Source organism: Rhea pennata, unplaced genomic scaffold (assembly GCF_028389875.1).
Source record: "Rhea pennata isolate bPtePen1 unplaced genomic scaffold, bPtePen1.pri scaffold_26, whole genome shotgun sequence".
NCBI classification, from domain to species: domain Eukaryota; kingdom Metazoa; phylum Chordata; class Aves; order Rheiformes; family Rheidae; genus Rhea; species Rhea pennata.
Window position 1 is genome coordinate 1 of NW_026907677.1, and position 69,432 is coordinate 69,432.

A 69,432-nucleotide genomic window follows, 5' to 3' on the forward strand; every position below is an offset into this window, starting at 1 on the left:
CAAGGTGGGACCCAGGCGTCCGGGCCCCCCCTCCTTGGTGCACGGGGACCCAGGCGTCCGGGCAGGATGGGACCCAGGCGTCCGGGCCCCCCATCCTTGGTGCACGGGGACCCAGGTGTCCAGGCAGGATGGGACCCGGGTGTCTAGCTAAGATGGGACCCAGGTGTCAGGGCAGGATGGGACCCAGGGTCCGGGCCCCCTCCCTGCCTCCCTCCCTCCCCCCCCCCAATCCCGGCACACGGGGACCCAGGGGTCCGGCCCCCTCCCTGCCTCCCTCCCTCCCACCCCCCCAACCCCGGCACACGGGGACCCAGGGGTCCGGGCCCCCTCCCTGCCTCCCTCCCTCCCCCCCCCCCCAACCCCAGCACGCGGGGACCCAGGGGTCCGGGCCCCCCTCCCTGCCTCCCTCCCTCCCCCCCCCCAACCCCGGCACGCGGGGACCCAGGGGTCCGGGCCCCCTCCCTCCCTCCCTCCCTCCCTCCCCCCCCCCCCAACCCCGGCACACGGGGGACCCAGGCGTCCGGGCCCCCTCCCTGCCTCCTCCCTCCCTCCCCCCAACCCCGGCACGCGGGGACCCAGGGGTCCGGGCCCCCTCCCTGCCTCCCTCCCTCCCTCCCCCCCCAACCCCGGCACACGGGGACCCAGGCGTCCGGGCCCCCCTCCCTGCCTCCCTCCCTCCCTCCCCCCCCCAACCCCGGCACACGGGGGACCCAGGCGTCCGGGCCCCCTCCCTCCCTCCCTCCCCTCCCCCCCCCCCCCCCCCAACCCCGGCACACGGGGACCCAGGGGTCCGGGCCCCCTCCTGCCTCCCTCCCTCCCTCCCCCCCAACCCCGGCACGCGGGGACCCAGGGGTCCGGGCCCCCTCCCTGCCTCCCTCCCTCCCTCCCCCCCCAACCCCGGCACACGGGGACCCAGGCGTCCGGGCCCCCTCCCTGCCTCCCTCCCTCCCTCCCCCCCCAACCCCGGCACACGGGGACCCAGGCGTCCGGGCCCCCTCCCTCCCTCCCTCCCCCCCCCCCCAACCCCGGCACACGGGACCCAGGGGTCCGGCCCCCTCCCTGCCTCCCTCCCTCCCTCCCCCCCAACCCCGGCACACGGGGACCCAGGGGTCCGGGCCCCCTCCCTGCCTCCCTCCCTCCCCCCCCCCAACCCCAGCACGCGGGGACCCAGGGGTCCGGGCCCCCTCCCTCCCTCCCTCCCCCCCCCCAACCCCGGCACACAGAGACCCAGGGTCCGGGCCCCCTCCCTCCCTCCCTCCCCCCCCCCCCAACCCCAACCCCGGCACACGGGGACCCAGGGGTCCGGACCCCCTCCCTGCCTCCCTCCCTCCCCCCCCCCAACCCCGGCACACGGGGACCCAGGGGTCCGGACCCCCTCCCTGCCTCCCTCCCTCCCCCCCCCCAACCCCGGCACGCGGGGACCCAGGGGTCCGGGCCCCCCGTTCTTGGTGCACAGGGACCCAGGTGTCCGGGCAGGATGGGACCCAGGTGTCTAGCTAAGATGGGACCCAGGTATCTGGGCGGGGTGGGACCCAGGGGTCCGGGCCCCCTCCCTGCCTCCCTCCCTCCCTCCCCCCCAACCCCGGCACGCGGGGACCCAGGGGTCCGGACCCCCTCCTGCCTCCCTCCCTCCCTCCCCCCCCCCCCCCCAACCCCGGCACGCGGGGACCCAGGGGTCCGGGCCCCCTCCCTGCCTCCCTCCCTCCCTCCCGCCACCCCCCCCCCAACCCCGGCACGCGGGGACCAGGGGTCCGGGCCCCGGCAGGCGGTGGAAGCGGCGCAGCTGGCCGAGGACCTGCGGGCGCAGGGGAGCACGTGCAGGCCCGGCTGCGCGAGCTGCAGGCCTGCGCCGCCGAGAACCGCGCCGCCAAGGACAAGGAGTCGCTCAGCCTCAAGCGGGCCAGGTGGGGCAGGGGCCCTGCGGGGTGCTCTGTGGGGTGTTATAGGGTGGCTGGGGGCCCTGGGTGGTGACTAAGGGGCTCTGTGGGGTAGCTCGTGGGCTATATGGGTGCTATAAGGTGGCCGGGGTCTCGGTGGGGTGTCCAAGAGGCTCTGTGGGGTAGCTAGTGGGCCGTATGGGGTGCTGTGAGGTGGCCAGGGGACTCTGTGGGTGATCGAGAGGCTTTGTGGGGTGCTGTGGGGTGCTATGGGTAGCCAGTGGGCCGTATGGGGTGCTATGAGGTAGCCAGGGTGCTTGTGGGGTGACCAAGGGGCTCTATGGGGTGCTATGGGGTAGCTAGTGGGCTCTATGGGGTGCAATGAAGTGGCCAGGGGACTCTATGGGGTGATCGAGAGGCTTTGTGGGGTGCTATGGGGTAGCCAGTGGGACATACAAGGTGCAATGAGGCAGCCAGGAGCTCTGTGGGGTGCTATAGGGAAGCCAGTGAGCCATATGGGGTGCTACAAGGTGGTCCTATGGGGTGACCAAGAGGCTTTGTGGAGTGCTGTGGGGTAGCCAGTGGGCTGTATGGGTGCACTCAGGTGGCCAGGGGGCTCTATGGGGTGATCAGGAGGCTTTGTGAGGTGCTGTGGGGTGGCTGGAGGCCCTGTGTGGTGGCTAAAGAGCTCTGTGGGGTGCTGTGGGGTAGCCAGCAGGCCATATGGGGGCTACGAGGTGGCCAGGGAGCTCTATGAGTGACCAAGGGGCTCTATGGGGGGATCAGGGGGTGCTGTGGGTTGACCAAGGAGCCTTAAGGGGTAAGAAAGGGCTCTGTGGGATGCTATGGGGTGACCAAGGGGCTCTCTGGGGTGGCTAGGGGATTCCATGAGGTGGATGTGGGGCTCTGTGGGGTGACCAAGAACTTTATGGGGTGCCTAAGGAGCTCTGTGGGGCAGCTGAAAAGCTCTAGCGGACTCTGTAGGGAGGCTGGGAGCCTGATGGGGTGGCCTGGAGGCCCCATGAGGTGGCTGTGGGAGTCTCGGAGGCCCTGTGGGGCTCTGGGAGGTTCTGTAGGGTGTTAGGAGGCACTGTGGGGCTCAGGGATGTCCTATGGGGACATGGCCGGGGGGCTTTGGGAGGTCCCATGGGTCTCTGGGATGTCCTATAGGGTGGCCCTGGGGCTCTAGGAGGTCCTGTGGGGCTTTGGGAGATCCCATGGGTCTCTGGGATGTCCTATAGGGTGGCCCTGGGTTGGCCCTGGGGCTCTAGGAGGTCCTGTGGGGCTCTGGGAGGTCCTATGGGTCTCTGGGATGTCCTATAGGGTGGCCTTGGGTTAGCCCTGGGGCTCTCGGAGGTCCTGTGGGGCTCTGGGAGGTCCCATGGGTCTCTAGGATGTCCTATAGGGTGGCCCTGGGTTGGCCATGGGGCTCTGGGAGGTCCCATCGGGTGCCTGTTGCACGCTATGGGGCAGGTGTGGGGCTCTAGGGGATGTCCGTGGTGCTCTGGGATCTCCTGAGATGCTCAGGAAGCTCCTGAAAGGTGGCCACAGGGTAGCCGTGGGGCTCAAGGAGGTGCTGTGGGGTGGCCATGGGGGCTGGGACGGGGGGGTTGGTTGGGGGGCAAGGGGGCCCGGCCGTGGGGCAGCTCGCCGAGCCCCCCCGCCCCGGCAGGAGGAGCTGTCGCGGCTGCGGCGCAAGCTGGAGAAGCAACGCAAGGTGGAGGTGTACGCCGACGCCGACCAGATCCTCCAGGAGGAGATCAAGGAGTACCGGGTGCGTGGGGCGGCCCCCCGGGGGTCGGGGGGGGTGGGTGGGGAACACCCCGCGCCACGCTATGGGGCTGACCCCCATCATCTCCCCCCCCCCCCCCCGACAACAGGCCCGCCTCACCTGCCCCTGCTGCAACGCCCGCAAGAAGGACGCCGTCCTCACCAAGTGCTTCCACGTCTTCTGCTTCGAGTGCGTCAAGAGCCGCTACGACACCCGCCAGCGCAAGTGCCCCAAGTGCAACGCCGCCTTCGGCGCCCACGACTTCCACCGCGTCTACATCAGCTGAGCCCCCACCCACCCCACCCCGCCGCCGCCCCACGGCGGGGACCCCCGCCCTCCCACCCCGCCCCACGGCGGGTGTCTCCGCCCCCGGCCCCCTTTCCTCGCTTCCCGCCTTCCAGTAAAGCGCTTGGAGCCGCAGCTGCGTGTGGCCTTGTCTCGAGGGCGTCTGGCGGTGGGGTGGGGGTTGTCCATGGTGGGGGGGGGGGGGGTCTGGAGTCCAGGAGGGGCCCAGGTGTCCGGGCGGAGAGGGCATCGTTCTGCCCGCCGCCTTCCCCAGCGACAGCCGCTGGGCAAAGCCATAGAGAGCAGGCTAAGAGGTACCAGAGGGGCCACCTGCTGGCGACCATAGAGAGGGAGCTGCGTTGGGCGGGGGGAGGAGGGGGAAGGACACCATAGAGATGGGTGAGGAGGATGCAGGCGGGTCCCTCCCCCACCCCCCAACACACACACACCATAGAGAGCTGGAGGGCCCATCCCAGAGCGTCCCTCCACAGGGAGACCGTAGAGAGATGCAGAGACCATAGAGAAGCGAGCTGGAGGCTGGGCCCAGCTTGACCATGGAGATGAGGGACGTGGTCCCTGATGGTGAGGAGGAGGAGGAGGAGGAGGAAGGGGAGGAGGGAACCCACCCCTGGGAGTTTTCCCGGGGGGGAAATAAGGGGGATAACGGGCCGAGACGGCCCCGTGAGGACGCCCGGAGGCTCCCAGCTCCTTTTTATACTCTATATCGATCCTTCTTCTTATCAAAACCATCCGGTGCCACCTCTGGCCCTGAGACCCGGAGCCACCTCGCTGCCAGCCCCTGCCTGACCTGAGGAGGACCTCAGGTGGAGCTTCCCGTGGGTCAGGTCGGTGCCCGTCGCCTCTTGGCACCGATGAAAAGCGTCCGGCCCAATCCCCTTGGCGCCCTCCCATCAGGTATTTCTGGACGTTGGTAAGATCCGCTCTGGGTCTTCTCCAGGCTGAAGAGGCCCAGCTCGCGCAGCCGTTCCTCATGGGGCAGGTGGCTCCAGCCCTCTGATCATCCTCGTAGCCCTACGCTGGACTCTCTCCAGTAGCTCCATGTCTTTCTTGTACTGGGGAGCCCAGAACCGGACACAGTACTCGAGATGAGGCCTCCCCAGGGTTGAGGAGAGGGGATGGAGATGACATCCAGAAGGAGCTGTTCCATCACCTTTCCAGGGATGGAGATGAGGCTGACCGGCCTATAGTTGCCTGAAGTTCTCCAAGGCCTTGCAGCGGGCGCTGCCTCCCAACATCCACCGCCCGGGGCTTGGCCACTTCCCACCTCCAGGAAGCAGAGGAGTCCTCTCATGGGGGCTGATCATGCCACCTCTTGCCATTCGCTTGTGTCCCAATTTCCCGGAAAATGGGATCTCTTTGAGAACGTGGCTCATAGCTGTTTGAGGGGGGGACACTCCTCCGATCTCCTCCAACAGCCTTTGCAACTGTTCTCCAATGGCTGCATACTTGGCAGAAAATAACCAACCTCTAAGGTGTTACAGTTCCAAAGGTGTCGTAAAAGCAGGTGGACACCTGAAAGACAGGCACAGCATTCAGACCGTGCAGGAACATCCACAAGCTCCCTCCTGTTTGGACAGAGAGAAGTGCTAAAGCACACACAACCCCTGGGAAGAAGAGATTACTAACACCACTGCCTACACCAGCACTAGATTAATTTAGCAGCCTCAGTGGATCTGGACTCCCTAGCTGACTGCGAGCCGGCTGCAAGCTTCCACTTAGCAGCAAGTAGAAGGACAAATTCCATGTGCATGTTCACGAGAGAACATCATCCACAATTTAAACGTGGCAGGACTAACTCAGGGCGATGGGGTGGACTAGAGCTGGTGTCAGATGATGGGGAACATCTGCTTCTGCTTGATTAATTAGTTGCCTTTCTGTGTTGCTGTCGAGCTCTTCAGGGGTCAATCCCTCCTCTGGGCACACGTAACAAACCCAGGAGTTCCCCTCACCTCCAGCATCCAAGCCATGTGTCCTCTCTGGACCTGTCAGCTGCTCAGGTAGTGGTGACCTCCCAAGGGCACATACCCCTACCACAAAACTGCTGCTGGCCTATTGGCTTCAGGGAAGCATGTTGCAATAAAAATAAATACAAAAAACATTTTAAGGATCCTCTCCTGGGGACCTGCTACTCTGGCCCCATGGGCAGCTGCTGCCTCCTCATGGGGCGGCTCTCCTCAGAGTGAGGACCCCAGGGGCTCTGGTCACGGCAGGGACACAGTCCCCATGCAGAATGTCCCATCACAATGGCCTTGTAGGCACCATGCCACCACCGTCACACAGCCCTGCTGCTCCCCACATCACGGGGAACAGCGTGTTGGCGTCATAGCAAAGAGAAGTTCCACAGGGAAATGTGCAGGCCACCATTGCGGTGGCTTTGTGCCTTTGCAGAAGAGGTGCTTCCCAAATGTGAGGCAAACCTCGGAGAAAGCATGACCATGCTGCTTTGTAAACTCAACGTGCTGGTGACAGAGACTGGAATCGGTACTAGGCCGAAGATTGCAGGCTGTAGGTAGCCAGGGGCGGCCACGAGTCGAGGTCAAAGCCAATCAAGAGCAGGAAGACTAGCTCCATTCCTCCTAATCACTGTCTTAAGGCAGAAGAAAAAAGGAGTCCTGGAACTTTGTAGGTACTCCTCAAGTCCTGCCTGGCTCTCCAGTAGTTCAAATGGGGGAGATCTGGTCAGAAGTTGCAAAGTTTTCCAGTGGAAATGGCCATTTTCTTTGCTCTTTAGCTTGGACGTATAGGCAATCAAAAGAGCATTAGATAGTAATGCTTGCAAGCAAAGAAATGTGTAGCAGGCATTTACTCATGCTAATCGGGGACGCCTCTGCCTGACGCGTGCATCGGGCGGACGTGCTTCCCCTGCAGCTGCCTGTGCGTGTGCGAGAGAACAAAGTCTCTCTCTGAGCTAGATTCCTACAAGTAGAGTTTTCGTAGGACAAGTGTGGTCTGTGTGGGAGCAGGCCACGAGCTGCCTTGGGCCAGGGACAACTGTTCCCAGCCAGCTTTGAAAGACACGTGAGCAACCCTTCCCAGACAAAGTCCTCAGCTAGTCCGAGGAGCCCAGGGTGCCCTAGCTGAGGCATCTTTAAGAGAGACGGGCAGGTATTAGGAGCCAGAGGTGTGAGGAGAAGCTGCTGAGGAGACATGGAGGGAGAAACTGCTGAGGAGATATGCAGGTGGAAGTATGCTCTCGGGAAGAGGTGCTCCATGCCCAAAGGGTGCACCCCTGAGGGCCTGCAACCATTGGTTGTAGGCGACCAGTGCCGATGCAGGGAAAGCCCAAGGGACTGTGACGTGCAGAGCCGCTGGCTGCCCCCACAGCCGATGTGGGAGGCAGAGTAGCCAAGGCCTGACCGGCACCGCACCTTGGATTGCCTTGGGCTTTTGTCATTGACAGTGGGGCTGCCTCTGCGCTTGAGGAGCCACCCAGGGGCCTGCTGCCCGCTGGAGCCTGGGGCTCTGCAGAGGCTTTTGCTTGAGAGCTGCCAGAGGGACCTGCTGGGAAGAGGCAATACTTGCAGCAACTCGGAGAGGGCTGGCTTGCGTCTGTCCTAGGACCCTGCTGCTGAGCCCAGGCTGGGGCCCGGGAGCAGGTTGCATAGCTGGGGCCAGAGTGTTGGTGGCCATGGAATACCTGGGCTCGGTCACATCCCCTCCATCCAGAGCACTCAAGAGGCTAACCCTGTGCCCTCCCTCGCACAGGCAGTGGCAGAATAAGGGATTTACCACCAAGGCAGAATCCCATCCTCCCACAAGACCAGCATCCCCCTGCCCCGCATCCCGGTCCCTCTGCCTCTTTTTGGAAGGGGCAAGACCTCGTGGTCACTGTCTCTTCTGGGGTGTGGAGACTGAGGCCAGATGGAGGAAGAGCCTCCTGCATCTTCTAATAGAATGGGGCACTCCGGAAGAGTAACTGAAGCCTCCCACTCCACCTCGGAGGACTACCCACCATGTTCTGCCCTCGGGTCCCTCAGTGGCAGGGCAGAGCTCTTGAGACAAAAGGTGGGAAACTGCAGGGCTGAATTTGAAGCCGATTATTATAGAAACGGTCCAGAGCTTCACACCATCCCCTGCCACCCCCATCCACATGATACCTGAGCCCTGTGGAGAGTTTGGGATGTTTAAGGAGAGCTTCCTCTGTGTTTGGTGGCCCAGCAGAGCACTGCCATGGGCTGCTGGGAAGAGTGGACATTGTAGCACTCGCATGACGAGAGCCCAGCTCTTGTAGGGGCTGAGTTTTCTCCCTTGCTTCTGTCTCCCCAAAGAAAAGACACACACGGTGAAGAAACAGGGCTGCTTCTTTGGTGACAACGCAACAGAGGGGTGAACTGATGGAGCAGCACTGGGCAGGGGATGGGCCTGAGCACGGTAGCTGCCCTGCAGGCAAGGGGAGGTGCCCGGGACGAGCCCGGCTGCCCGGCACACAAAGCTGTGGGTCCTCAGGGAGCAGAGCAGCCTGGGATGAAATCTGCTGCTCTAGCTCTGCTCAGAGCAACATCCCAGAAGCAGGTTCCACCTGCCCCAGCTGCTGCGCAGCCGGTAGCTCAGGCCTTGTAGGTGAAATCCTGATGGGGACCTTTCCAGTAGAGGCCTCAGCAGCAGGCTGGTCTGTGTCGCCAGGGCACTGACGGAGCGATGGCTGTCATTCTGCAAAGGCTGAAGGGCTGGCAAAGGAAAGAGCAGAGATCCAGCCCCTGTGTCTGCAGAAACCCCAGGCGTTCTCCCCAGGCAGCACCAGCCCACCAGCCTTCCCATGACCACAAGGCAGCTGGGGGACCAACGGGGCAGCTAAGAGTTGCTGGTCAGGCTGCCCCAAGTGCCTTGAATGATTCCTCGCCTCTTCTCCCCTCACCTCTGCCACCTCCCCCGCACATACCCTTCCCCTCCGCAGAGGGACATAGGGCCCTCTTTGCCTGGTGCTGCACAAGGGAGTGGAGCACACTTCTCGGGCACCTTCCCCCACCCCCAGCAGCCCACAGAACACCACGCTGCCCACACTCACCCTTGCAGATAGCCAGCAGCTTATCCTCGCTCTGGGGCCTCACATGCTGCGCGGCGAGCCCTAGGTACACAAAGCCCATCACTCCTCGTGCTCCCCAGCATGCTCCCAGCAGCACAGCTCCCCTCCACCCCGCCAGCCTGGCCACATGCCCTCCTCCCTTTGGGCAGGTCTGACCCTGTGCAGCACAGTGCAACCACCGAGGAGGGTGTGTGGCACCAGAGAGAGCTCCCATCAGCCTGTCCATGTGGGCAAGGATGGGAGAGGGAGACACGGAGCCCCTGGGTGCTCAGGCCAGCACCCAGCAGTCGGGGCTGCAGGCACCCAAGGGTTCAGAGGGCGGCCCCAAGGGTTGTGGCTCACCGATGAACCTCACGGCCACCTCTCGCAAGGATGCCTGAGGGTCCTGCAGGTATGGCAGGCTCTGGCTCACGTACTCCTCTGCTCTGCTCCTGTACCGTGCCAGCTGGAGAGAGCACAAGGGTACAGGGATGACACAGACCCTCCCCAGTAGGTTCGGCCCAGCCCTCCTCCCAGGGATACCCTCCCCATCCCTCCCGTGCCAGGACAGTCACAGCTCCCAGCCAGGAGCCCCGTGCTGATGAGGTGCGAAGGCAGCACAGGACCGGAGCGTGGTCGGGAGGCGCTGAGAGCCCCCTGTGCTGCTGCCAGCCCCAGCGTGAGCAGGTTGCCCATCAGCCTGCAAGAGTCAGTGAGGGCAGAGGGGCCTGGAGAAGAGCGCGTCAGGGCTGTGCGCTCAAGGAGCAGCTCCAGGCTGCAGCTCTGGGCTGCAGCAGTGGGCGAGGGGCAGAGCTGTGTGCCACGGTGCCCCATACCCTGTGCGTGAGGACAAGGCCTCAGCTGGCCCGGGCCCTTGGGGACTTTGGGGCTTTGCTTACCATGCACTCGCTGATCTTCCACGTCTGCCCTGTTTTTGTCAGATACCTGAGCCGCTCCCAGTGCAGGAGTTGGGCTGCTTCAAGGAGGGTCTCCTGAGAGGCCTGCCAAATAGCAGAGACGGGGAGATGCCACCACAGCCCAGCCCCTTTGGGGAAGGTGTAGCCAGGGAAAGGAACAACCCCCAGCTGAAGGCTGTGGTGGGTCTGAGGCAGAGAGGGCAGCTCTGCACTGTCCTCTGGGATGCAGGAGGCCAGCGACACACATTCAGAGGTGTGGAGGCCCACCCGTGGGGCGTCAGCATCCACCCCCTGAATCACTGCTGCTGTCAGAAGTCCCACCTGGGCCACTCGCCGTGCCTCATCACTCAAATGAAAGAAGAGAGGCAGCAGGCTCCTCTGCACATCCTTCTTCATCCTCCATTTGTCACTCCACACCAGAGTCTCCATGATGTCTTTGAAGAGGAGCATGGAGAGCTCTCGCACCCGGCTGGCCTCCTGGACAGAGAGAAGAGGGCAGAGGAGACCTCGGCAATGGTCGTGGCAGCCGGCCATGAGCAGGGGTGCCCCAGCAAGGCGCCTCCTCCTCTCTGTGCGGAGCTGTCCCCGAGCCCAGCAGAAGGGCAGAGCTGGGGCTCTGCTGAGCAGGCTGCTGCTGAGGAAGCTGGGGCAGAGGGCTGTCCTGCAGAGGCAGCACACGCTCTCCCAGGCCCTCGGTGCCTCTCCCTCCACATGGGACGTTCTTTCTCTCGCCCTGGGGTTGCTCAGGTCCTCCCAGCAGAACTGCATGGACAGGGGCAGCCTGTGCCTGGGCTCAGCTCTGCTCCTGGCTCTTGGTTTACCTCCGCCCTAAGCCGCAGCAAGAGCAGCAAGGGCTCATCACGGTACGGAGCGGCTGGGAGTGCAGCGGACAGTGGCCTGAGCACAGCACTTGCTGACAGTTCCCAGGACTCGTGGCGGGAGGTACACATTCCCCCACCAGTGGGCACAGCGGAGAGGGACACATCACACCTGCGGCCATGTACAAATGTGCGGCAGAGCCCTGGGCTCTCCTGCCGGCCTTACATCATCAAAGAGGGGCAGGAGCATCTCCATCAGCTGCAGGGTACTGGGGTGGGCTCTCTGCCTCTCCATGTAGCGGAAGATGTTCCTCAGCACCATCAGCACTTTCACCCTGCTGTCCCTGTCGGCATCCTGCAGGCACTTCATGAAGTCTGGCAGCAGCGAGTGCATTTTTCTTGCCTGCAAGAAGCACAGAATACCCTTTTTGTGGGGCAACGATGGCCTGCCCTGGCAAAAACTCTCTCTGACACAGCCGGGATGTGCCTGTACCAGGAGCCCTTTCAGGCAGGCACTGGTGCCTTTCTCCTGGTGCTGCACAGCCAATGGCCTGGCCTGAAACATGCCGGACTGAGGAAGAAGGCAGCTGGAGGAGCTGGGACCTGCTAGCACACCTCTCATTGCCCACAAAGTCCAAGACACTGCCTTACTCCTTGCCTTCTGCCCACCCCCACGCTGTCACACAAGTGTGTGTGTATGTCCCCTACTCACCATCGTGGGTCTCTCAGACGCTGTGATGAGGCCTCTGAGCACCAGCCAATGCATCACTGGGGAGCGATGTGGCAGATACCTCTGCAAGAGGTTGAGGACACGGTCCCCCTCCTTGGCGAAGTCAGTGCAGACCAGCAGCTGGAACACACGTCATGAGAGAGGGACAGAGCCTACAGCGCTCCCTTGCAGCACGAGGCCATGCTCGGTCCCACCGACAGCCAAGAGCAGGGTGCTCCATGGCCCTCCAAAGCCTGTCCTGCGGGTAGCTGTGACCACAGGCAGCCTGCGTGGCCCCTCAACCCAAGCCCTGGGCCCCAGGGTACACCATGCAGATCGCCCGCCTGCTCTTCCGCCCTCTGAACCCTCTGCAGCCTCTTGTGCTCCTGCCTTTGAGGAGCAATTGAACAGCGAGAGCTGGCACCAGGGAGGCACAAAACGCAGAGAGTTACAGGGGTTACCCCCCAGCAGCCACGGACCACAGCCAGGGGGGCTAACACCAGCGCAGGACAGGCACTGCGTATCGTCAGGTCTACCTCAGTGAAGAAGGCCATGGCCGGGATCTCCTGAAACTGGTCCTCCCTGTGGAGCAGCACTGCCAGCTGGTTGAAGATCCAGCACTGGTCAAGCGTTGGAATCTTCCTGATCTCTCTAGCAGGGGGAAGGAGGCTCTGTCAGTATGCAGCCGATCCCGCAGACCTCTTCTGCGATTGCACCGCTAAAGTCTAGCTGCTGCCCCACAGGCCAGGACGTGCAGGGCAAGGCCACAGTGGCATTCCACTGGCGCAGCCAGTGGCAGCTGCTCACCCAGTGGCCGTCTCTCCCCACCGCACACCACCTCTGCAGAGCCAGTGTGGCATCCTCAGGCTCCCTTTGGTGGCAGAGCACAAAGACACCCTTCCCACCACCAAGTCAGGGCCTGTCCACACATCCCATTTCCTGCCCATGCGGGAGGCTTGTCCCCATGGGCTCCTCCCGTGCACATGGCCCTGTGCATCTTGCCCCTTTCCTGGTTAACCCTCTCCAGTAGAGCTGCATACAGACAGAGCCATGGCACTCTGCGTGGCCTGAGCCCAGTCGCTAAGGGAGGAGACTCCAGGTCCCCGGGAGGTGACTGGTCCCACCAGGCACCCTCTCTCACCCTTGCTAACACCAGCTGCTGCCCCAGCAGGCGGTCCTGGCACGCCTGGGGACTCCCTGGCACCTCAGAGGAAGGGGACTGTGTTGTGTAGAGCTGGGCAAAGAGGACTCTCACCTGGCCAGTAAAATGACTCCCAAGTGGAGAGTGTCAGGGCTGAGAAGCATGTCCCAGCCTCCCTTCGTCCTGAGGACCAGGGCTTGGTGTTCGTAGCCAGCGCAGCAGAACAAAGCTGCCATGGTCTGCACTGCTGAGCTGTGTGCAGAGCAAAGGCTGGCTCATACCGGCAGCCTGGCCCTGGCTCCAGGTCCAAGGGAGGGACGAGGGGACGGGGATGGAGCACCTGACAGGGCTGGTGGGAGCGGATGGGTCCCATCGGTGGCATTCCCTCCGGAAGATCGCAATGTCCTGCGGCGTGAGCTCTGCTGTGAAGCCAATTTGGAAGAGCAGCGCCAGGCAGAGGTGGGAGAAAAATGTCTTCACCACCTGTGAGCAGCTGCACTGCTGGAGGAGCTCATAGAGTGCCCTGGTTGCCTACAGAAAACACGCAGAAATGGTTCTCACTGCAGAGACGTCCCTGTTGCGCTGCCAGAGCCTGTCCTGCTGGCAGTGGCCCCAGGGTGCTGTGTGCACGTACTACGAGGCGCTCATGGATCATGGGCAGATGGAGAGGGCACAGAGGGCTCTGCCGCTTGCCCCAGACAGGTGAGCAGAGCCCTGGGGGTGAGGGAGGTCTCATCCAGTAACTCACGGCCAGGGGAAGGATGCGGGTTCTGTCCCTGACGCTGGTGAGCGGTTTGCGCAGTGGCCGCTCCACCAGCATCTTGAGGAGCTCCCACAGCACCTTCTTCGACGTGCTGGGCTTGGAGACCATTGCCCTCCACGTGGCCACAGTGACGCTGCAAGCCTCGGCAGTTCTGTCATCAGGGCTGCCCCGGCCACAGCTCTGTGGCCTGGCCAAGCGGCTGAGGGTGCAGACAGAGGCCACAAACTTCAGCTGCTGAGCTTCTTCCTGACAGCGGGGAGGAGAGAGACAAAACAGAGAGCATGAGACGGCGGGAGGCTCGGCCAGTGGTAGCAGGGTGCAGCCCGAGTGGCAATGTCTGTAGTTACCCTTCCTCTGCCTGTGAGAAAGGCCTGGATGCACGCCAGGGCTTCCTGCTCCTCTCTCCGCACGTCGGAGCAGCTGGTGGCAGAAGCCCCTTGCCCTGAGAAAGAAAGAGCAGGAGAGCTGTGGGGGCTGGCAGGAGGCAGCAGAGGTGGGTGGCAGAGCTGTGCCCTCTGTGCAGCCACGCTGCCTGCTGCACGGACTCCAGCTCCCCTGCGCTTGTCGGGGCTGAGAGGTGCCCGACAGCTCGTGCGTGATTCTGGAGCACAGTGACCTGGGGAAACAGCCCAGGGGTGCCGGGATCAGGAACTCGCTGCGAGACGGGCAGGCAAGGTCCCTGCCCCGCAGCATCGCTGCCCCTCCCAGCCTGTGCCGCAGAGCGGGAGCCGGGTCCCCTCTGCTCCTCTCCTTCCTGGAAGGATGCTGTGCCAGGCCGGCCCCCGAGCACACAGCAGGCCCAGGCATGCCGGCACCGCGGTGCCCCCAGGGCTCTGGGGACACCCCCCCCCCAGCCTGCCATGGAGGGGAGAGCGTGCGGCAGAGTGGGGTGGTCTTGCAGCCCCCATCCCTGCCCAGCTGCATGGTGCCACTCACTCACCCATCTGCAGAGGCTGAGGCACGCACACGCCGGGGAGCTGTGTCTGGGAGCCGATCTCCTGGGGAGCTCCATCTTCCCTGTCCTTCTCCCAGGCCACCCTGGGGTTGCTGGGGGGTCTCTCAGCCATCCTGTGGGAAGGAGAGGAGGTGCTGAGCGTTGGGGAAGGGGGAGCCTGCGCTCAGGCCTGGCCGCATCTCTGTGTCGCCACAGTGGGCAGACAGTGGTCCTAAAGGAGGCTGTGCAGGCACACGGGGCAACAGTTTTTCAGCAAGCAGCAAATGCCCTGGAAAAGGCCTCTTGGGGGCCCTCCAGAAACACCGGCATCACCTGGCTGCAGTGGGCAAGGGACCAACATCAGAAATCAGGCACGTGGCTGTGCCTTTCCCAGACGAAGGGCTTCGCTGGGCAGATGCCAACACATTTTGCCAAGGCACCGCTTCCAGGAGTGCCTCTTACAAGCAAAGCCAGTGGGGGTGATGCCAGCAATCCCGGAGTGTCCTTGCCTTCCCCTGGCTGTGCTGGGCCATGGAGCCCAAGCCAGGCCCAACCATGGGGCCAGGCTGCTCCCAGGCAGCCCCTCCCAGAGCCAGAGCAGGTGATGCTGGTGTCTCCCCGGTGCTCCTGGTGGCGGGTCCCAGCCCTTCCTGGGACACCTTGACCCTGCAGAGCTAGTGGTGGCTGTGGACACCATTGTCCCAGCCCCGCATCACCACCTCCCCCCACCCGCTCGGCCACCCTGGACCCCAGGCAAATGGCACCCCTCTTGTCTTACACAGAGTGGGACCTGGGGAGGCCTCAGGAAAACGCCTCGGTCCCATGGGGCTGCCCGAGGGCTGCAGGGAAAGGCGTGGGCTGCGCTCAGGGTCCTCCTCCACGAGTCCTGCGCACTGCTGCCCTGTCCTGTCCTCCTGCACACTGCGGGACTGAGGCCATGCCAGCACCTGACTGTGACACGGGGAGATGTCACAGGAGCACAGTCACCAAGGGCTCTGCCATCCCTGGGCAGCCTCCGCCTGCCCCCTGCTCCCCACAGACCCTTCTCATGCACCAGTTCACTTGTCGGGGCTCAGGTCCCCTAAACCCCTCCGTCTGCCCCACGAGCATGCACTTGGGGCTCTGCTGCTCAACAGAGCCCTTGACTGCTTTCCTGGGTGCCCCCAGGCCCCACAGAGTGGACACTGTCAACCCAAAGTGAGCACCTGGGGACAAAGTGCTCTAGGCTCACCCTAAGAGAGCACAAAGCCAGTGTGACACCAGTTCACCAGTTGACTCGGTGCTACTTCTTTACTTGGGCAAGTTTTCTTTCAACTCCCACCACCGACGCTGTCTCTGCAAAAAGGAAGGTGCATGCTTTTCTTCCTGACTTAGATGGACCATTCCAAAATGCCCAACGGGGGTTGAGCCTGGGGTTAGTTATAACACGAAAGGTGAGCACTGCAGAGGCTCTTGCCTTTGCGTAGACCCCCATCATTCCGAAAGGCTATGTTGTCCAGGCGCTTCACCAGAAGATTTCTTTAAGGCACGTGAAAGCATGCGGTTGTGTTGTGGAGCTTTCAATTTATCCTAGGTTGGCTTTCAAACCTACTGCTTTTCGAGAATGAAGCATGGGGCTTTCACAGCCCAATGAAGGGCTGGCTCACTGCCCATGTCTGATCTACAGCAGGACAATGACTTTTGCCAAGATATTGTGACCTTGCTCCTCATCTCATCCACAGAGTGTTCTTCTGTGGAGCAGTCTCAAATGCCTTAAGGAAGAAGGCTGACTAGAGAGGTGCTTCTGTGTGCCACTTTCCCTCTAAATCCCATCTCACAGCAGCAGTAGCTAGCTGACAAGAATGGTGGGTTTTCACGTGAGACCATCAATTTTTTGGCAAAGCAACAGACCTCTACCAGCCCTTTGGCAACAGTGGGACAGCTTGCACAACTTACTCTTGCACTCCTCCTTGCTCCGGCCCAGAGAAACCCCAGCCAGCGCCAGCAGTCTGGCCATGGCAAAGGCAGGAGAGTTGCCCCTCCTGGGCTCTCTGGCCCACATTTGAGATCCACCCCGCCAGCTCCTCCAGTGAGGAAGTGGCATCTGTCCCGATGGCTTAGGATCCCTCCCACATTTCCTAACCAAAACTCTGCTGTTCCTTGCACAAAACTAACTGACAGGCATCTCCATGGTTATAAAAGCCAGAGAAATACCATGCTACTGCTGCCTTTACTAACTGGAACACTAATTATGGATATGCAACTGTAAATCCTAACTGTCCCTACCTGATCCCATGGCTGCTTCCCTGCCTGGCCAAAAGCTTGCTCTCAAGAACACAAGGGAGAAGCCCACCTGCAGAGCCTGCGGTTGCTACAGGGCCAACAGCAAAGGGAGAAAGGGGCAAAACAGGCACGAGATGGTTGGAGGAAAGGCTGCGGAGGCACCCAGCCACCTGCTGAGAATGGAGCACTTCTCTACCTAGCTTTCCAGTATTTACCACTCCTTGCAGATCTGCATATGGGCATCAGGTCGAACTAAAACAAGCCCTTGGGAAAAGTCTCTTCCAGCTGACTTGTGTGGCAGCAGGGGAAGCCCAGAGGCTGTAACGACACATGGCTCAGAGACCCAGGCCCCGTCCCTGCATGGCATCAGTCTCCACAGAACCGCAGAGGGGCCCTGGCCAAGGCAGCCCTTAGCACCATAGCTAAGGGGTGGAGATGGAGGAGAAAAGTCCTTCCTGGAGATGCTGGGGATTGAACCCAGGACCTCCTGCATGCGAAGCAGGCGCTCTTCCACTGAGCTACATCCCCTTACACATGGCATTTGTAGTTGGGGGGTGTGCTCTGGGGTGCCCCCTCCTCCCATGCCATGTCCCTGACAAGCACAGCCCCCTTGTGCCCTGCTGCCCTCAGACCCTCCCCAGAAAACTCCATTCAGACCCTCCTGCCTGGCCGTGGGGGAAGCTGGCCTTGCCTCTGCCCTGGGACTGCTCCTGCACAGGGCCACCCCATGGAGTACTGCCCCTTCAGCATCTCTGCAGCTAATTGGGTCAGGAGGAGAGTGTCGCTGCAGGCGCTGCTGCCAGGCTCTGGTCCTGCCAGGGGAGGCTCGATGGAGAGGGGCAAGCCCCTTCCCTGAGTCACCTCTGCCAGCGCAGGCAGCACTCCTGTGTGCGTCACCTGTGTCCACGAGGGCAGCAGCAGGAGGGAGGGGTGTGAGGGAAATGCCCTCCCCAGGGGGATGTGCCCACAGCTCCGATTGCCCCCAGGGTGTGGGGTGGAGGGAGCAGGGGAGCAGGCAGAGCTGGTGCTGGGCAGGGAGCTGCCCAGAGCCCCTCAGCCAGGCTCCAGGCCTCCCCCTGCACCACGCTGTCCACCAGCACCCAGCCATGGGTAGAGGGCAGCGTCCCCCTGCCTGGGGCTGGGTACGGGGTTGGGCTCAGGGACGTTCCCATTCTTGCAGCACTGAGACTGTGCTGACAGTGGAGCCCCCGGCACAGCCCCAGGTGGGGAGGTCTCTGTGGCGCAACACGCAGAGCGTTCGGATGTTAACTGAAAGGCTGTTGGTGGAACCCACCCAGGGACAGTGGAGCAGGGAATGGAGCCTGGGGTTGCTGATTTGATTCCAAATGGAATTACAGGATAATGGCCTTCCCCTTGTAATACCCCTTCACCGCCTGTCAGGAAAGCAAAACTGGACCCCCACGGGAACACTGGCATTCTGTTGGAATGATGCTGTGGAAACCCTCCAAGAGCCAACAAGACTCAAGGACAAGGGAGAGAGGATCTTGGGAAATGGTATTGCAAAGGACAACCAGCTCCAGGCAAATAACCATGAGGAAACCACAACACTGAAGAACGTGAGGAACAGAGAGCACAAGAAGAGCAGAATATCCCAGAGTAACCGAAAAGTTCATTAGGGCTTATTAACCTATTAAAAAGTGTGCTCCCCAAAATGAATAATGAGATGGTAATGACATGATAATGATGTTACCACCTTCTTCTCCACTTCCTATGGTAATTATAATGGATGTTCAAGCACAAGCACAGAGCAAGTACGTGATGTGATAAAACTGTAACCAGCAGAAAAATCTGTATAAAGTACTCCCTGAAAAGTGTTTATAGATAAAGAATGAGAAAGGGAGAAGGTGTGCTAGCTTTGTGGATCTACCACCTAGCACCCATCCCTGTGCAGAAATGAAATAAACAAGTATCTCGATCCTGTGTGTCTGTTGGTTAGTTCCACATCTGGTAAAAGAACCCAGTTTGGGGACCCAAACACTGATACAGCCCCAAACAAGCCACCATGCCTCTGGGTCCATGCTCCTTTTCCCACGGAACAGTCTGGCTCGCTTGCATCACCCATCTCCTCAAAATCTGCTGCATTTTCCCATGCAGTAGGTGTACTCTGACACTTTGTCTCTATGTATGATCTGGTCGACACAGTTTTCAGTTTACAGCCTGTTTGCATGTGTTCACATATGTCTGTTTGCATGGATACATTGGCTGGTTACATGGCAGCCTATTCCACCTGGCTCTGTATTCTCTTCCAAACTTCCTTTTCACCAGCACCCGGCAAGCCCAGAGGACAGCACCAGCTATCACTTAGGCTCCACATGGCCAGGTATGCTGGGAGGCTGCTGGAGACTCCCTGGGAGCTCCATTTACAACAGTCTTACAGATAGTCCAGCACATGCACCAGGTTTTTGGCTTGCACATTCAGAGGGATGCAGACATGTATTTTTGAGTTTCATTTCATTTGCCCTCTCCAGGTTCCTTTTCACTTCTGTGCCCTTCAAGCACCCGACTGCTGTGCTTTCCCAAGAAACTGGATACTAGTATTGCAAGGACACAAACCTGAATCTCTGAAGAGCTGCTTCTGTAGAACTGAAAACATTTATGGCTGCTGAGTCAAGACACTCACCTGGAGGCAGCCTTCCCCCACCTCCTGCACACACCGACTTAGTAGACAGATGTGTATCTTTGCCTAGGAGGATAAATCCAGTGATTTATTTATAGCCCGAGTCTGGTGCATGCCAGTTTTGGCAGGTAGAAGGCATACAAGGTACGTTCACTAAAAGCATACCTTCTTACAGGGTGCCATTGCAATATATCCTTGTTAGAGTGTTCATCATAGATAGTGATGTAGCATTTCAATGCCTTCTCTCAAAGGACAGCTCTTTCTTCATACGGGCCAAAGCTTGTCCAGTTGGCAGCCACATTCCATCTTGTGTCTCAGTAACTCTGAGAAGACAACTCCACCAATTTCCATCGGCAGGCTTCAGGAGGAGTACAGCCTTCACCTCCTCGACTTCTGAGAGCTGCCATTAAAGGAAGGAGGTTAAATCTGGAAACAGTTTACTCTCCAGCTGATGGGGTTTCCTGGAAGATGGAAATCCAGAACTCAGCTAGATGTGTTTATCCCCAAATGCCATGACTTAGAGAATGTTGGAAAATTTATCCTGAAGTAACTACTGAAATTCCAGCTTGTCAACCATTTCAGGCATCAAGGCAGGTCCCTCTTCTGACAGAAGGCTCCCGTAGTCGAGGGCTAAGCCCCCAGGTCAGGGGTCAGTGCTGGCCCTGGGAACAGCCCTCCATTTCCTCAGGATGAGAGATGTCATCTCACTCGCTGATGGAATAGTCCAGTAGCCAGGCTGTTAGCTTTCCACGTCCCCTTTCCCAAGAAGATGAGACAAAAATGGATTTAGGATAGAATTGTTACTATAGGCCTCATCAAAGAGTTTGACCAAGCCCTTCAGTTCAAGTAAGGGCACCTCAAACATGGAGGTCTTGGAGCCCCAGCATGAAGGCATTCTTGCCGTTCCTCCAGACTTCATCACGAAACGTTGACTAATGCTGACCCACTACCAAAAGGGGAAAGGGAAAAATAGGAGGGCAAAAATCTAAGGGCAACAGACTTGGGGCCAAAACATCCAGGAGGGCCAAAAAACCCAGAGGGGAAACCTAAATAATGACAGAAGAATGGGAAAAAACATGCAGAGCTGGAAAAGAAATGGGACAAAAGGGGAAAATGGTAAAACAGGAAAAATGAGAAAACCAGAGAATCAAAAGAAACAGGCAAACATAGGACAAATGGGAGCAATGGGGACAAACAGTAAGAAAGGGAAGAAACAAAGAGACCGAGAAAAACAGGGAAATGAAGAGAAAATGGCGGGAGGATGGTGTAAATCAGGAAAACATCAAGGGAAAAAGAAAATTTAAAAAGACACCCCCCCAAAACCCTAAAAATGAAAAAAATAACCCCAGCACTCTTCCAAAAAGCTCCGAAAAAAAACCCTGAGAAGAACACTGAGAAAAAAAAAAAAGAGAGAGAGAAAAGAACAGAACAGAAGACTCGAAGAACAGAGAACAAAGGTAGAAAATGAGCAGGGAGAAACACTGGAGAGGGGAAGAGAAGAAGAGTAAAGCAGAAAATAGAAATAAATAAAAGAGGGGAAATCCATAGAAAAGAGGAATTCCCCCCCTCCCCAAAAAAGGGGGGAAAATGGGACAAATGGGGTTAAAGCAAGGAAATAAGGGGGGGGACATAGAGAAAACATCAATAAAATATCAAATAAAGAAGAAAAATGTAAGAAAAGCAAAAAAAAAAAAAAAAAACCCACAAGATGTGAGAGAAAAGAAAATACACATGTACCATGAGATTAAAAAAAAAGGGGGGCAGGGAATGAGCAAGGGAAAAAAGCAGTGTGGGGGAGGGCAGGAAGCACCGCGAGGGAGGGTGGGAAAAAAAGGAAAAAGGACATTTGGGAAAAATGGAGAAAAAGCAAGACATTGACAGATATTACTCAAGTATATGAATCTCTCTTTGCTTTTTTATCTTAGAGTTCACACAATAACACAATGGCAGAGCTTCAAAGGGACCTCTGAGATCAGCTAGTCCAACCCCGGCTCAAGCAGGGGCACTTAGCACATGTTGCCCAGGAACCCGTCCAGATGGCTCTGAGTATCCCCAAGGAAGGAGACTCCACAACCTCTCGGGGAAACCTGTTCCACTGCTCAGTCACCCTCACAGCAAAGAGGGTTTCCCTTTTGTTCAGGTGGAACGTCCTGTATTTTAATTTGTGCCCGTTGCCTCTTGGCCTATCGCTGGGCACCATCGAAAAGAGCCTGGCCCCACCCTCTCTACAACCTCTCCTCAGATCCTACACACATTGAGAAGATCCCCCACCAGCCTCCTCTTCTCCACGCTGAAGAGTGCCAGCCTGCTCAGCCTTACCCTACATGAGACATGCTCCAGACCCTTCAGCATCTTAGAAGGCTTTGGCTGCACTTGCTCCAGTAGCTCTCTGTCTCTCTTGGACCGGGCAGCCCACAACTGCACACACTACTCCAGATGTGGCCTCGAACAACAGGGCAGCAGGATCTGCACGGAGCACCCAGGAGGGGAGAACAGCAGTATCATTCTGGCATGCAGGAGTAACCACAAGAATTTCTGCTCTAAAGCCGAGTTCAGGAAACGTGGAAGTTGCCGCAAATTCTTATCTGCATACACAACTGGGTGCCTCAGCTAATTACACATTAATGAGCCACAATTAAAACCATGAAGAAAGGAGTATTTTCCCAGCAGGTATGGAAGGATTCCTACTGGCTCCTACTGGCACTTGAGGGGCACCATAGGAAGTTCTGTGGGTAATTTTCTAGTCTTATTTAAAAAAAAAAGGGAAGTGAGATTCCAACAAAAAGCAACAAAGGCAGGCTATGAAGATGCTCCAGAAAGGAAGTGCCAATCATTCCAAAGGGCACTAGGGGAATTTAATTGGACATAGCCAAACTAAGACAGAGGAAACAGGACTGTTACTATCAAAGTCGCTCTAGGGACACAGAACCAGTTACCCTCACAAGCAAGGCTGCCACAAGGACAAATACCCATCAAGTTGCCATCAGGAAATGCCCTTTGGACTTGAGAAGGCCTCAGATCCTTGAAAAGGAAATTCTTGAATTCAGTCAAGGAAATATTTCACAAGGGAACTTAAGTCCATTTATAAAATAAATGCTGGCATACATTTGCCTGGAACAGGTGACTAAACTACAGGAGCCAGGAGATTCTTTCGGAGGGCATGAGGTGTCAAGGAAAAACAGGCCAATAGGAACCCAAACCTGAGGCACAAGGACAGGCACGGGAAGCGAAGCAGTGCCCTCTTAGCCTGCAGGCTCACCCCACTGCCCAAGCACACATCCTTCTTTTGTACAGGAGGAATGAGACAACTTAGCACCTGAGGAGCAAATCAGAGCAGACTAAAAGCGGCTTGTGCCTCTGCGATGGAAGGCATCAGGCAATCTTCTTGCCTCTTTCAACCCCAGCCATCATTCGGATAAGTTCCAGACTGAAAACCCAAGTCCCCAAATAGCTGTTCCTAAACAGTGCCCATTCCCAAAACCCCACAACAAAGCAATGCAGAGAATGCAGCACAAGGTGCATATACCAACTTCTCACTGTTATTTCACATGTTCTGAGGAAGGAGGTGGGTCCTCCCTGATTAGAGGATACTTCCAGTATGGTCATACTTATCAACTTGTAAGTTACAACAAGACAGGAAAAATAAAAGTTCTCTCAGGCTGTGACACTCTTTGGAAGAAGCCATTGCCATGAAACTAGCACTAATATTTCTCACAGCAAAATCCATTACTCACACATGTCATTACTCTTCATGTCATGTGCTGGTCTGGAGTTTGAACTTAGAGAGGTTCCTAAAAGCTCAGGGGGAGGGGTAAAAAAAAAGAAAAGAGAGAGCAAGGGAGAGAAGCAGCAAATGTTCCCATCTGACAGATAATTAGAAACAAGCGTTTGAGAATTTGCAATTACACACTACACTTAGGTTCCTTCTTCCCTCCTGCTAATGCAGTGAAAAAGTCAACAAACAATTTGAAAAGAAAACTCACGTACAGCAACAACGCGTATGAGAATACCACTGCACTGCAGCAAGTGTCACCTCATCCTTCAATTAGCAAAGGCTCCTTGGCGTGTGGACGTCCTCAGGGGTGGCAGTGAGGTTCAAAGCACTGCTCATGATCTCCCCTGGCCTGCCTTCCTCCAGTGCAGCACTGAACCCTCTCACCATGGCCTGAGGAGGAAAAAAAAGAGTTATAGTAGAAAGGATTTACAAGGGAGGGTACTGAGCACACGAACCTGGGTGCAGCAGTCAGCTGAAACAAGGCCCACTAAAAAGCCTGTCAGGTTAAAGACTGCAAACTGTCAGAGCGTTTCAGAGCAAAAGACCATGGGCTTCCTCAGCCTGCTGCTCAGGTAGCAACAGCAGCCTGGTTCTTTGCCTCACTTCCTAACCTGGAAGGGTATGGTTGCTTTCAATTGTACTTCCTTCCGCAGTAACAGGGGAAAGAGAGGAAGTGGACAGAAAACACGAGGACTAGCAAACACAAGAAAGCAGCTCAGGAATGAACACAGGAACAGCAAAGGCCTCTTGTGCCACATGACGCTGCAGCCCTCCCAACACTGAGGCTTCAGCCAACCACAGCAGGCATTCCCCACACCAAGGCACCAAAGACACGAGCCTGGAAGAACTGGAGGCTGGTGAGTTTTACAGGGAGCTGAGCTGACAACACAAGGGGGAACAGAGGACAACACTGGAGTCAGGCAAGTGGAACACCATGGTGGGCATTTGACCGGCTGCAATATGGCTGAGGGCATCCAAGTGTGCTTAAGGCAGGCACACAACGCATGGGCCTATTGGGATAAAATGCTCCGATCTGCAATAGCATCTCCTTCTTGGTTCTTGCTTGCAGCTGGGCTCACAAAATGCAAAAAGAAATCCCCTTTTCCTCAGGCTGCAGCATGACTCTGCAGGCTTTGGTGAACCCTTGATGAGCTAACCCTTTGCAAGGCAAGTGCTAGCAAGCTGTTTGACTAGCAGACAATGCAAAAAGCCTTCCGCCTGCATAACAGTGCTAGAAGGATATTTTGTGCACACAACCAACCAGCCAGCACACTCCTCTCTTTCCAAGTTTACAAGGTCCTTTTTCAGGGAGGGCCACTTTCAAACTGGGGCCCCAGCTACTACTGTTTCCACAGTTAAACAGCGGCCAGAGAGCCCCAACGTTGAATGGTTTTGACTTTAAGAACGTTAAGAAAGCTCTGCAAAGCCTCCCTACATTGGTATTAAGCTGAGACTGAGATCCCTGTTTCTCACTTCCAGGGGTAAGTTTCTAGTTTGAATGTCATCCTCATCAGAGATCAAAGTCCAAGACATGTACCTCACAACAAAAGTCAGAGAAGACAAAACACGTGTTGCAGGCTTGTACAGTCAGTCAACTGAGCCCGTGCACTGCGGGCTTTGAAGGATAACCCAACAGGTAAGAGGGAAAGAATTGAAACAGCAGAGTACAGAGTGCTCAGAACGGCACAGAAACAAAACAAGCAGCAACAGGCTACCTCTGGGAAAGTGCCGCTTGCTGAAGAATGCTCCCCCTTCCCCTAGGGAAAAACTACTGGCAGCAGAGCATTTCTTCACTCTACAACATACAAGGAAGAGTGCAAACATTTATGGCTTAATATACTTCATCATCATTCTCTAAAAATGAACTGATAAACACAAAGTTACCTCCGCACTATCTTGTTTCACTGGTTTGCCCTGGTCACACACATTTGCTGCTGGTCTGTAATGCCTGAGAGAAGCAGAAAAAGACAGAAATGAATTATTTCTGTGTCCGTACTCATCTGGAGTACTGCATCCAGTTCTGGGCTCCCAATACAAGAGAGACATGGAGCTACTGGAGAGAGTCCAGCGGAAGGCTATGAAGATGATCGGAAGACTGCAGCATCTGCCTCATGAGGAATGGCTGCAAGAGCTGGGCCTGTTTAGCCTGGGGAGGAGAAGACTGAGGGGGGATCTTATCAATGTGTGCAAGTATCTGAAGGGAGGGTGTCAAAGGGACGGGGACAAACTCTTCTCAGTAGTGCCATGCAGCAGGTAAAAACTGAACCACAGGAATTTCCGCCTGAATATGAGGAGGAATTTCTTTCCTGTGAGAGTGACAGAGCACTGGACCAGGTTGCCCAGGGAGGTTGTGCAGTCTCCTTCTCTGGAGAGATTCAAAGCCCACCTGGATGCAACCCTGGCTAACATGCTCTAGGTGACCCTGCTGGAGCAGGGAGGTTGGCCTACATGATCTCCAGAGGTCCCTTCCAACCTTATTCATTCTGTGATTTGGTGTAATGAACCAGCAAACTAGCAAATTGAGCAACTAGAAAATTATTACTTTGGGCTAGTCTCCAGGGAGAGGATTACCTGCTTCTTGGCTTCTTTGATTTTTTTTTTAACACCTAAGGAGCTCCTACAAATACCCTTACTTTCACAAAGATCTCCGCCATCATCAAAGAAACAACAACAACAAAATACACACACCCACCAAACAGTTACAAAGGGATTATCGAAGAGTCTTCTCTAAACTCAATACTGATTGCAGTAAAGGGCTCCTAAGGGGGCACAAGCAATTTATCATCCACCAGCACTGCAAACAGTGCACCTGACACAAAAGAGAGATGGTCCTGAAAACCCCCCCTGTGTCCCCGGGATGCTCACAGGCAGCAGCTGCCCCCAGCACAGTGCAGAGGTTTCTCTCTCTCCCCTCCCATCCCCTCCCCTCCCGCAGACTCTCCCAGGGCCCTGGGGCAGCAGCATTTCCCCACACACCAGCACCAGCAGCCATGGGCACACAGGCCCCGCCCCCACACCCGGAAGTGACGCCTCTCACACCAAGGCCACTCCCACTCCGCACTCCCCCATTGGCTCCCATTGGACGTGGCCTCCCGGGGCAGGACACCAGGGAGGGGCGGGAGGGAGGTGGCAGTGCGCGTGCGCTGTGCAGGGGCTGGGTGGGGAGGGGCAGGCAGGGGAGCCGAGGGGAGGGGCCCCGAGGGGAGGGGAGGGGCGCGGCAGAGAGGGAGGGGCGGGGCCGGGCAGGGCGGAGCATGTGCAGTGGCCCAGAGGAGGGCGGTGAGGGGCGGGGCGGGGGCGGGGCTGCCCGGGCCCTGCGGGCGGGGAGGGGGCGAGAGGCGGCTGCTGCCGCGGGGCAGCGTCTCCCGGCCCGGGGCCGCCCGGAGCCTTTAGCCGCAGCGCCGGGAGCTGCTGCACCGGGGCCGAGGGCCACGGGCTGGACAGAGCGAGCGGCCGTGCGCACGGGGGCAGCCAGAGCCGCCACGGCCCGGCTGTGTGGCAGCAGCGGCTGGGGAAGGCCCGGCCCAGCCTGGGCCACCTCTGGCCCCTGGGAGGCCCCAGCTCTTGCGCCCCTTCTCCTGGTGGCCCCACGGCTCGGTGCCAGCTGCAGTCACCGTTTCTTAGCACCGTCCCAGGTGTGAGGAGACGCCACGGGTGCAGCAGGGCTTGTGGGGGCTCCAGGCTGGAGGCAGGAGGCAGCTAGCGTCCCGGTGCCCCTGCCGACAGCCCTGCTTTCCCCCGGGCAGGTCCCCAGCTGCACTCTGAGCCCAGCCCGGCTGTGGGCACCAGGAGGAGCAGGATGTGCAGAGCCTCCTGACGACCATGGCCAGAGCCAGGCTCTCGGGTATTGCAGCAAAGCAGCTGTGGGAGAGCTGTGCCCTGCTGGAGGGCACTTGAGCCCCTCAAGACACCTCCCCAGAGGCAGTCGAAGGTCTGAAGGTGACGTGTCCTCAGGAGAGTGTTAACCCACAGCCCCATCGCAGCCCTGTGCATTCAGTTCTGCTCCAGAGATGCCTCCTGGCAGTGGGGCAGTGTCGCGGGGCATCTGCGTCTTGGCAGGTGCCTGGGGCGGTGGAGAACAGACCCCGTTGCTGCTGGTGCTGTGGGTGGGCAGGGAGTTGGGGAAGGCACTTTCTGAGCTCCCTTGCAAGCCTGCTGCTCTCTCCATCAGCTTTGGAGTCTCGGGCTCTTGTGCAGGCTTGTGGCTCCTTTCCCTTCCACCCACCCCAGCAGCAAGGACCCCAGCTTGCTCCCACCAGAGGCACAGGCTGCCTTGGCTGCCCAATGCATAGGGCTCATGAGCTTCTGCACATGCCCTTGCAAAGGTGCAGAGCTGAGCTATGACGGTGGCCTTGAAAGCCTCTGCCTGACTGCATGGAGCTGCCGAGAAGCAGGTGAGAAGCACTGGCAAAGAGCAGGAGGTTTCTGCCTGCCAGCAGGCTGGCTGCATGCTCGGCCTGGCAGCCTGCAGGCACATGCCTGGAGGTGCCCAACGCAGCTGCCACTGCCCATCTCTTGCCCCACACCAACAAAGCCTCTGCCCAGCCAGCCTGGCTAGCAGAAGAAGCACAGCATCACCAAGACACCTAGCTTACCTCCTTCTGCTCCTGCCAGGGCTCAGGTCCAGCTGAGGCTGCCTCTTGCAACGCTTGGCCCTCTCCCAAGTGCTTCTTGCAGCCAGGTGTCCCTGGCAACATGCAGAACCAGAGGTACCAAATTCCACAAGCATTCAGAATTGCTTCACTTGGTAGATCATTTTCACTTTGCAGATTTGGAAGGACACAAGTTGTTCTGGGTGTCTGACATGGTTTGCAAACATTTTCATATACCACCTGCTTTGCCATCCCGCTGCTGTTCATGCTTGCATCTTGTTATTTTATTTTATTTTTTCCATCCCCACTTAATCTTTCTCAGTCTTAGCATGCTGCTGGAGGAAAGGAGAGGAACTGGGGTGTGTGTGAGGATATAGACAGGGAAGACAGAGGGTGTGGAAAAGGTGCAGAAAGCAGGCATGTAGAAGTAGGGAACCCTGCTGGAAGAGCAAGATTTTCTTCTGTCTCACTATGGGAAAAAAGCAGGAAATGGAGAATAAGAAGGGAAAAGAAACTTTTGTCTTCCATGCAGGACATTAGGTTCTCTCTTACTGCAAAGAATTCATGGAATTACATCAATTCTCTGAGCCTTCCACCTCAAGGGCTTCATTTCCTTCTGGTGTGCCAGGATCAGGATGGCAAAAGGCAGTGAAGGTGCTAGAGTCTGCCTCTGGAGTGCAGCACCAAGATTCAGGGCTCAGGGAGAGGAAATGTGTGTGGTGATAAGCTAGCCCAGCTCCTGAAGCACAGCACTGGAGCTCTTTTTCTTTCTTTCTTTCTTTTTTTTTTCCTCTTGTCATGGTGGCAGGTTGGGGGTTGTTGACACATGGAGCTGAGGGGCTCAGGCTATAAAAAACTCCGTTGAAATTACCAGATTTATTCCTCTAGGCAAAGATACACATCTGTCTACTAAGTCGGTGTGTGCAGGAGGTGGGGGAAGGCTGCCTCCAAGTGAGTGTCTTGACTCAGCAGCCATAAATGTTTTCAGTTCTACAGAAGCAGCTCTTCAGAGATTCAGGTGTTGTGTCCTTGTGATACTAGTATCTAGTTTGTTGGGGAAAGCACAGCAGTCGGGTGCTTGAAGGGCACAGAAGTGCAAAGGAACCTGGAAAGGGCAAATGAAATGAAACTTAATAATATATGTCCGCACTCATCTGAATGCACAAGCCAAAAACCTGGTGCATGTGCTGGACTATCTGTAAGACTGTTGTAAATGGAGCTCCCAGGGAGTCTCCAGCAGCCTCCCAGCATACCTGGCAATGTGGAACCTAAATGATAGCTGGTGCTGTCCTCTGGGCTTGCCGGGTGCTGGTGAAAAGGAAGTTTGGAAGAGAATACAGAGCCAGGTGGAATAGGCTGCCATGTAACTAATAACTATGTATCCATGCAGACAGACATGTATGAACACATGCAAACAGGCTTTAAACTGAAAACTGTGTCGACCAGATCGTACATAGAGACAAAGTGTCAGAGCACACCTACTGCATGGGAAAATGCAGCAGATTTTGAGGAGGTAGGGGATGGAAGCGAGCCAGACTGTTCCGTGGGAAAAGGAGCACAGACAGGGCATGTTGACCCAGAGGCATGGTGGCTTGTTTGGGGCTGTATCATTGTTGTCCCAAATTGGGTTCTTTTACCGAGTATGCAACTAACCAATAGACGCGCAGGATCGAAATACTTGTTCATTTCTGCACAGGGATGGGTGCTTGGTGGTAGATCCACAAAGCTAGCACACCTTTTCCCTTTCTCATTCTTTATCTATAAACACTTTTCAGGAAGTACTTTATACAGATTTTTCTGTTCGTTACAGTTTTATCACATCACATTCTTGCTCTGTGCTTGTGCTTTAACATCCGTGTTAATTAGCATAGGAAGCAGAGAAGAAGGTGGTAACATCATTATCATGTCATTACCATCTCATTATTCATTTTGAGGGGTGCACTTTACTAGGTTAATAGGCCCTAATGAACTTGTAAGTTCCTCTGGGTTATTCTGCTGTTTTTGTCCTCTCTGTTCCTGACGTTCTTCAAAGTGTTGTGGTTTCCTCACGGTTATTTGGCTGGAGCCGGTTGTCCTTTGCAATACTGTTTCCCAAGATCCTCTCTCCCTTGTCCTTGAGTCTTGTTGGCTCTTGGAGGGTTTCCACAGCATCATTCCAACAGAGCGCCGGTGTTCCCGTGGGGGTCCAATTTTGCTTTCCTGCAGAGGTATTACAAGAGGTATTGCAAGGACATTATACTGTAATTCCATTTGGAATCAAATCAGCAACCCCAGGCTCGGTTCCCTGTTCCACTGTCCCTGGGTGGGCTCCACCAACAACCTTTCAGTTAACAACTCAATGCACTGCCGGTTGGCCCACAGAAACCCCCCCACCTGGGGCTGTGCCGGGGGCTCCACTGTCAGCACTGTCCTGGTGCTGCAAGAATGGGAATGTCCCTGAGCGCAACCCCGTACCCAGCCCCAGGCAGGGGGACGCTGCCCTCTGCCCATGGCCGGGTGCTGGTGGGCAGCGTGGTGCAGGGGGAGGCCTGGAGCCTGGCTGAGGGGCTCTGGGCAGCTCCCTGCCCAGCACCAGCTCTGCCTGCTCCCCTGCTCCCTCCACCCCACACCCTGGGGGCAATCGGAGCTGTGGGCACATCCCCCTGGGGAGGGCATTTCCCTCACACCACTCCCTCCTGCTGCTGCCCTCGTGGACACAGGTGACGCACACAGGAGTGCTGCCTGCGCTGGCAGAGGTGACTCAGGGAAGGGGCTTGCTCCTCTCCATCGAGCCTCCCCTGGCAGGGCCAGAGCCTGGCAGCAGCGCCTGCAGCGACACTCTCCTCCTGACCCAATTAGCTGCAGAGATGCTGAAGGGGCAGTGCTCCGTGGGGTGGCCCTGTGCAGGAGCAGTCCCAGGGCAGAGGCAAGGCCAGCTTCCCCCACGGCCAGGCAGGAGGGTCTGAATGGAGTTTTCTGGGGAGGGTCTGAGGGCAGCAGGGCACAAGGGTGCTGTGCTTGTCAGGGACATGGCATGGGAGGAGAGGGCACCCTAAAGATCAGCCCCCAACGACATATGCCATGTGTAAGGGGATGTAGCTCAGTGGAAGAGCGCCTGCTTTGCATGCAGGAGGTCCTGGGTTCAGTCCCCAGCATCTCCAGCAAGGACTTTTGTGCCTCGCTGTGTTGTCTTCCCAGCAGATATAAGGGTGGTGGAAGTCCCCTGGGTGAGCCTGGGTCTGTGATTGGGAGGCTGCTTCCTGCCGTCCATCAAAAGCCTCATCAACTTCCTCTTCCTGAGCTGGTGGCTTGTTGTAAACACCTACAGCAGTGTCTGCCATGTTAGCCTGCCTAGTCATCCTCACCCATAAGCTCTGGACTCACTGTTCATCCACCCCTAGCCTTCCATGAAGGAACGATTGACTGGGGAGATAGGGGGAGAGCAGTGGAGGTTGTCTCCCTTTACTTCAGCCAGCCTTTCAACACTGTCTCCCATAGCATCCTCATAGGCAAGAAGTGTGGGCTAGATGAGTGGTCAGTGAGGTGGCTTGAGAAGTGACTGAATGGCAGAGCTCTGGGGGTTGTCATCAGCAGTGCAGAGTCTAGTTGGAGGCCCGTGATGTCCCCCCAGGGCTCCGTACTGGGGCCAGTCTTCTTCCACTTAGTCGCCAGTGACCTGGACGAAGGTACAGCAAGTGTGCTGATGATAATAAACTGGGAGGAGCAGCTGATGCATCAGAAGACTGTGCTGCCATTTGAGAGACCTGGAGAGGCTGGAGAGGTGAGAGGAGTGGAACCTCATGAAGTTCAACAAGGGCAAGTGCACAGTCCTGCACGTGGGGAGGTATAACGCCATACACCAGTGCAGGCTGGAGGCTGAGCTGCTGGAGAGCAGCTCTGCGGAGAAGGACGTGGGAGTGGTGGTGGACACTAAGTTGACCATGAGCCAGCAATGTGCTCTTGTGGCCAAGAAGGGCAATGGCAGCCTGTAGAAGGGACGATTGAGAGGGGATCTTATCAATGTGTACAAGTACCCAAAGGGAGGGTGTCAAGAGGATGAGGGTCACACTCTTTTCGGTGGTGCCAAGCAGCAGGACAAGAGGCGGTGCGCACCAGCTGAAACACAGGAAGTTCCACCTGTGTGTGAGGGCAAACTTCTTTCTTGAGTGACCGAGCACTGGAAGAAGCTGCCCAGAGAGGTTGTGGAGTCTCCCCCAACATTCTCTGAATCTGCGATTTTCTGATTGCCTCAGTGCCCCCCACCCCCTAAGTCTGGCCCTGGACAACCTGCCAGAACCATAAGTTCTGGTAGGGCAGATGTAATGATGGAGTGGGGCAGCCACAGATGCCTGTGTCCCTTCTTGAGTCCCTGGCCAGTGCAGTACCAGCAGGGTTTGGTCCAGGTCTGTGTGGCCCCTTTTCGTCTCAGTCGGCCCCTCCTGGCCCTTTCTCTTCCTGGCTTTCACCTTGAACAACCAGTAGATATTTTAGGAGGACCCAGAGAGTGGGGAGCAAGTGGGGCAGATGATTGGCACTGTACTAGAGGAGGTCCTGGTGCAGAGGGGACAGGGAGGAGCCACCCAAGCTGTGGTCCTGGCTGTGGTCAGTGACAGCTGGGAGGGCTGTGGGTGCTCCTGGGTGCCAGGTGCTGCTGCGGCACAGCACAGGGCTGCGACGGAAACCTTTTGAAGCAAAGGAGGACTCCAAAGCAAACACCCCGAGTGCCCCGTTCAGCCCCATCCCGCTGCAGGGTTAGCCCTGGCCAGGGCCCTGGGGGTGATGGGGGCCGTGCCTCTCTGTGACACGGGCTGTGGTCACAGGAGACATCCTGTGTCACAGCCACAGTTGCCCTCCCCCACCCAGACCCGGCCTCTCCCCACACGTCCCAGTGAGGCTGGTCTAGCGCAGGCACTGGGGCTGCTCTCGGCACCTCTCTGCTGCCAAGAGCTGCCGAGCTCAGCAGGAGCCAGCGAGCGGAGGTCAGGGGACTGTGGGGTTGTGCAGAAGTGTGCAGGAGGAGGAGGAGGAGGAGAGGAGCTGCTTCCTCATCACCTGCTGCTGCAGGGGTGACCCAGAGCACTCAGGACCAGGATGGAGCTCTGGGACGCTGGCCACGGGACACGGCATGGACAGGGGGTGCCAGCACTCCCCACCTGGGGTAAGGCCTTCCGGAGATCCTCCTCAGGTCTAGCAGGGATCCTCCCCAGGTCTGGCAGGGTATTGCCTGGAGGCAGTGCCCACCTCAGCCCCTGTAGGGAATGGGGCCTGTTTGGGGAGGGGGTGCTCTTGGAGGACGCTCGCACTGCTCATCCTCCAGCTGAGGCAGGTATGGAGCAGCTGAGAGCTGCCCCCAGAGCATGACGGGTCTTTCCCTTCTCTTCCAGAGCAGCTTGCTGTCTGGGAAGGGGTGTCTGACTACATTGTGCGGCAGATGATGCAGAACCAGGTGGGTGTGCCTTGCGGGGCCTGCCCCGGGAAGCCTTCTCCTGGAGCTTGTGTGTCTGTGGGATGACTTCTCTGCTTTGACTGGTAGAGTTGAGAGGGTGAAGAGGAGGGGGATGAAAGCGTCTGGAAAGGTCTTCCAAAGAAGGGCCCCAAGGTTTCTCCAAAGCTTTGTCCAGCGCTTTGTCTGTCCCCTTTGTACAGCAGGATGGAGCAGGGCACCGAGCAACATCCCCACGCCCTGACAAGTGCCCGGCCTGTCCAGCTGCCAGTCTCATCGTTCTTCTCTTCCTTCCTGTTTGCAGGGAGTCCGAGTTATTCGCCTTGGCACATTTGACGTAGTAACCGAACAAGTCGGTGGTGGGAAGCGTGCTCTTCTCACTGTTCGCAGGCCCGTGTTCCATCTGTCGCGGAGTATTGCAGAGCTTCCCGGCCTCGCCTATGACCTGGCCTATGCTCCTGGTAAGAGGAGAGGCTGAACCGCTTGCTTCCCCTGGGGACATCCTTGGGGTGTGCCTAACTGCTGGGCAGCAGTGACTGTTAGGAAGCTAGAATTCCTTCAGCAGCTGTGGAGAACAGCTTCAGGGGGTTTTAAAGCACCAGGACAACATCATGCACCTTACAGTCACACTCCCTCTCTCCCAGACTTGCTTTCACAACTGGCAACAAGCCAGATGTCTTGGGGCTGCTGCTTCTCTGCTAGTGACTGCGTTCCCCTTCTGCTGCTTTCCAGGTCATAAGCTCTCCGAGCCCCTCAAGTACGCTCACATAGCCTCGGCCCTCTCTGTTCCTCGGAAGACAGTGGAGGCGTGCATAGAAGAGACCATGCGGCTTTTCTCCCGCTGCCTGCAGAGCGGGAAGAACGTGGCCCTTGTGCTGAAGGGCCTTGGCACGCTTGTAATTCAAGGAGCAGCTGTGAAAATGAGGTTTTGCAGGGACTTTCTGAAGAGGCTCAATGGGACAGAGCAGCTGCTGGAAGCTCTTCTCGTGGTGAGTTCCCCATTCCTCCAGCACTACCTGTCGTCCTCTGGAAAGCACCAGTGAATGCAATGCTGTCAGCCTGCTGTGACCTATCCAGGTGCATGGAGAGTCCCAGCTGAGAGTAATGCCAGCTACCGGGACAGCTGGTCCTGAGCGTCCAGAGGACTTGGCAACAAGGATGGCCCTGGGAATAGCTGTGCTGGCTCTGCCCCAAAAAATTATCCAGGCCCAGAGCTCATTTTCATGTGCTCAAGGGAAAAGTCCCAGAAAAGGGCCGGTCCTGTGTGCTTTTTCCACAGAGACTTCCCTCCTGACAGAAAGCCATGGTTTAGTGCTGCTTTGTGTCAGGACCACATCTGAACCCATGTCTCCCTGGACTGTGTCTGGGACAGTAAGGCAGCGAGTTCAGCACTTTCCCCTGATGCTGGGTGACACTATTTCTGCGTGTCCCCTTGGGAGCTCGGCCTGATGCCTCCATGGGACATTTTTGCCCTAGGGTGGAGTGAGGGCAAGGGAGTGATCCCTCCTCCCCTTGCCTGGGCCAGCGGGCATGTGAAGCAGCTCTGTGAAACCTCTGCTGACCTCAGTGCTCTCCCTTTGCAGCTGGAGGGCCTGAGTGACTTTCATCTCTCCCATGGGGCAGCTGCTCAGAATATTGGATCCCCCTGGTCCTCTTGCTCTTTGGCATTTCTACCTCTGTCTCCAAGTAGGTTTGTTTTTGCAGGAATCATTGCTCGCCCCACTCTCTGGACACGAAGCAGAGGCTTAGGCAGACCAAGGCCCCTGTGCGACCAGAGCCCTCTTGCTGCTCTTGCTGTGCTGGTCTAGTTGTGTTGAGCAGCTCTTGCCAGGACCCTGGAGTCTCGCCACCATGAAGGGCGTCTTTCTGTCCAAATGTTAGCATTTGCACGCTGCTAGTGATGGCTGCAGCATGTCGCAGAGAGAGTCGTTGGAGCCCAGTGGCCTTGGCCAGGTCTCTAGTGCAGCCCCGTCCTTCAGCGTGGTCCTTCAGGTGCAGCAGGAAGGCTGAGATGTGAAAGGAGGCTGAGCTGAGCCTCCTCTCATGGGTTAAGGCAGAGATGCAAGCCGGCTGCAGGCCAGACCTCTGCACTAGGCAGGACCTGGTCTCCTGACTGCATCTCTCGATTCTCAGCCTTGCAAAAAGCCTGGCAGTCTTCTCACCCTTTCTCCTCCATTTCCTGTAAGCTGCTCTGCTGCACAACTGAGGGGCTGCGGAGAGGCACAGAGAAATTCCATGTTTCAGAGGCAGCTGCTTCTCTGAGCAGTGGGAAAGTGTGCTGCCCTTGTGCGCCCTGAGACAACTGTCTTGGCATCATCTCTCGTGTGTCTCTCCCCTTTGCAGATGCCAGAGATGAGGGATTCAGTCCTCTCAGGCTCCGAAACTGCTGCTTTGCAGACCCGTTCTGGTCGTGTCATTGTCTTTCCTGAGTGAGTACATTCACTTCTTAGCCCCGGCTGGCCAAGCCAGCAGCTTCTCGGGACTCGTCTGGTAGCCCTGTGTTGCCAGTGCTTGTGAAAGCTGCTCAGGACGTCATTGGAGAGGAATACTTTCCAGTGTGGATCAAAGTGCAGGTTCCTGCTGGTCACTGGCTCAGGATGTTTTCTTGTCTTCTGTGAGACATGCATGAATCAAATGTGTGCTGAACATGTTGTCTTGGGTCAAATGTCTTCTGTGGGGAGGCCTGTCTAGGGCAAAGCGAAGCCTGTGCGCAGTGGGGTTGTGGAGAGCTTTGTGCTGGCTCCCATCCTGCTCAGTGTTTTGTCCCATTAGTTGTCTGGGAGATGGTGCTTCCTTTTTGCAGAGGCACGGAGATGAGATTTGGAGAGCCTACAGGTGATACGGTGGGTGAGAGGGGCATTAGAACTGGTGCTGCCAAGCACCCCTTCTCACAGGAAGGCTAGGGAAGCTCTGCAAGAGGCAGAGAAGGAAGCTCCTGCCCCTGCAGATGCTGGAGGTCTTCACAATGTCTCTCAGCTTGCTGATACACTCCTCCAGCATCTGGCATGTTCTGCCTATTGTGCTTTGGACAAAGAGGGGCTTCTTGGTAGCTCCCTAATGCCCCTCTGTCCCCATTATGGACACAAGGTGCAAAGGAAGTGTGGTGCCCTCCCTTTAGACTGGCATCCTTTTCTTCTTTCCAGGTACAATGCTGACAGTCCATCTAGAAAGCCCCCTGTGGCACCTGCAAAGCCCCCGCAGGAAGAGGAGAAGGCAAAAGAGGACACCAGGGCCAAGAAAGGTAATGGGAACGCTGGATCCTGGCAGGGGTTTGTGCCTTCTGCTTCCGTCCTCTTTGGCCAGGCAGTGGAGGCAAGGCGACAGTGCCATGGCTCAGGTAGCATCAGGCACCGGAGGTGACGCTGCGTTCCCAGTACGGGACATCTGGAGTGATTCCTGAGGGAACACGACCTCCCGGCAGCCCAACACTCCCAGCTGCAGCTGATGCCTCCCAGATAAAATTTCCCCCTTTGCCACGGCACTCAGTGCCCTGGGGTGCACTGCAAAGTGTTCTTGCGCTGGAGGTGTTGGTGCAGAAGGGAGGCAAACGTGAGCACTGTCCTTGTGCAATGTGAATCCTAAATTGTGCCGGGAGCTGCAGGTCACAGAGAGGCTGAGCTATTTCATGGGACCAGTGAGTTGTCATTGAATGAGAAAAGCCCCTGAGAGTAGGTTGGGAAAAACAAGGCAGAGAGAAGCCAGTGTGCGGAAGGGCCAAAGACCACCCAGGAAAGAAGGCCTAGAAGGAGTCATCTTGAGGCCTCACACTGTTATCACAGGCTGGAGCACATCTGAAGAGCCTTCCCATTCCAAAGGCCTCCTCAATGCTGTCCTGAAGTGTTTTCTTCTCTCCTGCTTACAGGAAATCTTCCCGCCAAGCACCTCCCCCTCAGAGCGAGGCATCCTCCAGCCAAAATAACAGCTCCCACGAAGCAGAAGGGGAAAGGGAAGAAAGCAGAGGACAAAGCGCCTGCTGGCAGGTGAGAGCCATGGAGGAGTGGGTGAGGGTGAGCCTGTAGCCTAGTGCATGTCTGGGGGAGATGTTTCCTCTGCACACAAGGTTCACAGCAGCTCTGAATGTCCTTTATCACATGCCCCGGGGACTCCTGAGCCCTCGATGGCGAGAATGCCTTGACAGCCCTGACCACTTTCTCCTTCTTTGACCCTGCATCTCCAGGAACAATCTGTTCTCCATGCCTAAGCACAGGGCACTGGGGACAGCCAGGTCATTTGTAATACATTTGGCAGGATGGGGTAAGGGTGTCTCTTGGAGCCTGTCTTGGTAGAGAAGGCTGCTCCTCTCTGGGCTGCATCCAGAGCGAGCCCATGTCTGGGCACGCAGAGCGTTCCCGAGGGCACATCCTGCAGCCCCGGGCATTTCAGCTGGGGGTGGTCTCTGTCCCTGTGGGTGTGAACACAGTCAGCGGAACCCATCTCCTTCTCTGGCAGAAGGGCCTTGTGCCGCAGAGGCAGGTGCCCAGCCGGTGAGTGCAGGACAGAGACCCAAGTGCCCCTGTGCTCCCAGCACCTGCCCACAAGGTGTCTTTTCAGGGGGCTCCCGGCCATCGCAGGCAGCTGCTCCAGGAAGGTGGTGCAAGGCAGGACAAAGGGCAGTGCTGAAGCCATGCCCCCACCGGAGAAACTGGTGAAGAAAATCCAGAGGTGGCCAGGACAGGTGCGTGCTACAGCCTGAGGTCCTGCTTGTGCCACGGGGACGTGTGGAAAAGCGCAGTCCTATGGGCAGTGGGTAGGAGAGATCCCTGCCTGCGTGTTCACTTGGCCAGTGACCAACGACGTCTGGGCCTTGCTTGAAAAGGTGCAGGTCACCCGCTAGTTCTGGAGGGCATTTGTCCCTCCGGCATTCTCAGGAAGCACCTCAGAAGCCCCTCTTTGGCCCTGTTTCCCGTGGGAAGGTACCTGCTGGGCCTTTCAGGGAGAGGGCATGGGCAGTTTCCCTTTAGTTCTGTGATTATTGAGCTCGTTGGTGAGATCCAAACTGGGATTTTGAGACCTGCCCCTAAGAGCTTCGGGGCGTAAGAGCGCTGTCAGGAAGGCTCAAGCCAAGTGGCAGGAGAGAGGATGAGAAATGCCCTTTGCGCCCTGGGAAAGCACAGATGCCAGCAGTCCTCTTTGCCGATTCTTTTCTGTGGCCCTCCAGGTGGAATATCACTTCCGGGTAATGGGCGAGGGCGTTCTTGTCTTTCCTCCCATCTGAAGCCCTGTGAAGATTTCCCCTTCTGGAGTCCTTGGCTGGAGACCCAAGCAGGCAACAGAGGAGAGAAGAGAGAAGAGAAGAGTGGAGAAGAGTCTCCAGAGGGAGAACTCCTCTGGAGAAGGACCAGCATTTCCTCCAGAGCTGTTTTCCAGAAGCATGTGTAAGAGGCAAGGACCCATCAGGAAGGGGGCTTCTGCTTCCATTGACAAGCAGTTAGTCTTCTCCAAATTTCCTTTTTTTTTGGGGGGGGGTTATTTATTTCTTAATAAAACTTTTCCTGAACATTGCACAGAGATTTGACTTTTGCGTTTTCTGTCCCCTCACGACCAGCTCACAGCACCAATGCCTCCATCCATCCTCCCCACTTCCCTCACCCAAGCCTACTCCCCCATCTGGTTGCCCAGCCCTGCCCAGCCCAGCTCCAGCTCCCTGTCCCTGCACAGAGGGAGAAGCCCTGCTCCTGCCGCCCCACAGCAGCTCTTGCTGCTGCTGAACCCTGCTCTCCCAGCTGGAGCTCAGCTGCGTCTACCACCCACTGCGTCCCGCTGCGTCTCCAGTCTCAGCCTCTCTCCAGCCAACAAGTCAGGCCAAGGATCAAGCACAGGCTGGGTGGAGAGCGCTGTCCTCTCCACCCACGTTGTGCTCAGGGCAGATGAAGCACTGTCCCGGCTACAGGGGTCTCTGGCAGAGCTGCCTGCACAGCAGGCAGAGCTCTGAAGTGCTCCCACATCCCTGCACGGTCACGGCAACAGGGACTCAGCCGGCCTCTTTGGTTGCCCCATGGCACTGCTCCCTCCCTTCTCCCCGTTCAGGAAGCAGAGGTACAGACACAACCACTCAGCACGGGCACACGCTGGTCCCTCTCCTGTCCTTCCTACCAGGGATGGGCATGGCACAGCTCAGCTCAGCTCAGCTTCAGCAAGACACACATGCATCCTCCGTGCTGCTCTCCTGGTCCCCTGCCCATCCCATTTGGTCCAGAGGGACATCCCCCAGGAGCGTGCATGTGCTAGCCTCCAGCAGATGCGCTGTCCCACAGACACCTGGCCAGGGCTGGACCTCTGGAGAAGTGGGGAGGGGAATTTTGCCTTTTCCCTCTGGGTTTCCCACGTCAGTTCCTGGGAGTGGAAAAGAACATTCCCTGCGAGCAGGGGAGGTGCAGGGAGTTTGCCGCTCATGAAAGAGCAGGGAGGTGTACGGAGGTTGCATCACATGAAGGGGCTGGTGAAGACGGGGCCATGAGATGCTTTGGGAATACTCTTGGGTTCCATTTGTGTCTGCTGAGGATTGCCTTTCTGCTCTTCTTTGAGGAGGACAGAGGGCAGAATGGATAGCATTCACTAAACCTTGATTTATTGTCTTTTAGTCCTAGCAAAGGGTGTGCCTTCTGCTTTGTGCTGATCCTAAACACTTCTGATTCCTCTCCCCGTTCTCTCCCAGTGAGCCTCCTCACCCCCCCCACCCCCAGCAAGACCTACCTCTGCACACACACACAGGGGTGAAGGGGAAGGTCACTGGCACCAGCCCAGCAGCCGTGACCCCCCTGCTCACAGCAGCCCTGCCTCAGGACACAGGTCCTTCCCTGGGCCCTGGGCCTTCCCCAGCCTCCGTCAGACCCCTGAGGTTCCCACTGCTCTGTCTGGGATCCTTCCTGGGGACTGTGAGCAAAAGCCAGGATGCCGAGCAGCACAGTCCCCCAGGCACCCCACCACGGGGGCACCGTCCCTGGGTGGACTCCAACCAACAACCTTTCTGTTTACAGCCGAACGTGCTGCGTGCTGTGCCACAGAAACCCCCCACCTGGGGTTGTGCCGGGGGCTCCAGTGTCAGCACTGTCCTGGTGGTGTGGGCATGGGAACGTCCCTGAGCCCAGCCCCATGCCCAGCCCCAGGCAGGGGGATGCTGCCCTTTGCACATGGCCGGGTGCTGGCGGGCAGCGTGGTGCAGGGGGAGGCCTGGAGCCTGGCTGAGGGGTTCTGGGCAGCTCCCTGCCCAGCACCAGCTCTGCCTGCTCCCATGGTCCTTCCACCACACAGTCCAGTTCATTGTGAAGGGGGTGCTCTTGGAGTATGCTTGCACTGCTCATCTCTTTGGTTAGGCACGTGCTCTTTGGAGTGTGTATGCACACTGTGGGGTGTGTGTATACTACGGTGCATGTGCACACTTTTGAGTAGGTGAGCACTTTGCACGGTGTGTGCACACTCTAGTGTGTATACACATGCTGAGTTCCTTCTGCATTTTAGGTGCTGTCAAACCTCTCTTTGCCCTGAGGCTGCTCTCTCCTGCCCAGCCATGGCCTCCGAACACACGTCCTGGTGAGGCCGGGGGTGGCCAGGCACTGCGGCTGCTCTCAGTCCCGCTCTGCTGCCAGGAGCTGCCAGGCCTGTGCGGGAGCTGTATAGAGGAGGCTGGGGCAGTGTGGGGCTGTGGAGAAGTTTGCAGGAGGTGGAGGAGGAGGAGAACAGCTTTTTCCTCATCACCTGCTGCTGCAGGGGTGCAGGTCCTTCCCTGAGCCGTTCACTGGCCTGCGTCAGACTCCTGAGGTTACCACCGCTTTGGCATCAGATATTCCTGTGCTGGTCATTTTGCACCAAAGGTTTGGGAGAGGCCGAAGGCAGCAGGCTATTGCTGAGGCCTGGTGAGTGCCTTGCCCCCAGCAGCTCAGCGGGCTCCCATGGGACAAACCCTGTCTGAAAGGGGCTTTCAGAGCTGCCCTGGGATAGCTCTTTCCCTCCTCCCCTGCCCCAGGGGAGAAGATGTGCCCAGCTCCAGAGTGATCCCCAGCCCCAGCATGCCAGAGGGAAGCTTCCCTCTTCCAACCCACCCTGCTGGTGCCAGTCCAACCTCCAAGGCTTCAGCACAGACCTCCAGGAAGCTGGAGCTGCCTTGGGCCTCAAGGCAGTCTGGTGGCAGGAGGAATAGGCATGGGCACAGCAGCAGCAGTGCCAGGAGCTAGGGGAGGAGCAGGGCAATTGGGGTGGAGACCCCTGTCCTTGGCTACATAGCTGGGACACTGCATGGCTGATGCCTCTGTGGGCAGCCAGGCTCCAGGTTTGGGGTGGATGGCAGCTTGAGGATCATAGCACTGGGATTTTAATGGACTTCCAGTGCAAGCGTGGCTGTGGTGAAGGCAAGTGGGCAGAGCCAGGTACATGCAACTGCAAAGGATGGTGGTGGAAACGGCAGTGCGGGGCTGCTGGAGGCCCTCCCTCTTCTCCCTGTGAGAAAGAGAGTCCTGGAGAGATGGGAGAGGAGCACAGGGCAGGGTGAAAGAGGCAGACGGAGCCACTTGGGGTGCATCAGGGAGTTTTCCAAAGCCCCAGGCTCTGCCAGAGACCTATGAATCTTCCCCTGACACTCTCCCAGCAGCGCTTGTTCTGTCCTGCTCTACTGGCTCTTGACCCCACACCAGCCATACTGGAGCAGAGGCTGATGAGCTGGAGGTGCCTCTGGGCAAGCTGTGCCAGCCCCAGTCAGCTGGCCATGAGCATGGGGCAGCCGAAGCCACTCCTCATATGTCCCATCCTGCTTGGAGGGCAGCATGCTAACATGGGAGCAGCCTGTTCCTGCCCAGGGGGACCTTTCGCAAGGGAGGCAACTGGACAGCCGTCACACTGCAGCAGCACCCACTGTGGCCCCTGCCGCAGCCCTGCCACCCCGGCCCCTGCCTGGCCTCCTGCCTCCCTCACTTCTGGCTCCCAGCCCCTCTCTTTGCACTGCACGGACCAGCTCTGCAGGCAGCAGCTCAATGAACTCTGCCCCTCCCCACACCGAGGATCTAGCCCCAGACAGGCAGCAGGATGCCAGCCTCCCCTCAGCCCACCGATAGGCTCCCCCAAGCCCTTTCTCCCTCATGAGGTTGGTGGAGCTGAGCTGGCCCGGGGTGGCCAGCCAGCACCAGAGCAAGGACAGGGCGGGGTGGGGGAGCACTGGGGCAGAGTGAGCAGCCCAACTTGGGGCCCACCAGCTGGACGGGGGAGGACAGAGGCCACTGAGGCCTGAGGATGCTGCTCTGGCAGCAGCTCCATGCTGGGAGTGTTGGGGTTTCACCCTTTACAGGGAGCAGCCTGTGGTGGGGCCATGAGCAGAGCGCTACCCTGGACCCAGGCTCTGTCCTGCTCAGAGGTAGAGGTGCATGAAGGAGGGTGGGGCCGGCCACGGGCTCTGCCCCTTGCTCATCAGCCCACAAGACAGGCGGAGCCTGGCTCTGTGCTCAGGGTCTTTCCATTCATGCAATCGCAGAGGAGTTTTAGTGGAAGGGTCCTCAGGGCATTTCCAGTCCCAGAAAGCAAAGGAAAGTGCATATGTCCAGTTCCTTGGGTGCCTTTAGAAATGATCCCTTTCATCAGCATATGTGGAAATATGCGAGAGATTAGTGAGATTACAGCCACAGCAAAACAGGCAGAGCAGTGGTAACACGAGTCAACGGCTGTATTCTTCTCCTGAGACTCATACCCTGCCTGAAAATTTACATGAGTTCCTCATGGGGAACATTGACATTTGTATTAAAATCATTCAGTCATCTTAGCTGATGAGTGTGTGTTCATGTTTTGCAAATGCTGAAAATGGTTCTTCACCTTTTCAGGCAGAGCTCAGGCATCTCACTGCAAGCATCCAGGGGCCCTTGGAGAGGCTCTCGTGTATCTGAGGTACCTGCCCAGCCCTGGCAGCCCTCCCAGGGGACCTGCAGAAGATCAGAGACCCTTGGAGCTGCAGATGGAGGCAGGGCAGAGGGGAACAAGGTACCTACACTGGCACTGACACCCATGACCCTGTGACTGCATCCCACCGCAGTTCCGAAAATCACTTTCCTTTAAAAAGGAAGAAAATCCCCCCCCCAAAAAAAGACCAGTATAATAAAAAAAAAACAACAACAAAGTGAAGGACAATAAGAACACAAAGAATTTTAAAGCCTGAAAAGTGTAACAAAACCCCTCTTCACCTGAGATCATTTTCTGAACTTCCTGGCTCCAGCCGCCAGGCTCCTGGTTCCTGTCAGGGAGAGAAGCGCCGGCCCCGCCCGCGCCGCCCCCGTCGCCTGGCAACGGCGCCTCCTGCTGCCCCAGCCCTCTGTGCTGCCTGTCCAATCAGCCAGCGCGGGGAGGCAGAGAGCCAATGAGTGCCTGGGAGGGGCGGGCTGTGCTGTGAGAGACATGCAGAGAATCACAGAATGGGTAAGGTTGGACGGGAGCTCTGGAGATCATCTAGGTCAACCTGCCTGCTCAGCAGGGTCACCCAGAGCAAGTCAGACAGGGTTGCATCCAGGCGGGCCTTGAATCTCTCCAGAGACGGAGACTCCACAACCCCTCTGGGCAACCTGTTCCAGTGCTCTGTCACTCCCACAGTGAAGACATTCCCCCTCACGTTCAGGCGGGACTTCCTGTGCTTCAATTTCTGCCCATTGCCTCTTTTTCCTGTCACATGGGAGTACTGAAAAGAGTTTGTCCCTGTCGCCTTGACACCCTCCCTTCAGGTACCTGTACACATTGATAAGATCCCCCCTCAGTCTTCTCCTCCCCAGGCTAAAGAGGCCCAGCTCTCACAGCTGTTCCTCCTAGGGCAGGTGCTCCAGTCCTCTGATCATCTTTGTAGCCCTCCGCTGGACTCTCTCCAGTAGCTCCATGTCTCTCTTGTCCTGGGGAGCCCAGAACTGGACACAGTACTCGAGATGAGGCCTCCCCAGGGCTGAGTAGAGGGGCAGGATCACCTCCCTCCACCTGCGGGCAACACTCTTCCTAATGCAGCCCTGGAGGCCATTGGCCTTCTTGGCCACAAGGGCACATTGCTGGCTCATGGTCAACTTGTTGTGCACCAGCACTCCCAGGTCTTTTTCTGCAGAGCTGCTCTCCAGCAGGTCAGCTCCCAGCTTGTACTGATGCCTAGGGTTATTTTTCTGTAGTTGCAGGACTCTGCACTTGCCCTTGCTGAACCTCATGAGGTTCTTCTCTGCCCAGTTCTCCAGCCTGTCCAGGTCTCTCTGTATGGCAGCACAGCCCTCAGGTGTGTCAGCCACTCCTCCCAGCTTGGTATCATCAGCAAACTTGCTGAGGAGGCACTCTGTGCCCTCATCCAGGTCATTGATGAAAAAATTGAACAGGATGGGACCCAGTACTGAGCCCTGGGGGATGCTGCTAGCCTCAGGCCTCCAACTAGACTCCACGCTGCTGATGACAACCCTCTGAGCTCTGCCTTTCAGCCAATTCTCAATCCACCAAGGAGAGCACCCAATGGCATGCCCCTGTGGGGCTGTCTGTGCTCACCCACCCAGACCAGCCTGGCCTAGCACCTGCCACCTGCGGCTGGGCTGGAGCTCTCCATCCTTCGGTGACAGGCGTAGGGGTCCGGGTTTCTCCTGAGGGCATTGGGAGGGTTCCGGGGGCCCCAGAAAACACACCGAGGGTGCTGTAGGGGAGACCGGGCTCACCCAGTGTGTATTTTGTGGTGCGTGGAGAACTGAGTGCCTTTGCGCGGTCGGGCACAGTCATGTTGCTCATCTCCCAGCACATCTCTCTCGCCCAGTGCCGGTTTCAGGCCTCATTTGTGTCCCAGCTCTGCCAGGGCTCAGCTTGGGTTCACAGCCAGTCTGTCTGCAGGTGCTGTGGCCTCTCTGCAGCTCCACATCACTTCAGTGGACATGGGGATGGAGCATCCCAGTGGCGGAGTGGTTTCCTATTGCCCCTGCCTGCACACATGCCGCTGAGGAACAGAGGGATGGAGGTTGTGGCGTATTACCTGAGGAGCCATCGAGGAAGCCCTTGCCCCCTGCCAAGTCCTTCCCTCTCTGGCAGCACTGAGCCCAATCTCTGCAGAAGGAAGAGAGAGCAGTATAACCATCGGAGCCCCCTGAAGTGGCCTCTGGAAAGTGTAAGCCTGGTGCTAAGGTAGAAGGAGCTCTTCCTCCCCCCCCAAAAAAGTTGAAATGTTTTTTGAAAATAATAACCATTGCAGCATTTACATTTCCATGTATTTGTTTAAATTGATGAGTATTCACATCATGTAATCGATGGTTATAGCATTTTCTTAACGTTCAAAGAGGAATATTGAGATGTAGCTTAAGAATGGGGCAGATGAGGACCCCAAGGGAAACAGACCCCGACCAGAGGGCTGGGGGCACAGGAGGCCCCTGCGGCCCAGCCAGTTCCCACTCCTGGCCCACCTGCTGGGCACAGCAGTGCAAGGAAAGTTCCTGGCACCTGGCCCCATGTGGACAGCTGCTCGTCCACTGCTGGCCCTAGTGGCCACAGACCGACCTGCCTGCTGGGGGCACAGAACCACCCACACTTGGCTCTGGGGAGTCTCCTCAAATCCCCCCAAAGGCCTCTTGGTGCCGTCCTGTGGCTCAGGGGGCCATGGGGGCCAGGCAGGTATGGGGCAGCAAGGACCAGGCCCTGCCATAGGAACCTGCTACCTGCTCCCCACCCTCGTCCCAGATGATGTTGGAAGAGAGACCCTGCAGGGTTCAGTGAGTTCCCGGTCTACACAGAGCTCCCTGCCCGAGACCTCCCCAGCAACACTACTCAGCTCTCTCTAGAGAACATTATACACTTCTATTTTTGCTTTTGTTATTACATACATGTTGTAATACAAAGTAACGGGGTATAGTAAAGTTTACAGCATAGTTTAATCTGTCAGACTACTGTACAATTTACACAGAAATTGTATCTATTAGAAATCTGCATGTAGTATATTACAGACTTAGGAGCTCATTGCCTTATGAGCCTTTTGCCTTATAGCCCTTTTGCACTGCATCTTGCCTCTCTTCTCCATCAGAATTTTGATTTTCTTTTCCTCTCTGGTGACCCAGTTGATGGCTGTGAACTGCTGCGGGGGATGACGCCTGGCTGTGCTCTGTCCTCCTGGTGGTCCCTAAACTCAAAATCCAACACCACTTGTCTTTTGAAACTAAAGACAGTGGCACATTGGGGGTTACAACAGTTGTTTCTGACTTAAATTCCTGGGTTTGTCAAGAGAAGACTCAGCTAGGGCTGCAGGCCCATTTGATGGCAGCAAAAAGCTTGGGTCCCTGTTCGCATCTTTATGGGGAGGGTTATTCTCCCAAGAGAGAAGCCTCAGCTGCAAAAGCAGCTTGTTCTTCAGGGAAGGGGTGAATGCACCACATGTCTGTCCCAAGGCTGGTCCAAAGCTGGATTCAGAGTGAGGCAATGGAGAATGTAGGAAAGGATGGGTCTCCTTGGCAGGGCCATGAGAGAGGGCAAGATGATCTTCTCTTCTGCCCAGGCTGTGGCTGCTATGATTAAGCTGTTCTGGTGCAGGAGCTGACCATGACATTGAGCTCGCCCAGGAGCCCAGGACCTGTGCCCAGTGGCAGAGCCCAAACAAAGCCCCTCCTGCTGAGGTCTGTGGCCTCAGCTGTCTGCTTAGGTGATACTTGGGCACCGATGCCACTGTTCAACATGTCCTGCTCTATCCGGGTATCTGATATGGTCCTCTTGGCCCTCTTTGTTGCCTGAAAAAGGAAAGGAGGCATTTGCAGGTAGAGGGATGAAGCCAGCCCTCGTCCTGGGGGAGGGGCTGGCAAGTGGCATCATCGCTGCGCTGCTGAGCAGGCTCCCATCTGTCCCCAGTCCCTTTTCTAGGGGAGAGAAATGAGGGCAGAGGAGAGGCATCTCTCATCTCTGCTGAGAGTTCAGCTATAGCATCTGTCTCTTCCCTTGTCTCAAGACCAAGTTGGCAGGTTTTTTCCCTGGAGCTTTCCATTGACAGCAGTGTCTTTCCCAGGGTGAAGAGCAGCCTGGCAGGTGGCAGAAAGCTGTCCCCAGCACTGCCACTATCACCCCTGGCCAACAGATCTGGCCCAGCTCCCCGTAAGCCCATCTCCCTGCTCTCGGCATGTGGAGAGAGATGTGCCTATGTCCTGCCTGCCTGCTCCCGACATGGCAGTGATTTCCTCGTGGGCATTGCCAGGGGCTGCTGCCAGTGCCAGGCACCTAGCAGCATTTGCGGGAGGGGCTGCTTGAGCACCAAAGCCAAAGATGCCACAGTGCTGTTAGGGTTCCACCTGGCCTCTTCCTCCACCTAAGACCTGGGGATCAATCACAGGTAGGGGCAAAGTTGGGGTGGGGGGTATTGTGCTGAAGGGAGCCGCTTTCTCAGCTCCCAGCCTGTTTCCTCCAGAACAGAAGTCATCCAGCCACACCTGCTGCATTCTGAGCCACCTTCTGCCTAGTGCTGTCTCTTGATTAACAAGGTCTTCAGGAGTGCCAACCCAGATTTTCACTAGGGAGCTCAAAGGCTCCTTCCTGAAAGACCTCCCTGTGACTTTCCAGGATTCTGCTAGCAGTGCATCCTGGATCCTTCCAGGGAAACTTGAACAGGCATTGTATCGTCCCTTCCCATCCTGTCGCACTGGCATAGACCAGCTGTCCAGGTGCTGTGGGCAGTGGAGAGAGTTTTGCGCCTCAGACACACTGACACAGGCTTCTAGACGTCAGTGCAGATCCTAGGTCAGAGCCCCATGAGGCAGACGATGTGGTGGGACCCACTGTGCCCACCTTCAGGGCCCTTCATTCAGATACACCAGGAAAAGGGCCTTGGTCCCGTTTCCCAAGCCAGGAGTGGGGCCGAGCTGCCAGCACACTCTGCTGCCCTGTCCCAAGCCCTCACCAGCTCTGCTGTCTCCTATGCAAAAGGCAATCTACATCACTGCTTTGTGTGGAGCCTCTGTGGGGTCTCGCTGGCTGCAGTGGTAGGTTTTGTGGGCAGCACCTGCAAAGCCAGGAAGGGCAGATTGTCACAGGACATCAGCAGTGGAGTGAGGGGGAGGTGCTGGGGCATCCTCAGCAGCACTGGGAGGACAGGACTGGTCCCACAGAGGACATGGGCATTCTGGACACTCAGGTCCTGCTGAGGGTGCATGTGTGTCCCCTCCTCAACTGGGAACGGCTGATCATGGTCATGCTGTGGGGTCCCAGTGTGACACCAAACAGAGCAGCCCTGGTATACTCAGTAGAATGCTGAGCTGTCTGGGTACAGAGGAGGTTTGGGAGGAACTGGCAGGAAACCTCATCTTCCTGTATCCACTCTAACATTCAGCTGTGCAGAGCATGAATTGCTCTTGGTCAAGTTGAGGGCACCCAGTACAAGAGGGTCCTTCTGCCCGCTGCAGCGTTCCAGCCTGACACTGGGAAGGGGTGAGCGCTCATATCAAGAAGGGCCTGGCCACATTACCCCGAAAGAGAGCTCTTCCCCATGTGCATGGAGCACTCTGCCAGGGCGGGCTGTAGCGTTGACTCTTGCTCGCTGTCGAACAGGGAGACCACCTGCAGAACCTGGATTTTTCTCACTCTGGCATGGGCTCTGGGATCTTGGCAGCACTCTTGTAAGAGAGATCCTCCAGTCCTCTAATCCTCTTTGTGGCCCTGCGCTGGACTCTGGTAGTGCCGTGTCTCCCTTGTACAGAGGAGCCCAGAACTGGACACAGTATTCCAGATGTGGCCTCACCAGGGCTGAGTAGAGGGGAGCATTACCTCCTTGGACCTGCTGGCAACACTCTTCCTAATACACCCCAGGATACTGTTGGCCTTCTTGAACATAAGGGCACATTACTGGCTCATAGTCAACTTGTTGTCCACCAGGACCTGCAGGTCCTTCTCCGTTCCAGCAGGTCAGCCCCAGTCTGTACTGCTGCCTGGGGTTATTCCTGCCTAGGTGAAGGACCCTGCACTTGCCTCTGCTGAACTTCATGAGGTTCCTTTCTGCCCAACTCTCCTGCCTGTCTAGTTCTGCTGAATGGCAGCACAGCCCATTGGTGTATCAGCTGCTCCTCCCAGTCTGGTATCATCAACACACTTGCTGAGGAGGCACTCTGTCCTTTCATCCAGGTCACTGATGACTAAGCTGAAGAAGACTGGCCCTAGTACGGAGCCCTGGGGGACACCACAAGCTGAAGGCATCCAACTAGACTCTGCACTGCTGATCACAACCCTCTGAACTCTGCCATTCAGTTGTGAATGCACCTCGCTGTGCACTCATCTAGCCCAGGCTTCCTAAGTTTACCTGTGAGGATGTTATGGGAGAAGATAGTGTCAAAAGCCTTGCTGAAATCAAGGGAGACAATATCTGCTGCTCTCCTATCATCTACCCAGCCAGTCGTTCCATCACAGAAGGCTGTCAAGTTGCTTAAGCGTGATTTCCCCATGGTGAATCTATGCTGACTACTCCTGATGAGATACAAGGAACCTCATAATCAGCATCCAAGACATGTGCCTGCTGCTGGTCTATCAGCTACTAAGGCAGGAGTGACCTCACATGCCCATGCCCCAGCCATGATGCTGCTACTAGCCTATCAGAGGCTGAGACAGAAGTGATCTCATAAGCAAGAAAGGAAACTTGGTCCATGTGAGAAGCTGAAGGGTCATGAGTGTCCACACGAGCTTGGTAGATGGTTGTAAGGTCACCTCTGTCTGAGCAGCCCATAGGTCTGCCTTTGGCTCATGCCTCAGGTAACTGTTTGTGTGGTCAGTTCTGTGCGAGGACCTGATCGGCCACCAAGAGGCGCAGGGCTAGGGTGTTGATTGTGAGGTCATTCAGAACATGCTGAGGTCATTTCCGTAAGGGAAGAGGAAAGAGCAGCAGGAGGCCCATTGGCTTGGTAGGTGATTACAAAATCAGTTGTATCTGGTGAGCTAGTAGGCCACCAGGAGGCTGATATTTTTGTGACATTTTAATTAGATTGTCTCTCAGAAGCTCCTTGAATGGGAGGAGGCCCTGACCTGGAGGTGACTTTGTGACTTCTGTCTCTGCAGGTGATGGACCGGGAGCAGGAACATGGATGGGAAAGTGGTTGTGAGGTCACTTCTATAGGTGAAGCTGATGGGAGCACCTGACTGCTGTCTGGGATGAGTGGTTGTGAGGTCCTGTCTGCCTGAATAGCTGATAGGCCACCAAGAGGCATAAGATTGTCTGGGTTTGGGAAGTGAGGAGGAAGGTTGTCCATACATGTCTCCTATCAAAACTACTGCTTTTCCTCCATGCTCAGACTTCATTCTGGCAGAGACACTCCGGGTTACTATGATCTGGAGAGTGTGGCTATCACTTTCTCTGTAACCTGAAAAGTAAAGAGAGCTTAAAAAGCAGAAGCCCTTTCTTTTTCAGGTGTTTATTGACAGCTTGCTCTTGTAAATACACTCCTGAAACCTCTCCCATGAGCCACCCAAGAACTGAAGAAAATCAGGGGGAGTGAGATGGGTTGCTAGGGCTTTGAGTATTTTAATGACCCGTCAAGTGTATTTGGTGCTGAGTCCATGAGCCTCGGGTACTGAGAGGAGACTGAACAAACCTCTCAAGTAGTTAAAGTCAGCAGCAAATGCCAAAGCTTCTTGGAGCATTAATGAGTCCCACTGAGGGCCATTACTCAGAAAGCCTCCCCACGGGGCAATTACACCCAAAAGTTGGAGGCACTAGTTGCAAGTAGGCAAAGGAAATGTGCAGGTGGCCCCAATGTCATGCAAAGCTGGGTGAGTTTTGTCAATCAAAATGGCCAGGCACTGACACCCAGGCCCTGGGTAGGGTGATGCTTTCCCTCGCACTGTGCTCAGGCCTCTTCCTAGGGCAATGTGAGTGTGGGGGTGCGCCATACCGAGAGCAGGACAATGGTACAGCACCTCCTGGGTTTCCCGGGGACAAGGAGGCAGCAAGGCCTCAGTGCCGTAAGGAAACCTCTTCTCAGAGGCCTTAGTGGCAGAGACAACAGCCATAGCCAAAGGACAAAGACCTCAGTTCTGCTGGGAGCTTTCAGCCTCGGCTTTCACCCTTGGTTGTTTCCACCACAGGCTGTCCTACGCTGTCTCATACCTCCTCCTCTTTCCTTGCAGACTGTAGACACCCAACCTGCTCCCTCACCTCACTACCACTGCAGGATCTCTCTGCCTTTACTGATGTCTCCCTGCCCTCACTTGCTTTTCCTTGAAACACAAAGCCAGTAGCTGATCACAGACTCCCTCAGGGTGACCTGTTGCACTAAAGCACTACACTTCAGGTGACATTTCTTTTCCTGAAGTCACATCTGCACGTTACAAGCTGCAGTTTGTAGTTGTTTCCCCTTCTCATGCTGTTTGCCAAAACCAAGAAAAGCTCTATCCTGTCTGAAACTACCTTTCAAGCAGTCTCTCCTGAAGAGTTTGGACCCTGCCCTCATAGCCCTCTAGCTGTATGAGTGGTCCCACCACATCTCAGTTCCATGAATCCATGCTGACTACTCCTGATCACCTTCTTTTCCTTCTAAGCATGATCATATGCTTAGAGGTGACCTGCAGGGTGAGCTACTCCATCAGCTTTCCAGGGGTGGAGGTGAATCTGACTGGCCTGTAGTTTCCTGGGTCATCCTTCTCACCCTGGCTGAAGACTGGAGTGACACTGGCTTTCTTCCAGGCTGCAGGCATCTCTCTGTTCTCCATAATATTTCAAGGATGATGGAGTGTGGCTTAGCAGTAACATCCACCAGCTCCCTCAGTACTGGTGGGTGCATCCAATTGGAGCCCATGGATTTGTGGATGTTAAGTTTGCCTAAATGTTCTCTAACCTGATCCTCCTCAACCAAGGGAAAGTATTCCTTTCTCCAGACTTTCTCTCTTGTCTCCAGAGTCTGGAGGGGTGTAGGTCCCATGCTGTGTCTGCTAGAGCGGTGGTTGTGCTGGACACTCCGAGCATCTGACATGGTCCTGCTCATCTATTTTCTGTCACTAAATCAAGTGTCTGCCCTGAATTACATTAACTATCTGCAATGTAGAGATGTGCACGAGTCTCAGCTTCCTAGAGAGCAGAGCTCTAGTCATAGTAGGCATCCAGTGTCATTTCGGGGAGCCAAGAAAATTCCTCACCTGGCTCTCACCTCAGGCTCTAGAAGGACACGGGGCTCACAGCTTCTCCTTCAGAGTAGGTAGACACTGTCACGTATCTTGGATCACTGCTGTCTCTTCATATTTCACAAGGTGCTTTTGTGTGAACAGTTGATTCCCACCCTCCATCTCCATTGATAATAATGGGAGTGTAGACAGGGAGCTTGCATGCAGACATCTGTGTTGTTCACAGTTCAGTGTGGGCAATGAGAATGCCACCACCTGTGTTTTGTGGAGTCCAAAGGAGGGATCTGAATCCCATTCCAGACCAGGGACTTCTAAAGGGCATATGATGCCTGGATTGATTCATCTGAACTGTACCTGAGCCATGGGGAAACAAACTCCCTTCTTGTCCCTCTTGGGGTGTCCTGAGCTGAGAATAGAGTCTTCCAGAGTGGGACATTTCCACCTCCCTTAGAAAACCATCCCCTGATGTGACAAATTACAATGCTGGAATCGGTGTCTCTTCAGTCTCTCCTAGGGAGAGACTAGAGATGATTGTTTCGGTCTGCTTCAGTGAACATTTCCCAGGAGGAGGGAGTCCGAAGGACAGATAAAGTCACACCTTCAGCTGGGCAACTATTCCCAAGCAGGGCCAGGCTCCTGAGATGGAGGGATGAGCTCATGGCAATGTGGCAGCACTGCTGAGAAGCAACTCTGCCCAGGAGCAGCTCCTCTGCATACAGCAGCAGGGCTGCAGGTGTGCACTTGCCAGGTGCGCAGAGGAGACAAGCAAGGTGAGCAAGATGAGTGAGACAGAAGGAAGTTAAAGGCAATCAGGAGTGGGAGGACAGCTGAGAGCTCACTGGGAGATAAATCTTTGCCGCCCTTAACACAGTAAGTCTGTGGCTGCAGGGCAGTGCAGGTGAGGTACCCTGAGGCTTTCTCTGAAGCTAGCACATTCCATGGCCTATAGGATCTTTCACAATGGGTATCCCCATTTTTCTGGTGTGGAGCAGCTGGTGCTTCAGAGCAGGGATTCCTAGGGACCCTGTCAGAGGGACAGGGCATCCTGCTTCCTTCTTCCAGGGATGCTACAGGGCTGTGAAGCCAGGGAGTGCACTCAGGTCTGCCCAGGGCTGTAATTCAGAGCAGTGTTTCTGCACCACAGGGTGCAGTGCGTCCAGGGCAGTGACTCTGCCACCTGCGAGGGTCAGCACTCAGCGTGCCCAGGGAACTCCCCACAGTGCTGTGGGGAGGAGCTCTGGGTGGGAGGATCACACCCCTGCAGGACAGGTTATTCTGCTGTGGAGGGGATGCTGCCTGGGTCAGGGCTGCTCACAGCTCCAGCTCACCCTGCGAACATTCTGGAGGGGGGTTTCCAAAAGGAAGGTCAAGGCAGGGCATACTTGAAAGGGAAGGGACATCCATGAGTCTCTGCCTTCAGTCGTATTGTCTGTGGGTGGGATGAAATGTTGCTGGATCTGTCAGATTTAGACAGGCAACTGAGGCTCCAAAACTTGACAGTGAGCGAGCTGCAATTCTGGAGGGAACTCAGCAAATCTCTTCATCCAGCCCACAGCCTACAGACAGAACGAGCATCACCTTTCCAGCCTCATCAGGGTATATCTCACCTGCTCCTTAGCCCCTGTGTCACTGAGATGCCCCTGGGCAGTTGCCTGCTCCTGGGAGGTGTCTGCAGGGCAAGGTTGAGTGCCCCATGAGGGGAATGGGGTTTGTGAGCAGTGACAGGAGAGGGACGTGGGGACAGAGAAACACCTCCCTGCAGGGATAGCTCCAGGCAGCAGTCATGGTCACAGTGCAAGAGGAAACTGCAGACTTCAACATCTCCTCTTCTCACCCATCAGCTCACCAAATCACAGAATGGGTAAGGTGGGAAGGGACCTCTGGAGATCATCTAGTCCAACCTCCCTGCTCAAGCAGGGTCACCTACAGCATATTAGACAGGATTGCATCCAGGCGGGTTTTAAGTATCTCCAGAAAAGGAGACTCCACAACCACAACCCCTCTGGGCAACCTGTTCCAGCTCTCTGCCCTCAAGCCTGTAGGATCCATGGCATGAGGTTTTTCCTTGGCTGATGGACACCCAGGAGAGGAGAAAACCCTGAGTGTTCCCCTGAGTCTCCATGTTCCTGCCTCCCTCAGAAGAAATGCCACGATACTGCCCTGTATTTCCCTACCTGTCTATGCTGTTCTTGTCCTTCCACTTGGACTCCCTGGGCAGGAGTGTTTGAGATGCAATTCAGACACTGACCCTGCAGGTCCTGCCATAGAGATGTATATTTGAGAAAGGTAATCAAGTCCCCCTCCAGCTTCTGGGGCTCTGGGCAGTGCTGGGGCGGGGGGAGGAGCAGGGGAGAGGGGCTAGCAATGAGCCAATTCTCTCTTCAGAACATCCCATCCTTAGGATCTTTAACCATTTGACTGTGGGATATCTGGCTGGGCTGGAAACCAAGGTGGGGACAGGTGATACATGTTTTTGGAGGGGCAGAGTACTAAGAAATAGAAAGTTTGGCCCAGAGAATTCTGTCCTAACTTGTCTATGTCTTGTCTTTTTGGACGATCCCCCATGCCTAGGGGGAGCAAATGTCCAACAGCAGCTCCTTCAACAGGTTCCTCCTCCAGGCATTTGCCAACACGCGGGAGCTGCAGCTCCTGCACTTTGCGCTCTTCTTGGGCATCTACCTGGCTGCCTTCCTGGGCAATGGCCTCATCATCACAACCATAGCCTGCAACCACCGCCTCCACACCCCTATGTACTTCTTCCTCCTCAACCTCTCCATCCTTGACCTTGGCACCATCTCCACCACTGTCCCCAAATCCATGGCCAATTCCCTGTGGGACACCAGAGCCATTTCCTACTCAGGATGTGCTGCCCAGCTCTTTTTTCTTGTCCTTTTCATTTTTGCTGAGTATTTTCTTCTCACTGCCATGGCCTATGACCGCTATATAGCCATCTGCAGACCCTTGCACTATGGGACCCTCATGGGCAGCAGAGCTTGTGTCAAAATGGCAGCAGCTGCCTGGGCCAGTGGTTTTCTCTGTGCTGTCCTGCACACTGCTAACACATTTTCAATACCACTCTGCCAAGGCAACATCCTAGAGCAGTTCTTCTGTGGAATTGCCCAGATCCTCAAGCTCTCCTGCTCAGACACCAGCCTCAGGGAAGTCAGGCTTATTGTGGTTAGTGCCTGTTTAGTCTCTGGGTGTTTTGTTTTCACTGTGCTGTCTTATGTGGAGATCTTCACTGCTGTGCTGAGGATCCCATCTGAGCAGGGCCGACACAAAGCCTTTTCCATGTGCCTCCCTCACCTGGCTGTGGTCTCCCTCTTTGTCAGCACTATTACGTTTGCCCATCTGAAGCCGCCCTCCATCTCCTCCCCATCTCTGGATCTGGTGATGGCAGTTCTGTACTCTGTTGTGCCTCCAACAGTAAACCCGCTCTTCTACAGCATGAGGAACAAGGAGCTGCAAGATGCAGTGAGGAAGCAGATCAGGTGGGTACAATGTCGGGAGCAATAACTGCCCTATGTGCACCTCTTCCCCATTTCCAGCGTATTTGGCATCAAAGCAATGTGTTATTCATTTTTTTATTATTTACACTCCTGTAAAAAAAAATAAAAGTGCTACTTGTCCTCTGGAAACTCTCATTTGAATCTGACCCAGCGACTGTGCTGAAGGAGGAAGCCAGGCTTCCCCCTTCATCAGCAGGGAGGAGGGAACCTCAAAGGCATACTAGTCTGAGCTCCCTCGGATGCCCCAGTGCAACGAGGAGAGTTTCCCACTGCAGTGTCTCTTTCAGCAGTGATACCAAAGGAGCTCGGGGGGAAGAGTCAGGCTTGCGCAAGTACAGATGGGTTGACAGCATGGGTCCCATGTGCATTAGGAGAGCTCAACTCCCCTGGCCACAGTCAGAGTGTGATCTCACATGCCTCTTCTGCAAGGGTGGCAGGCAGCTATCACAGTGGGCCAGTCCCTTCCCTCTACAGGGCTGCAGTGCACAGAGCAGAAGTGGAGGAGCGTCTGGATGCAGCCTGTGGGGACAGACCCTATGCTCCGCAGGACCATTCTCCCTCTACCACAGCAAGTATTTCCTCCCTGCAGCTGTCACATGGGGGCTGCAGCTTTCCTGGAAACACGTCTGCCCAACAACAGCAGGATTTTCTCTGTTCGGAGCTGTTCTCTTCATTGCCACACTGTGCTGCTGTGCTCTAGTGTGTATATACAACCTAAGAGCTCTCCTAATGTGGTGGTGGTACGGTTATGCTTCCCCGTGCATTCCTGTGAGCACAGGCAGGACGAGGCAATGGGCACCTTTATGTCAGACCTGGGGTCCCAAATAACGTTTTGTAATAAAAGGGGATCTCCTCCGTGCTGTGCCGTGAGTCTTGCCTTTCTTCAGAAAGGAGAGTAAAAAACACACCCAAGGGTTGCAGCACAAAAGGGCCTGCTGTCCTGCTTGTGAACTCCATGGGCCCAGCAGGATGAGCTCAGAGTCCCAGTGTGATCCACCAGGGACCGAGGGCTGGATTTGGGGCTCCTTTCGTGGTGACCAGTGCAAGCAGAGATGGTGAGTGGTCTCTGTGATGCCTGTCTGGGGCTGCTCACAGATGCCATCCTTCTGGAAAGGAAGCTGGCCACCAGGAGAGCTCGGGGGATCTCTAGGAAGAGTGTGTGCCTCAGGGGTGGGCAGGGAGTGGAGCCTCACAAAGTGAGGGATGTTTCATGGTGGAGTCACATAAAGCCCTATAGCCAGGTATGCATAGGAAAGGAGGGCTCTGCAATCCCTGCAGAAGCAGTGGGGACCTGGGACACCTAGGGAAAGGGGGCTGGAGAGTGATCCATGCACTCTCATGTAACACCACAGGCCAGAGCTAGGGCACACAAAAACACATCTGCTGCCATTGCAAACACCCTGGGATCACTCTCAGCACATTCATGAGCACAAACACGTGCTAGCAGTGTCGGTGGTGCTGAGCCATGTCTGTCTGGTTCTCCTTCCTACCCCAACCAGCACAGCCAGTGAGGAGTCAGGGGTCACCCCACGGCGCTGTAATCCCACCATCTGATAGCACTGCAGTGTAGCAGTAGTGCAAGACCCTGTGAGGAGCAGAGGGGAGGGGTGCATGAACTGCTGTGCAGGTCAGCACAGACCCACTCACCTGGGGAAAGACTCTCTGGGGAGCAGGGACATCCCAGGAGACAAGCAGGACAGAGCTCAGAGAGAGAAAATGAGTGCAAGAAACAAGTTTGAGCACCATCTCAGATCAGAGTGCGCTCTGCCTGGGGCAGCAGGAGCTACCGGAGGTACTACAGGGTCAGGGCTCTGGTGCTGTCCTGGGCAGCAGGCTGGGCAGTGAAGGAGCTGCAAGCCACTCAGTGAGTAGAAAAGTACAATACCTTACCAAATGTGAAGGTTTAATGGCTCTGAAATGCATGAAGGTATGCAATAGCAGCGCAGTGGGATGGTGTGAGATGCCATACCACTAATGAGAAACTGCAATGAGAGGTGTGTGCTGTTTTGCATAAATGGTAGTGTGTGGCGGATAGGAGTTAGAGAGAGACAGAGAGGTCCCAAGTGCTGATGGCCCTGGGCTGCAGTGGTGCTGTGAGCTGTGAGCACTGGGACTCTGGTGCACAGGGGACCCCTGTCCCCCTGCCTGGCCCTGAGTAGAGGGGCCCAGGAGTGTTTTGGTCACCTGCGGGGAAAAGGCCACCTCTAGGACCTGTTTGTGGCACCTGTGTCTGCAAAGGCAGCAGGAGCAGCCCCTGCAGCCCCATCCCTGGGAGCAGGTGTGAGGCTGGAGCTGGCACAGTGGCTATGTGCTGTGAGCCTGCTTGGGGAAGCAAGCCCAGAGAGAAACCACTGTCTTCCTGGCTTGGGTGCTGCTGCAGGGAGAGCATGGTGCGGACTGCTGAGGTCTCGTGGGCTGTGGTTTGTGCACTTACAGAAAAAGCTTTGATCTCTTGATGAGCCCCAGCGAGGGAATAACGGGCTGTTTCTGGGAACAGCTTTTTTTCCTGGTGTTAATTTTTCCTTCCTAAGCTGTGATTTGTATTCCCTACTTTCTCCATTGCTACTTTTTCCTTACTCACTTTTGTCCTCCCCCTCACCCTGCCTCTTACGCATCCATCCTCCACTCATTTACTGATTTCAGCCTTCCCAGTCACAGGAAAGCATGAGGCCATATGACTGCTGGCAGCTCTCCTCTCCCTGCCAAGCTGCCCCAGCACAGCTCACCTCTCCCCCGCGGCAGTCACCATCAGGCCGGGAGACAAAGCCAGACACGTCTGCCCAGAGTCTGGTGCCTCTCTCGAGGAGGCAGACGATAACCCCCGCAGCCCCAGTGCTGCCCAGAGCTGGCTCTGCTTTGCAGGAGGGTTTCAGCCCTGGGTCCCGGGAGGGGCAGCTCTCCTCTGCCCTGGCAGCCAAGCCACAGCCCAGCAGTGGGGTTGTGTGAGCCCCCTCCATTCCCTAGCATGGGCAGGGCAAAGTTGGGCTCCCTGCTGGGAACAGCCAGAGCTCTGCAGCACTGCAAACAGCAGGATCTTGGCCTCCAGGAGAGGAGGGAGGCAGAGGCTGTCACCAGCACCCTCTCCCATGGCAGCACATCCCCATGCTGGGCTGGGAGCTCCTCCAGCCCTAGGGCCTGCACAGGCCCTCTGTGGGCAGTAGCACATCCTGGGGCTGGGGATATTTTGGCTCCACTCCAGACTGGAGCACTTGTGCTGGGGCCCCATGTATGGAGCTGGGAAGCAGTTGTGGGAGGGGCCTGGATCCCTAGTGTAGATGTGAGGGAATAATACCACTGCTGCTGATGGTGGTGGGGATGGAGTCACCAGCACATCCCTGAAGCAGTGGGGCAGGGCAGGGGTGACTCTGGGGGCTCTGGGGAGAGCCAGGACTCAGATTTTGCCTCTAGTCCTGAGACCAGGAGCCTTCCTGCTGACAGCCCCTGCCCCAAGGCAGCTCCTACCCTCCCAGCCCCCCACCCATCTGTCCCCGTGGAAGATGCAGGGCTGAAACTTGAGCCCCAGGAGGAGCAGGAGTTTCCAGGGGGATGAGGGTTGTGTTTCTACTGCCCATGTACATTGCTCACCTCCATGGGGTCTTACTCTGCAAATGCCTTTCTCCTGCTCAATGGGACTTTTGTGAGGCTCAAGGGACTAAAGTGTGTCCTGCCTGGCTTTGTGTGGTGTTGGAGGGGTGCTGGAGGAGGGCTTTCTTGGGAGACTGGCAGGCTGTGTGTGGGGCCAGCAGTGCTGAGTAGCTGTGCTGATGGCTGCAGGGCAGACCTGAGTGTCCTCAGATGCAGTGCCAGTGAACGTGCGAGTGGCTGCAGGCGAGCTGGAGGGCAGGGCAGGAATTTGCAATGGTCTTGGGCTATGGGAGAAGGAGTGACTTGTCTGTCCTCGCCAGAAGGAAGGTGAAGAGGAGAGGAGAGCTGGTGTGTGAGGGCCGAAGGAGGATTTGTGTTTGGAGGACCTTCCCTCCAGGAAGGACAGCAGATTGCTGGCACCAGCTGATGGAGGGGACGGTTGTGCCCCGCCAGGCACTGCCAATATTGCCAGTGTCTCCTGCCTAATGCAATGTGACAACCCCCAGGCTAGAACTCTCTCCATGTTCACGGCTTCAGGATGTGTCTGCCAGCTGCTGTGGGTCCAGGCAAGGCCTGGAAGCAGCAGTTCTCCTCCCCTGTGACCCTCTTCATCCTCCCCGGGGCTTGTTTCCAGCCAGAAATCCCTCTCAGCACAGACCAGCCATCCTGTGACAGCAGGAGCGCAGGACTGTAGAGGAAGGGCCACGTGCTGTGGCAGCATGGTTTCCCATGCCCCTCAGCTGACTGTGACACCACCCGCTAATGTCCCCTCCTGACCACCCTAACAGGGGGAAAAGAGCTTAGCCACAGCGCTGACCTTCGGCAGGTGGGCTTGATCGTCATCATGGTCATTTACATGTCACGAGACCCCTGCCCTGCAGTGTGCTGCAGAGCCAGGTCGTAGCATCTTCCCGCTGCCCTCTCCCCTTGTACTTGTCTAAGTCCAAGTGAAATCATGCCCCTGAGTTGTGTGTCCATGTCCGTGAGAAGCTAATACCATGGATCAATTACAAACTATTGCCTGACAAATTTTAAGGGAAGGGAAAAGTGTCTTTTGTCTTCTTGATCTCCGTTGCCTGCTTTGCCTATAGCAGGAGAGCAGCATCCTGTGCAACTTTGTTCATAGCTCCCTTTCTTCAGGTCTCTGCTTTCTGCACCTTTGCAATTCCAACCTCCTGCCCTGCATCTCCCTCCCCTCCCCCGTCCCTCCACACGCATGCACGCGCGCACACACACACACACACTCTCACTTATCTCTTTGCTTTGCATCTTTTTCAAGTGAGCAAACCTTGACAGAGGCAGCCCAACCTGAACAGGCCGGTGCCCAGAACAAGAGCAAGCAGAGTCGAAAACCTCTTTCTTGTGCTCAGCTTCTTCTATGCCCAGCTGTCACTTGGCATACGCAGGCTTCAGGTGAAGTTGTACGAGGTGTGAAATACAGGAATGCCACCAGAGGAGAAAGTGTCACTCGTGCACTTTGAGGCGTACTCATGACACACAAGCTATTGCAGTGTGACAAGCCGGGAAGGGCTAAAGGGAAGCAAGATCACCGTGATTAGAGTTAGATCTTCCTGTGTTTCCATTTTTTGCCTGTTAGTGGCTATTCACTGGGCTTGCTCCAGTAGCTCCATCTCTCATACCTGGGAATGTGGAACTGGACTCAGTACTGCTGGTGTGGCCTCAGCAGGGCTGAGCAGGGGGGGAGGATCACCTCTGTCGACCTGCCTGCAATGCTCTTCCTAAGGCAACCCAGGATACCTTTAGTTGCCTTTGGCACAGGGGCACCTTGCTGGCTCGTGGTCAGCTTGGTGTTCGCCAGGTCCTTCTCTGCGGCACTGCTTCCCAGTGGAGCCTGTAGTTGAGCATGGGGTTATTCCTCCCTAGGTGCAGGACCCTGCATTTGCTTTATTGAACTTCATGAGGTTCCTCTCTGCCTGTTTCTCCAGCCTGTCGAGGTCCCTCTGAATAGCATCAGAGCCTGCTCAGCAAACTTGTATCATTAGCACACTTGCTGAGGGTGAGCTCTGTCCCATCATCCGGGTCATGAATAAGCTGAACAAGACTGGCCCCTGTACTGACCCCAGCGGACGCTGCTGGCTTCCAGCTAGACTTTGCGCTCTGCCCTCTGAGCTCTGCCACTGGGCCAGTTTTCAGTCCACCTCACTGCCTACTCCTCTTGCCCATACTTCCTCAGCTTGCCTACGAGAATGTTACGGGAGACAGTGCCAAAAGCCTTGCTGGAGTCAAGGGAGACAACATCCACTGCTCTCCCCTCATCTCCCCAGCCAGTCATTCCATCATAGAAGGCTATCAGGTTGGTAAACCATGATTTCCTCATGGTGAATCCATGCTGACTGCTGCTGGTCAATATCACCTTCTTGCTCTTCATGTGCTTGGAAATGGTGTCCTGGAAGAGCTGCTCCATCACCTTTCCAGGGATGGAGGTGAGGCTGACTGGCCTGTAGCTCCCTGGGTCCTCTTTGTTGCCCTTTCTGAAGACTGGAGTGACACTGGCTTTCTTCCAGCCCTCGGGCACCTCTCCTGATCACCTTGCCCTTTTGCAGATGCTTGAGAGTGGCCTTGCAATGACATTGGCCAGCTTCCTCAGCACTCCTGGATGGATGTCCATGTCAGGGCCCATGGACTTGTAGATGTCCAGTGTGCTGAAGTGACTGCTAACCTGATCCTCCTCCAGCAAGGGAAAGTCTTCCTTTCTCCAGACTTTCCCCGTGTTCTCCAGGGCCTAGGATTGCTGAGGGCTGGTCTGAGCAGTGAAGTTTTACTGCCGATGTGAGGAGTAAAACCTGAGGCAAAGGCAGCACTCAGGCTCTCTGCCTTTTCTGTGTCCTCTGTTGCCAGGGCCCTTGGCCCATTCAGCAACCTTTTGTTACAGATGTATTTCTAGAAGCCCTTCTTGTTGGCTTTGACATCCCTCACCCGATTAAACTCCAGATGGGCCTAGGCCCCATCTGTGTGTCCTGGGACATTGTGACTGTTTTCCTCCCAGGCTACCTGTCCCTGCTTCCACCTTCTATGTACTCCCTGTTATGTTGGAGTTTTGCCAGGAGCTCCCTGCTCGTGCATGCAGGTCTTGTGTCCGCTTTGCTCGACTTCTTGCTCCTTGGGGTGGACCACTCCTGAACTTGGAGGAGGAGCTCCTTGCATGTTAACCAGCTTTCTTCCACTTTCCCCTCTTCCTTTTAGGACCTATCCCATGGGATTCTCCCAAGCAGGTCCCTGAAGAAGGCAATGTTTGCTCTCCTCAAGTCCAGGGACAACTGCCTCATACTGGCCTTCAGGTACTGAGGCAGCCGTGACCTTGCTGTCAGCATAAAAGTCAAGTGCGTGCTGTGGGCCTGGGAGACACTGCAGCACAAGTGACCTCAGCAGCTCAAACAGAAGCAGTGTTGCTGCTGTTTTAGCCTGTCAGGTTGTGAGGCAGAAGTGACCTTGCAAGCATAAGCAACAGCAATGTGCCTGCTGCTTGCCCATCAGGTCCTGCAGGGCAGGTCCTGCCCCAGGGGCAGTGGCAGGCTGCTCAGAGGCTGGACCTGGCACCTGGGCCAGGCAGGAGACCCATGTCTCAGGCACACAGCACTCCTCTAGAGCCAGGCGCCGGGGCCAGAGCTCATCCACGCTTTCGTCAGCATGTCTGAATGGAGTTCCTGCCCTGACAGCAGTGTGGGGAACAGCTGCTTTTCCAGCCCTCATGGGCATGCATGCTCCAGCTGTGGAAATACTTGGCTACATTTTTACAGCTTGCGGGGCTCTAGTCTCCTGGCAGCTCTAGCTTCACCCTTCCTACTCCTAAGAAATCAGAAGCAGTTAAAGCTGCTTCCCCTCCAGCAAACGCAGCTGCAGCTAGCTCCAGCCCTTGCGCTGGCAGAGCCTAAGCCCAAGCCCAGGGCAGGCACTGCCAGCAGAGGCTGTCTGAGCCACAGAGGACCACGGCTCTGTCTCAGTGCTCCCACAGCCCAACACTGCATTTGGCAGGAGCGCTGGGTCTCCTCCCCTGCTCCCACAGGCGCCATGGAGGCTGCTGCTCCCGGGGGAAAGCTCCTGGCCCCTGGGAATGGGCTGGCTGTGCCAACCAGGCCCCAAGGAGAGGCAAGCACCTAGGGGCCCCTGGGCCCCTGGGGTGAGGCCAGGCAGGGCCTGGCAGCAGGTGCTGACAAGCATCTGTGCCCCCAGGAGGGCTGGGGCACCTCTCTGGCCTCTGTGGCCCTAGGCACAGTGGGCCATGCTGCTGCCCTTCTCACTCACCCTTACAGCCTTACAGCACTCAGAGCTGGCTGGCCCCAGTGCCACCAGCCAGGCAGACCCAGCATCGCTCCTCACCTCTGTGGCTCCTGAGAGCAGCAGCCAGCCAGGTCAGAACAGGCCAGATCCATGGCCAAGCCACTCAAGGTTGTTATGTCGGGCACCACATCCTTCCAGCCAGCCCTGAAGACTCTATGAAAGGAGCCGTGCGCCAGCCCCAAGTGATGGCACCAGTGCCCAGCCCCCAGGAGAATAAGCATTGGCAGCTGATCTCAACTGTGCTGGGAGATGCCACATTTATTCTTTAGGTTCTTCCTCCTCTGCCTCACTGTGGAGGCTGCTTTGGGGGCTGGGAGTCGTGGCGTTGTCTTCACCCTGCATGCTGGCAAGACCTTCTTCAGGGTTTGTTTCAATGGGCTGGTCTTCACCCATAGCTGTTGATGAGCAGCTTGGAGATGTGCTGGCCCAGCTGACAGGCAGAGATTCTTCTTCTTCTTCTTCTTCTTCTTCTTCTTCTTCTTCTTCTTCTGTCTCTGGATACTGCTCTTCTTCACAGGGCTAAGAAGTGAGAAAGGAAGAGGCTGTGTTATGCACAGGGCGAAAGGCAGAGGCACAGTGCAGGCTTGTCCAGGCCACGTATCTTTGGATGGGCTTCTGATGGTGTGTCCATTCTCACCGCCCCTGTGTCCAAACAGGGTCGCATAAGCAGCTCCTCAGCCTGGGTGCACGGGGGCAGAGGCTGGGAGTGAACCTGTGCCTTGGCTTCAGCATTCAGGGAGAGGTTGCAAACAAACGCTGGTGCGATTTCTAGGTCCCGCACTGCAATCCTCCTCTGAGCACCCAGCAGCTATGCCTGGGATGGAAGGGAAGTCTGGTACAAGGCCAGGGTGGCTGTCTGCTGCTGCACTGTGGCTGCAGAAGCACCGACACCTTCTCTCCCTCACTCGGGCTGAGAGCCCTCCTGCTTCTCTCCTCCCCCAGGGCCTCCCACGCTTGCTCCCATTGGCAGCCACAGCCCTTCCCCTCCAAAGGAGTGCTGGGCATTTGCTTGGGGCTACAGAGAGGTGCTTGGTGTCAGGGCCGAACCCAAGTCAATCCCATGTCAGGAAAAGCCATAGGATGCTCTGTGCAAGCTGGTGGCTCGGGGACTGGGAGCCTGACCCCGTGGTGGGCCACTGCCACTCAGATATCTCAGGTTTTCCTGGAGCTGGCACATACGTACCATGTCTAGTGTGGCCTCCCGTTCCTCAGCCAGCCTTTTTGCCTCCTCCTCTACGCAGGAGTAATAAACATTCACGACGACTTCCTTCCCTGTTCCAAAGTCGTACTTGACAACTTCCTGAATGCTGGGCATTTCTACAGGTGGCTTCTCACTAGTCGCACTTGATTTGCTACTTTGCGACAGGCTTGAGCTGCCCTCAATGGTTTCCTGACTCTCCGGTCTCTGCTCAACCTGCAAGACAATTCCACACAGGTCTGTGCCCCACTTCCAAAGCCACTCAGCTGCTGTTCTCAATGCATTCCTAAAGCAGCCAGTGACTGCAGGACCTGTGCAGTCACCAGCCCCTTTTGGTTTCGCCTGCCCTCAGGCACCCCAAACGGCAACTGCTGCCCCAGGGTAGCAACGCTGCAGCCCAAGCTGGAGAACAGTGAGAAGCCCCACAACAGGCCCCAGCCTATGTCACAGCTTGACCAGGGCTCATGGTCTTTCCCACTGGCACTTCTCCCTCAGGCTCTGATCTCTCCTGGCAGCATAAGTGAGCTGAGGGAATTGCCACTTGCAGAGTAAGAAACCTGCAGCGCTGTCCAGCTAGGGAGGGAGAGGGCAGCATGTGTGCAGTGGGTCTCTTTTTCCCTGAAGGGCAGGTTATTCCTCACATTCTCCCCTGACCCCTGTCTGCCTCGAGTCTTCCCCCCTTGTCCAGCTAAGGAGAGAAAGAGCACCACAGGTACACCAGGTATGTCTGCCCGTAAAGTGCAGGTTACTTCTCACCCTCTCCTCTGACCCCTGTCTGCTGCAAGTCTTCCCTCCGCCCCATTCAGACCTGAAGTGAATCTGAACAAGACTGAAGGATCCTTTTTTTCCTGCTGCCCCGTCATTGACATGAGCATGAACAGAAGCTCTCCAGCTTCCACCCCACACAGGCCCAGCAGTTAACTTCCCACCAGAAACAGGGCCCCATGCAGGCATCTTCTGCTGTGTCCACAGAGAAGGCAGTAGCAACAGATGTGTTGCAAAACCAGAGCACAACCAGAATCTTGGAAAGCAAGCCCCAGACAAAGACACTCAGGGCTCAGAGGAGCGCAGAGGAAGGGCTCTGGTACAGCCACTGCCCAGGGGATGATGCTTTCCCACAATTCCGGCTGCCACAGGAAGGGCCCCAAGCAGCAGCACCTACCAGTTCCTCGCTCTGAGGGCCTTCACTCACCTCCCACCTCGGTGGCGATCTAGCTTTAGGAGGTTGCTCCTTTCCGGCTACCACTGCCTCCCATTCCCACAGGAGCTCCTGAAGCACACTGCAAATAGACACCGCAGGGAGGTGGTGTGAGCACAGGGGGAGTTAGGTCTCCACTCTGCGCTCCCAAGCCAGGCACCTGCTTCGGCAGCAGGAGGAAGTCCTGCAGGAGAAGCCCGTGGTTTTGACTGACAGTGGCCACATGGATGAGACAGAGAGCACCTGAGCAAAGCTCAGGATGGCAACACGGAGCCTTTCTTTCCTTGCAGCAAGCAGAGCAGCAGAATCAACTCCAAGGACAGGCTCCAAGGCACACTGTTGTCCCCTTTCCTGCCAGTGCCATTTGCCACTGCTCACTGGTCTCAAACACTCTGTGTTTAGGAATGGAAAATGGATTCTAGCTGGGCACTCTGGGTCAAAGAAGGAGGAAGCTATCAAGGGAGTAAAGCACTCCTGCAGTATTCCTGTTCTGGGCACTCTTTTGTGCCAGCCACAAAGACAGGCTGTCATACAAAAGAGGATGTTTCTTGCAAAGTATATAAAACCAGAACAGTAATAACAGACACAGCTCTGTGCCTCGGACTTCTCCATTCTCCAGTCACCCATGTCCACACTGAAATAAATCCCCTTCTGAGCACCCAGCAGCTATGCCTGGGATGGAAGGGAAGTCTGGTACAAGGCCAGGGTGGCTGTCTGCTGCTGAACTGTGGCTGCAGAAGCACCGACACCTTCTCTCCCTCACTCGGGCTGAGAGCCCTCCTGCTTCTCTCCTCCCCCAGGGCCTCCCACGCCTGCTCCCATTGGTAGCCACAGGCCTTCCCCTCCAAAGCAGTGCTGGGCATTTGCTTGGGGCTGCAGAGAGGTGCTTGGTGTCAGGGCCGAACTCAAGTCAATCCCATGTCAGGAAAAGCCATAGGATGCTCTATGCAAGCCGGTGACTCGGGGACTGAGAGCCTGACCCCGTGGCGGGTCACTGCCACTCAGATGTCCCAGGCTTTCCCTGAAGCTACCACATACGTACTCTTTCTCTTCTCTTCCCTGCTGCTTGGCCAGCCTTTTTGCATTCTCCTCTTTGCAGGAGAAGTAATCTTTCAAAGTCACAGTCGTTCCTGCTGAGATGTGGTAAGTGATGCTTTCATTTAGCTCTCGCCATTCCACAATGTCCAGGACCTTCTTAAGGTCTTTCCTAGCTTTCCTACTTTGCGACAGGATTGAGCTGGCCAGAATGCTTGGCAGAGTTTCTGTTCTGTGCTGAACCTGCAAGACAATTCCACAGCGGTTTGTGCCCTACTTCCAAAGCCGCTCAGCTGCTGCTCTCAATGCATCCCTAAAGCAGCCAGTGACTGCAGAACCTGTACAGCCACTGCCCATAGGATGATGCTTCTCCACAATGCAGGCAGCCACAACGAGGGCCCCAAGCAACAGCATCTACCTCCCCTGGCCTCTGAGGGCCTGCACTCACAGGATGTACTGCTGACCATCCAGATGCAGCGGCTTCCTTCCTCCTGGCTTGTGCTGCCCTCCACGTAGAGTACCCTGGGACGGCCTGAAACGCACTGCAAAAACACACCGCGGGGAGGTGGCATGAGCACAGTGCCGGTTGGGCCTGTACCCCACGCTCACAAGATGGGTTCTCCTGCAGCCAAAGGACATGAGTTCCACTAATTGACCTCATCAGAGGTGGAGATCATGCCCTGCCAAGTCATGCAAGGCTGCACAACATGCCTGGAGCAAAGCTCAGGCTACCCACATCAAGGCTTTCTCTCCATGCAGCAAGGAGAACAGCAGGCACAGCAACAGTGACAGGCTCCAAGACACACCGTTGCCCCCTCTCCTCCCAATTCCTTTAGCCACTGCTCAGTGCTCCCAAACACTCTGTTTTCAGGATGGAAAATGGATTCTAGTTGGGCACCCAGGCTCAAAGCAGGACAAAGGCATTGAGGGAGTCAAGCACTGCTACCTCTGCAGCTACGCTGCTCATTGCAACTCGCCTGCCCCAGGGACATGCTTGGGAAAGGCTTTGATGACAGGAGGGGCAGAGGCTCTCTCTCACTCTCGCTGGAGACCTCCTGCCTCTCCCAGACTCTGCACATACACACACAGTCCCCTTATCTCAGAGCCCACAACTCTGATCAGGCATTCAGGATGCTCTGGGCACACAGAGAGGTGCCTGACAGCAGGGTGTAGCCACGCTCGGCTTGTGCCAGCCCCAGAAAGAGGTTTCACGTGAAGGAAAGGGCTTCAAGGTCACTACGTGAATCTGGCACTGTGAGAACAGCCCCTGCTCCTTGGCCTTGGTGGCAGGAAGAGGGGGGCTGCCCTTCTGCTTGCAAGGCAGCATCCTTTCCAGGCCAAGAAAGAGCTCCTCTCTGTTGAGTCCCCTCTCACTGCATACTCCCTGGCCTCTGGAAACAGCCCGCGTTGTGGCCCAAAGGGCAGGCAAACACCTCCCTCTTGCAAAGGCTTCACAAGAGCATGCAGACCTCTCCTCAGCCTCACAAAATATCCTTAGACTCCTAGCCCTGCTGTCGGCAGGTAGAAACAATCCTGCTTACTTTCGGCTATGGGGAATTGTGGAAAGGCCCCCATGTCTGGGAAGCAGGATTTGACTTTCCCAAGGGTCTCCACCTGGGAAGCAGTGTCAGCAGAAACAGGAAGCCAACAGGAGGCTCTCCCAACCACTTGCTCTGTGCTGTCCATCCAGCCAGAGATTACTAGTTGTTGCAGTATGGGATGAAAGGCATTCAGAGTCACTAGGGCCATGATGTCCAAGGGAAACATGCATCTCCAAGACCAACAAGGCTACAGGCTCACCCTCACACACAGCTCCAAGCATCTCACCTGCTATGAGGCTCTTTCCGCTTGACTCTCTTCCCCATGTCTTTTTCCATTCTAGCAGGCTGCTTGTCTTGAATGGAGATGTACACGGCAGGAACATCCCCTGTAAGCAGCAGACAAGAAAACCCTGCAGAGCACCATCGAGGTGGTCTTCTGTATAGCAGTGATGTGCAGCACCGCTCCAGTCAGTGATAGACCTGTGAAGCCTCAAGGGGATTCCTTTGAAGCCATGTTTCCAAGGCACTCTGAGGCCCTCCCTCACTCTGGCTCCTGTCCAGCTCTTCATTTCTAGCCTAAAACACCCTTCCCTGTGGGAGTGCTTTTCTACTGCTCTACCCTGTCCACACCAGGAACAGTGGGGCTCACAGGGATGTGCTGGTGACCTACGAGAGACTCTTTGGGGCCCTAACTTCACACGAGGGAAACAGAGCCTGCGATCCTTCGTTGGATCTCACGGGCTGCATTTTCTCTGATGAGGCAGTCAACCCAAAAGCACTGGTCTGGTAGTTTGAATGAAAAACTTTCAAGCAAAGGGTCAAGCTGCCTGCTTTGGACATCCGAGGAAGTCTTGGCACACATCACCGGACTTTTGTCCATCTCCTCTAGGTGGCTTTTCCCATCAGAGGAAAGTACTAGGATTCCATGAGATAGGTCCTGACTTAGGGCACTCCTTCCATTATCATTCTGCTCCAGACAGAAGCAACGATTCACAAGGATTCTCCTCAGCTTGGACTCCCTTCTTCTCCTCCTTCTCCCATGGAAAGTACTTGGCAGTGTACATTAGGGCACGAGTCCCCTGGGAAAGTTTAACTCAAAGGG

The 69,432-nt window shown here is 56.4% G+C and overlaps 1 protein-coding gene, 1 long non-coding RNA gene and 2 other non-coding genes across 4 annotated transcripts; 3 read left to right on the plus strand and 1 right to left on the minus strand.

The window, feature by feature from the left end:
- The first annotated feature begins 3,550 nt into the window (after nucleotides 1–3,550).
- On the plus strand, nucleotides 3,551–4,068 carry LOC134154369 (uncharacterized). Its single transcript, XR_009961358.1, has 2 exons — nucleotides 3,551–3,651; nucleotides 3,758–4,068. It is a non-coding gene; the product is annotated as an uncharacterized LOC134154369 (long non-coding RNA).
- A 12,888-nt stretch (nucleotides 4,069–16,956) lies between these two features.
- On the minus strand, nucleotides 16,957–17,028 carry TRNAA-CGC (transfer RNA alanine (anticodon CGC)). The gene has a single exon. It is a non-coding gene; the product is annotated as a tRNA-Ala (tRNA).
- Nucleotides 17,029–30,573: 13,545 nt separating this feature from the next.
- On the plus strand, nucleotides 30,574–30,645 carry TRNAA-UGC (transfer RNA alanine (anticodon UGC)). Its single transcript has one exon. It is a non-coding gene; the product is annotated as a tRNA-Ala (tRNA).
- A 23,900-nt stretch (nucleotides 30,646–54,545) lies between these two features.
- Nucleotides 54,546–55,481, plus strand: LOC134154338 (olfactory receptor 14C36-like). Its single transcript, XM_062601088.1, has one exon. It carries the CDS (start codon nucleotides 54,546–54,548, stop codon nucleotides 55,479–55,481), a length of 936 nt encoding a protein of 311 aa, XP_062457072.1.
- The last annotated feature ends 13,951 nt before the right edge of the window (nucleotides 55,482–69,432 follow it).

What these genes read in the sequence shown, in the direction of transcription:
- LOC134154338 (XM_062601088.1), top strand. Translation starts at nt 54,546, where the DNA reads ATGTCCAACAGCAGCTCCTTCAACAGGTTCCTCCTCCAGGCATTTGCC.